Raw genomic sequence first — 72,089 nt, forward strand, 5'->3', positions numbered from 1 at the left:
TCAATTCCCTTCCGCCGAACAGCGGCACGACAACGTAAAATATCAACAGAGGACGAAGATACCAGCAGCACTACGTCTTCAAATTGGCATCTAAAAACAGCCAAGGCACAATAACCACTCAAATATATGAACCAACACAGAGTATGTCGAACTAAACGCCGTCACGCATGAAAACAGTGAGGAAACACACATTCGCTACTCTGTCCCAACCGACCGACAGCCCAATCCAGTACGCAGGCAGCATTCATAATTGCTCTGTCGATATTACACAAGCTACACACAGTTCCACGAAAACACTAGCACCAAAAACTCCGGCAATCCTAAAACCTATTACTGTGGAACAACAAGGACGAATAAGTTGACACACGCCGGGTTTCCATAAGCCGTCGGCGACCAAACGATCAAACGACCGACCGAACGACCAACCACGCTCGTCCCCACTCAAGTTATGTTTGTCGGCAACGGTCGGGCGAGCCGTGGCTGTCCCGAGCTCACTGCAGCTCCATCCAGACTCCCTTGTTGTCCACTCGGAACTCGGAGACACGGCGACCCGGGCACACTAGCTCGGACCCAACCGTGTAGAGGCAACACTTGCCCATTGGCGACCCGACATCTCTGCACAAGGAACGAACCGACCCACGTCCTGCAAGATGACCAACTGACGAGACCGAGAAACGGTCAAAAGACCAAATACACGTCGCCCGATGAGACGACCGACCGAAAAACCAACCGACGGTCGTTGCCGCTCAAGTCTCCTTGTGTCGAACAGTACACGTGTGTCGCCAACGGTCGACGAGCACTGGCTCTCCGAGCTCACTGACGCTCCGTCCCGACTGAACCCCGACACACCACGTGCCGGAAATACTAGCGGTCACTTCAAAGATAATATGAGAGTTCTCTTATCGATACGCGCTGCTGCTGCCACTCACGGGCAGGCAAGCCAGCAACTTTGTGACTTCAGTAAATCGAATAAGAAACGAGGCGACAGTTCCGTAAAGAGAAGCTGTCTAGCAAGAAACGGCATGAACACGAGCCGCGCAGGGCTCAAACTATTGGTTAAAAAATGGTTCAAATGGCTCTGAGCACTACGGAACCCAACATCAGAGGTCATCAGTCCCCTAGAACTTAGAACTACTTAAACCTACCTAACCTAAGGACTTCACACACATCCATGCCCGAGACAGGATTCGAAACTGCGACCGTAGCGATCGCGCGGTTCCAGACTGAAGCGCCTAAAACCGCTCGACCACACCGGCCGGCGCGCTCAAGATATTTTCCACACCTATTAAATTGTGATGTGACTCGTCCTTCCCTACAAAATGCTGCATGTATCTCCGACCCACCAAAGTCCTTTAAGTCCCTCCAAATCCTCGAATGCCGTGCACTCTGTTTTTCCGCATCCTTTTACCTTCCCCCTCCCCCCCCCCCTTTGATCCTCTACCATCTCATCAGTTACCACCCCTCCCCACCCACATCAAACGACTACAAACCTCCTATACTGTCCATAAACTATATTCCAATCACCCTATTATCTCCCCTCTGATCACCAATCGCTGTATGCTGCACCACCTTCACAACGACATCCCTCCGTATCTACACCTACAAACGCTCCATATTCTATCTCAATGCAACTTCAGCCAATTGCTTCTTCGAGTCAAAGAGGTTCGTCCTGATATTTATCGCTCTTACCAACTTTAAATCTTCCACACCTATCCCACTCTACATCATGGCTCCTGTCTCCTTTCTCTCTCCATCCATCCCTTCCACTTTTCTCTTGCAAACCAATTCCCTGCACACACAACTCAATGCTCCTCACTTTCTGCCTTTTGCACTGCGTGTATTTCCCAATATCCACGTGAACTCCTGCCTCTTATGCCCTTAGAATTTCCTGTATAACAGACCCCTATCTCTCTATCCACAACCCTCAGCTATAGGGAATTTACTTATACTCTCTCCTGTGACAATACCTCTTACTCTAGTGCAAGTTCTTCACTTTCTAAGTGAACTTGCAGTGCTTCAGTGCTTTTACTAGAAGAAGTTCACCTTCCTGCGAAGTGTTTTAAAAATTTATATATTTCCGTGCTTTTAACTGTCTTTGACATGGTTTTTAATAAACAACCGCGCAATCGAAACAGTTTTTTACTAATTTTACTTAAATAAGACATCGCTGTTAAACTCCAATAACGTAATCGAAAATTATCAATTATGTATTAGACGATTTGCGACTTGAATGGACCCACTGGGTGTCAAAAGAAAATTTTAATTTTATAAAACACGATAAAAATCGTGACTGAAGGCATTCTTATTCTGACCCCTATCTAACATCAATGAAACAATAAAATACCAATCGAATGAACATTTATAAATACAGTCCATATCTGAAAGCAGAAGCAGAGTACGGATGTATGTTCCAACTATAGACCTGTACGCCTCCTATCACATAAAATGAAGAACTTGGGTCGTATCACAGCCAGTGGAATACCCAAATTTGTCAGTATTGTCTCTACACAGTATGGCCTGGTGAAAAACTGTGGGACTGGCGAAGTTATCTGTGAAACTCGCTTTGCTTCTTGAGGAACACTGTGAGATATCTAAGCATCTTCACTTTCCAGGGCCTGGTAATAATCTTAGACCGAGTATGACGGGATCATATACTTTTGCTCTCCAGTAGCATAAAGTACCTGGAGAACTAACTGAAAGGATCCAGTTGACTCTTCATAATCATGCGATCAATGTTAAAAAAACCCAAGCGGCAGAGAGTGATACGTGTTGCTGAGACGATGAATGAAGGTCGTTTACTGTGATATGGATAGGAACTTCGAGCTGATAATGTTACAACAGCAAAACGTGGGTCTTCGTTGCAAGTCGATGGTAAACGAACCACCAGCTGATTGAAGCAACGTTGGGTGGATACGTTTCATAGAGACTTCAAGATAGCAAGCCGGCGCCCTGATCCAGCATATGATCGTGTCAAGCAGAGACAGCGACACTGATGTACTACCCCGCTACATTTCGGGACAAGTGCTGAAAAGGGGAGGATGCACCACTGTGGTATTTTGTCATGAAGAAAAGAAATTGTTGATAGAGATAATGTTGTTGATGATCTAGAGGAGAAGAAGTACTGTATGTCACGTAAACATTTTGTGGACGACTCAGATAAAATTTTAACGAATTCATATTACTGTTGTTAACGTAACTCCTAGCAAACTAAAACATTTGGCCGATATCTTCGAATTTTACTTTCAGTATTAGAGAGTTTATAATCAATAATAAACATTTTGGGGTTAAAGCTCTTTTCTCCGTGTTTGCTTTAGAATACGTATGTTTTTGGATAGGGTCCGCCTTTAGCAAAACATAATTTTGTTTTTTAACCCAAACATGTTTAACTGCAGTTGCAGAATCTTCAGTGGGCTTTTATTTTTCATTTGTTAAAGATAAAAGGTGTTCTTTGCTGTTCATATACTTGTAGCTAATAGTTTTTAAATCGTAATTACAGATATTTAAAGATAAAGAGTGTTCTTTATCATTAACAGATGAAAAATAAAGACCCACTGATGATGCTGAGACTGCAGTGAAACATTTTTGGCTTAAAAAAAAGTTGTGTTTTGCTAAAGGCGAACTCTATCAAAAACATACGTAAAGCAATAATAAACCTAGCAAGGAAAGCCTCAGCTCGGACAATTAAGAATGAAAAAAAAAAACGCGTAAGAGCAACTTGATGAAGCCAAAAGACGTAAAGCAGTCAATGAAACTGTAGCTTCTTGGAAGGAATTATTTTTAACATCAAACTGACGTGAACTGGGATTGTTGTATAGTGGCACTAAGTAGTAGTATTTATCATAATGCTGTTCACTGACATATGCTTAACTTTCATGCTCATTACTACATCTACATGTACATGATTATTCTGCAGTAAGGAATTAAGTGAATGGCAGAGGGTTTGGGTTCATCGAACCACCTTCAGGCTATTTTTCTAGCGCTCCAGTCTTCATGCGAGATCTGATTTCTCTTGATTTATTGTGATGATAATTTCTAGCTATGCAGGTGGGCGCTAACAAAATTTACGTATTGATCTCTCTTTTTCAGGAATTATTTTAATGTGTCTGAATTTGTGTACTATTTTGGAAAGGGAATTACTATGCTTAACTATTTTGCCTACTATGCCAAAGAGTGTCAAGCAGTGTCAAGGTATTATGCCATGAAATATTTTGTTTGTGTGTTTGGCGGATGGAGGTGTATTCATTTGATTGTTATTGATGTGCTGATTGTTTAACGGAACGTTCAGTTGACAGCTACGTGGCATCTCATCAAACTTCATGTTCATTAGAGATGCAGAATGCATCAGCGTAGAAAATAATAGCCACAACAGTAAGTGGTATAAGTTTCCATTTCATTCGCGTTGTGAGAAAATTTTGCGATTAATGTCTGTTCTAACAGCTATCGTCCACTTAGACACAATCTGATTACCATTACATAGCTCTCTATGATAACTACATTACTTACATTTCACTTCGCCAATAAACTTCATACCTCTCTTTACATTTTTGTGTATCTCCAGCAGGTCATTGCATTTCGCAGTTAATCCTTGTAACAAAGATGTTTCATATCACTTTTTTCACTCGGTTTCTGTTTACTTTAACTGATAATAAGTCGACACAGAAAAATGTTGAACATAGTAGAACGTGAGTGGACTCTTTGTATCATAATAATGCAATATGTTTCTGTTGGGTATCATACTTCAGCAAATCATGAACTGCTACATAAATGTCGTGGATTGGAAACGAAATCTGCTTGAAAGAAAGAAATATTAGATTTCTCATTCCACCACTGAGGAGGTCGCTAGAGATAATACTCAAGTCAGGCAACAAAAGGATGAACAAATAGCTCAGCCGTGCCGTCTTCACGGAAATTCTTCTGATTTTGCCCTAAATGGCTTAGAAATTCACACAAAAATTAAATTTCGGGGTCTGAAGCACGTTCCTCGTGAATGAATGTTAGATGTGTTAATCATTTCACCATGACGCTCTGTGGTGAGTTGTGACGTAAAGTGTTAGGGTATCGATTGTCACAGGGATGATTTCAGCTTCCTCAAAGTTCTTTGCGACACACTGGAGCGATGCAAGGGCTAATGAGCACAACCTGAATTTCAACAAAATATCACGTACAATATGTTCCTCTTATGTTACGGCCTTTCGTTTTCTTAGCGTGATACAAAGCATTATTTTGTCATCAGTGACAATTATGGCTGGCAAACGTCAGTGTTACTCAAGAACAGTTTAACGACAAGCTAGGAGAGATGTTGAAACGGTAATCCACATTTTTTCTGGATTTCATTTGGCAATGGATTTAGAATTTAAGTCCGCTCATTGATTGCAGAGATAGATAAAATGGTGGCTGACTGGATACTCTTGTGTCCATTCTCAGGTTAAAGTATGTACAACAGATCTTTGTAGACCAGTGGCTTTACACAGTGTGTGCCAGTTCCGTTAAGAATGTTGCTATGAAAAATGTGAGTCATGGATTCTGTTCACAATATTAATGTATTTATTCAAAACAGCCTCCCTCTGAAACAAAACAGCGATGAAATCTTTTTAAAAGTGTATTGAAACATTCACTGTAAACCTTTCACGGAGATTCATTCAGTACTACAGTACAATTATTTGTTATATCTCCTTAATTGCGTCATATCCGTGTCCTTTCATTGCCAACATCAATTTGGGGAGAAACCAGAAGCCGCGTGGGATTAGCCGAGCGATCTAAGGGTGCTGCAGTCATGGCCTGTGCGGCTGGTCCCGGCGGAGGTTTGAGTCCTCCCTCGGGCATGGGTGTGTGTGTGTTTGTCCTTAGGATAATTTAGGCTAGTAGTGTGTAAGCTTACGGACTGATGACCTTAGCAGTTAAGTCCCATAGGATACCACACACATTTAACCCAACGGAAATTTTACCTTGAAGTGGATCTCTAAAAAACGGTTTATTTTTATTTACTTGGACGTCTACTTCAGTACGAATAAATGGGTAAGAAAATCTCCAAGGTCAAGACACGAGTCTGTACATGAAATTATATCGGAAAAGTGAATATTAAATAAAATAATACCTACACGAATCGGCTGAGACCAAATCCAGCGAATATAGTGATTGATCCACGACGGTGATCCATTTGCAGACGTCATCTTGGAAGAGCAACTTGTACTGTAGGAATCAGCATGGGTTTCGAAAAAGACGGTCATGTGAAACCCAGCTCGCGCTATTCGTCCACGAGACTCAGAGGGCCATAGACACGGGTTCACAGGTAGATGCCGTGTTTCTTGACTTCCGCAAGGCGTTCGATACAGTTCCCCACAGTCGTTTATTGAACAAAGTAAGAGCATATGGACTATCAGACCAATTGTGTGATTGGATTGAGGAGTTCCTAGATAACAGGACGCAGCATGTTATTCTCAATGGAGAGAAGTCTTCCGAAGTAAGAGTAATTTCAGGTGTGCCGCAGGGGAGTGTCATAGGACCGTTGCTGTTCGCAATATACATAAATGACCTGGTGGATGACATCGGAGGTTCACTGAGGCTTTTTGCAGATGATGCTGTGGTGTATCGAGAGGTTGTAACAATGGAAAATTGTACTGAAATGCAGGAGGATCTGCAGCGAATTGACGCATGGTGCAGGGAATGGCAATTGAATCTCAATGTAGACAAGTGTAATGTGCTGCGAATACACAGAAAGATAGATCCTTTATCATTTCGCTACAAAATAGCAGGTCAGCAACTGGAAGCAGTTAATACCATAAATTATCTGGGAGTACGCATTAGGAGTGATTTAAAATTGAATGATCATATAATGTTGATTGTCGGTAAAGCAGATGCCAGACTGAGATTCATTGGAAGAATCCTAAGGAAATGCAATCCGAAAACAAAGGAAGTAGGTTACAGTACGCTTGTTCGCCCACTGCTTGAATACTGCTCAGCAGTGTGGGATCCGTACCAGATAGGGTTGATACAAGACATAGAGAAGATCCAACGGAGAGCAGCGCGCTTCGTTACAGGATCATTTAGTAATCGCGAAAGCGTTACGGAGATGATAGATAAACTCCAGTGGAAGACTCTGCAGGAGAGACGCTCAGTAGCTCGGTACGGGCTTTTGTCAAAGTTTCGAGAACATACCTTCACCGAAGAGTCAAGCAGTATATTGCTCCCTCCTACGTATATCTCGCGAAGAGACCATGAGGATAAAATCAGAGAGATTAGAGCCCACACAGAGGCATACCGACAATCCTTCTTTCCACGAACAATACGAGACTGGAATAGAAGGGAGAACCGATAGAGGTACTGAAGGTACCCTCCGCCACACACCGTCAGGTGGCTTGCGGAGTATGGATGTAGATGTAGATGTAGAACCTGAGTCTCGGTATTCGGATCGAATTCGACGAATTCTCGCCCACAAACACTGGAGTACTAAAAAACTTAATGTTGCCTCATTGCTCCACCGCCATTTTTCGACGAGTGTCAGACGCGTAATGTTACATTCGCTGTCAGGATGCCTGCTGCAGCACTGGTAGTGCTTTGAATTTCTACACAGCTATTTGTGGAACTTACGGGATCGTAACAAGGTAACCCACCATCATATAGCACTGTGTTTGGAATTTCACAAAAGCAGTCCTAATTGAAATGGGGCACGTTGTGTAAAGGTAACGATTCACTCATGTTGAATTAAACCTCTTTGAACTGTTAGAAACATTGTCGGTCCAATTTTTTCCAATAGTATTCTCCCCATAGATGGTCAATATGTTCTTTGCCGTCCTCATTCCGCTAAACGCAGGCAAACAGAGATAAAGTATGAAATATTATTGTTCGTCTCCCGGTCCCTAATAAAACACACTTTCTTGAAATTTTGCAAATTGAGGCATAACATCGCAACATTTTGACTCGGGACAAAAACGTTGATATGCGAATCTGCCTAATATATAAAAAGAAATTAATGCTGCTATATTTACCACTAGGACAATATCTGCAATGAATGATAGTCAAACACAGGAATAAGATCAGTTTCCTTATTCTCTTTCGCTTATGACATATGGCATTATTTACTGGCGTAGCTCTTAAAATACAGAAGAGTATTTTTGGCTCATACAGGCAGTTCAAGTAAAATAAAGGGTAAGATGACGAACATCGTCGCCATCATCGCCACGATCCGGGAATTCCGACGTCGGCCTCTCAGATATGCGTATTTTCTTTCATGTCTTCTTTTGTTAAGATTGTGAGCTTATTCCCATGAATTACTTGTTTTCAGTCAATTAATACTAGCCATAAGTATGTTATGTATTTGGATCGCACCTCCTCCGCTCTGGTGTAGAATGGCGTACAGTAGGCCCTTTCCGCGGCATCCATTTTCAGTAAGCAACCACTAGCACTGAAAAGTCTTAAAAGTAATTCTCGCACTTTCAGACAGAAATTGAAGACTTTTCTCGTGGCTCACTTATTCTCTTCTGTCAGGGATTTCTTGAAAATGTTTAAGAAAATTCCTGTATTATGATGCTGATTACTCCATAAGTATTCAGCAGCCCCACTTTCATAGGCTTTGTGTAGGTATTATTTTATTTAATATTCACTTTTCCGATGTAATTTCGTGTACAGACTCGTGTCTTTACCGTTGAGATGTTCTCACCCATTTATTCGTACGGAACTAGACGCCGAAAAATGAACCGTTTTTTAGAGACCCGAGAATGACCATCCACTTCCAGGTAAAATTTCCGTTAGTTTAAATTCAGGAAAGAATAAATATGCTATAAAAATTTCAATTAAATTCTCGTTGTAGCGTAAGTAGTGTCATCATCTCATTACTTTTCTATATTAGAGATTAAAATAATGAGACACAACAGAATTCATCCCGCCACAATGTCACAGTGAACTCTCATCTTCAGGAGGCTATGAGGAGAGTCATTTTTGTATGTCTTCAGATGTGAAGTAATGCAGTCGAATTATCAACGACTTCACTGTAAGGCACTTAATCAGAAGGTTTGTAAATGTGAATTTTGGTCTAAGGGAGCGTCTCTCGAAATGTCCTTGCTCCCGGGATCGGGACCACCGTTTAAATCTTGAATAAAAATTATCAGTAACCGCAACCGATGACTTCCGGCATAAGAAAGCACTCGCACTCTGTCAACGGCCTTGTCAAAGAGGCAGGAGGAGTGGACACAGGTTTAGGGCACTCTCTTGCCCCTGAGGTGGGAAACTGCCTGTAAAAGGCGGAAGAATCAGAAATGATCAACAGCATGAGGATGCAGAAGGCAATGAAAATCACTGCATCAAAGACTTAACGTGTATCCACATGACATGTCGTCTGTAATTGGAAATCACTCATGATGACCTTTGCATTGACAATACATTCCGGAATAGTCCCCCATTCGGATCTTCGGGAGAGGCTGCCAAGGGGTAGGTGATCATGAGAGAAAGACTGAATAATAAATGAAAGGATAAAGTTCAACGAGTTAGGGTGCGGAAAGTCAGAAGTTTAAACGTGGAAGGGAATCTAGAAAATATGAAAAAGGCAACAGATGTGTTCAATCTAAGTACAGTGGGGGATGGTGAAGTGATACAGAAAGAACACAACGTCTTCTGGTTAAGTGAGTTAGGGGAACAGCAACAGCAGCAGAAAACGATATATCAGGAGTGTGATTCGTTGTAAATGGGTCTGTAGGGCAGAGAGTGAGTTATTATTAACAGTTCAGTGACAGGATTGTTCTCATCAGAATAGACCGAAAACCAACGCTGACAGCGGCAGTTTAGATACACACGTTGACGTTGCAAGTAGAAGATAATGAGACAGACAAATTGTACCTTCCTACCTTGTAATGCAATACTTAAGGGAGATGAAAATTTCTAGTATCGGGAGATTGGAATGCGGTTGTATGAGAAGGATTAGAAGACAAATGGTTCAAATGGCTCTGAGCACTATGGGACTCAACTGCTGAGGTCATTAGTCCCCTAGAACGTAGAACTAGTTAAACCTAACTAACCTAAGAACATCACAAACATCCATGCCCGAGGCAGGATTCGAACCTGCGACCGTAGCGGTCTTGCGGTTCCAGACTGCAGCGCCTTTAACCGCCCGGCCACTTTGGCCGGCGATTAGAAGACATGTTACATGAGAATACGGCCATGGTATTAGGAATGAGAGAGGAGAAATACTGAGGTAGTAATAGCGAATACCCAGTTCAAGAATCACAAGAAGTGGAGGTATACTGGGAAAAGTCCAGTAGATATTGGAAGATTTCTGTCAGATTGCATCGTCGTCAGACGGAGATTCCGAAACCAGATATTGGGTGCAAGGCGTAGATAGTAGCATATATAGTCAGATCACAATTTACTAATTATAAGGGGTAGGCTGTAGTTCAAGAGACAAATCAGGAAGAATCAATGGGCAAAGAAAAGGGAAACGGAAATACTGAGGAATGAAGAGATATGCATCAATAGCTCAGTATGTAGTTCAGGGATGTGTAATCATACATGTGTGAAGAAAAACATGGTTATAAGGAAGGTATGTGTGAAGCAACCATGGTTAAGAGAAGAAATACTTCAGCTGATCGGCGCAAGAAGGAAGTACAAAGACGTTCTGGGAGATCCAGGAATACAGTAACAAAGTTACTTATGAATTAAATAAAGGGGAAATGTAAAGAAGTTAAGGCGAAATGGCTGCATGAAAAATTTGAAGTAGTCGAGAAAGAAATGATTGTTGGAAGGACTGCTTTAGCTCACAGCAAAATGAAACAACCGTCATTGAAATTAAAAGCAAGGGTGGTAGCATTAAGAGTGCAATGGAAATTCCTCTGCTATATGCGCAGGAGAGAGCGGACAGATGTAGTGTGTACAGTGAAAGACTCTGTGAGGGGGACGACTTGTCTGATGACGTGACAGAACAAGAAACAAGAGTCGAGAGGGAAGAGTTAGGGGATCCAGTATTAAAATCAGAATTTAGAGGACCTTTGGAAGGCTTAATATCATATGAGGCAGAAGGACGCCTCTGCATTTTTTCATTAGGGGATTTGTAAAAGACATTTTTTATAAAGACGTTTCAACTACACCTGAAGATATGCGTCAGAATTGTCAGAGCATATGCTTCGATAAGTGCCAAAGTGCCAAAGTGCCAAAGTGCCAAAGTGAGGTACACGTACACACGTGGTGTGCGTCAATGAAAAAGACCAATAAAAAGGTGTTAGCATGTGGACGTAATGTGCTGTTCCAGTCTCTTCTGTACCTAAGGTGCATCACCGTTCCCTTTGGATCCCTACGTAATTCGGTGCTCTCCGATACACACGATCGAACAGCAGAGGAGTGGTACTCAAGCGTCAACTTTAGGTTGCAATATCTCCGGATGTAATTAACATTTTACAATGCAACAAACGGCACTGATTACATATTTGTTTATATGTTCAGATGTGCTAACAAAACTAACGTGGCTCCATTAAAAAAAACGTAGGTTTGTGTTAAAAAACATACTTCCGTGCATTTTTGTATGGTTTGTATTAAACAATTACACTAGCCCCTCTCCTCACGTTCGGTCTGTGGAATTGGTTCGTCAGTATTTGATGTGGTTTACGAAATATATCCAGCGGTAACGTTAGGTGACTCACCCTGTATACACACAGGGCGAGTCGCGTAAGACGTAACACCCCCCCCATTATTCCGTTGGCGATTGCGCGTATCGACAAACGGTGTTCGGAGAATCATAGCCGACTATAGCGCACATACTTTGGTACATGCACAATAATAAAAACCTTTATATTGACTGAGATAATGAGGCAAGTACATGTTTTTTTAAATGGGACGCTATACTTTATTTTACATCGTTCGAACGCTCTGGAAAAGACGCGTATAGTGATGTAACGCATGTTGCTATTGTGATTCAAACTTCGCTCAAAAGACGCTGGGAAATATTGTACGATTGAAGGTCGAGGCGGTCGGAAGAGGCTGCAGACTGTAAACACGCCTCGCGCGACGCGCAGGCCGAGTTGCCGTGCTCTATGCAGCCTGCACGGCCTAGGCTACGTAGGTAAATCCTCATCCGCCCTCTTTTAAGCACAGTTTGAATCACAATAGCAACATGAGTTAAATCACTATACGCGTCTTTTCTAGAGAGTTCGAATGTTGGTAAAAAAAGTATAGCGTCCCATTTAAAAAACATCTTCTTGCCTCATTATCTCCGTCAATATAAACGTTGTGATTATTGTGCTTGTACCAACGTATGTGCTCCATAGTCCGCTATGATTCACCGAAAACAGCATGCCGATACGTGCAATCGCCCCCAGAATAAAGGGGGTGTTCCGTCTTACGCGACTCACCCTTGTTTCGGTTGCCATTATTTTCTTCTGAAGAAGAAATTTGTATATACGTTGAAACAATGGCGAAGGGGTTTTAATAAACCCTGCAGTTTGCAACTGGCTGGTTGTTTACTATTTCTACAAGAACCCCGAGAGCCATAAATTTAAACGTGCAGAAGTGGATTAGGATCCAGGGAATCTCTACTGCAAGTGTAGTGTCTTAAACTTGCGCCACCTCGTTCGGTTAAGTGTTTTTGGAGTGCCTTAGCGGCATCGTTTGTCAAGTACGGACTTGCATCTGAAAAATTAACTGAAACATGGAATATTATTAGTACATATGGCGAAATGAAATTTAGTACACATTAAAAGTAATGAAAACCGCCAGGGGAACATGAACCTCTACCTGAACTTAATCATAATCGTACTATAATTGTAGTGAAATGGAGTTTTCCAAATTATTTACGTCGAAATGAGCGTACTGAAGGGAGTGTAGTCTAAGCGTTTCAGTTTAGTTTTTGAATAATAAGAAAAGCGGGTGGAGATGATGTGCTATTCTTTTCACTCACCAACGCGACGCAATATTCGCGCTCCCATCAAGAATTCGTTTCACGTCCCGCCGCCAGTCAGGGAGAAGAGCCATTCTTCAAGAGCGCCGCGTAATAACGTTAAACAAATGAGCGCTGCACCAGCTGGCAGGCAGCGACGCTGTCTGACGGCGGGAGAGGCCTGAACTCTGCTCTCCCCAGACGTGTCAGGCACTTTCCCCGTAACGATAATCTTCTACAAAACACATCTTCACTGCTAAACGGCCTAAACTGATACCCGAGACCAGTTGCAGGTTGCCTATACACCGACTTCCAGGAAAAAGAAGTGCTTCCCTGTACTTCACGTAATTACTGACCGAATTTGAAAATTTGCCATGCTACTCATAAAGAAGTATTCCCTAACGTTATAAGTTATTCACAATTAGCCATGTATTAAAGTTAGAAAATATGTATACAGCTTAAGGTAGCGTAACTCAAGGCACGCAGATAACCATGACGTTATTCGTCAAGTTTTTAGAAGTAGAACATTTGGCTACTTACAATTCTAGGCGCTACAGTCCGGAACCGCGCGACCGCTACGGTCGCAGGTTCGAATCATGCCTCGGGCATGGATGTGTGTGATATCCTTAGGTTAGTTAGGTTTAAGCAGTTATAAGTTCTAGGGGACTTATGACCTCAGCAGTTGAGTCCCATAGTGCTCAGAGCCATTTGAACCATTTGCTAATTACAATTAACTTCTCAGATTGTTGCAACCCTTCAGGAAAATTTCTCGTTGACACCCTCCACAAAGCAATGAAAGGTGAAAGAAATATGATAGGATTAGAAAATACCAGCCAACCAATAGCAGAATTAACGGTTTACTAGTTCATGACCAAATAAAATTAATTGTTGGTAAGGCGGGTGCCACGTTGAGATCCATTGGGAGAGTTCTTAGAAAATGTAGTCCATCAACACAGGAGGTGGCTTACAAAACACTCGTTGGGCTTATACTTGAGTATTGCTCATCAGTGTGGGATCTGTACCAGGTCGGATTGACAGAGGAGATAGAGAAGATCCAAAGAAGAGCGGCGCGTTTCGTCACAGGGTTATTTGGTAAGCGTGATAGCGTTAAGGACATGTTTAGGAAACTCAAGTGGCAGACTCTGCAATAGAGGCGCTCTGCGTCGTGGTGTAGCTTGCTGTCCAGGTTTCGAGAGGGTGCATTTCTGGATGAGGTATCGATTACATTGCTTCTCCGTATTTATACCTCCAGAGGAGATCACGAATGTAAAATTAGAGAGATTCGAGCGCGCACGGAGGCTTTCCGGCAGTCGTCCTTTCCGCGAAACATACGTGACTGGAACAGGAAATGGAGGTAATGACGGTGGCACGTAAAGTGCACTTGGCCACAAACTGTTGGGTAGCTTGCGGAGTATAAATGTAGATGTAGATGTACTATGGTTTCGACAAATATAGTTTACTTCAGAAGGAAAATGGACTTGTTGAAAAAATTATTACAAAATAGTTACAAATGTCAACAAAAGAAAGAAACAAATTCTATAAGCAATAACTACTAACATTTTAGAAGGGAATACTGATTCATACAATGAAACATTGACAAGATCGGTCGTTGGAGCCATAAGGCTATTGTCTAGTATAATGTGCACATCACCCACAAAAATCAACAATTAAAATGCTTAACTGAAGAAAGTAATCCAATTCTGTGGGGCTTAGTAGTAAAACTTCGAAATGAAACACAAGTAACATTGATGCAACAGACATTTATTACGGCATAAGTCTGGTGACATGAGCAGACTGATTATGATGTACAAGCATTGACGACAGGTAAACTATAGCATGTGGCACTTACTGTGCGAAGGAGTGCAAATTAGTGCACTGGGCAACCTATCCCTGATGCAACTACTCATGTAACGAGCAAGCAGGCTTAAGTAAACAGTGCTAATTATTTGCATATGATTGCATACGAGCACGAGAAGACATCGTAAATAAATTCGGGAACATGCCATGTAATAGTGTATGAAGCCAGTACACTTAATAAAACATCTTAACGTAATGTATAGAAGGCAACTAGTATGAATGAAAAGATATTAATAAGAAGGAATGTAACAGATTAAAAAGGTGTGACCTTGGGGGGGGGGGGGGGGTGAGAGGAAAAGAAGGAATTATAATCTATGAAGTAACATACTAAGGAAAGTAGCCGTGAATGATAATATGGTGGGCTGTTTGGCTGTTATTTTCCAACTCTATCAATTTTCTAGATAGGAACAAGTTTATTGCTTCCTCCATTTTCGCTGTTCATGCATAGAGCGTCAGATTTTGGCATAACGTTTCAGTTTATCACTTCCTTAAAACCTCTTCTATTCGCAAGAAATTTTGCAGTCAGTATCCACAAATGCCACTGAACGGCCTGCAAAATGGTACCACTTTAAAATTCAGAGTCTGGAGATATAACGATGTAAACAATTGGATGCGTGAAAAACTAGTTTCTCTTGAAATGGATCGCAAATTACCCATAATTTTCTCATCCAGTGAATGAACCAAAACAAATAACACCAACAACACTGGTGTTTCATTCATAATGTTCAAAATATTCTACCAGTAACCAACGGAACAGTCAGTCAATGCAAATAACACCAGCATAATTACGGTCTTGCTCCTCAACCACAAAAGTTTCACACGCGTAAAGTGAAATCTTTAACACATTAACTCATTTGCAAAGTAATCAGACGTCTGAACGCGTTTTAAGCATGAGAGTTCAGTTACTTAAAGAATCGGGGGTAGGGCTGCTGCTTGTGTCAAAGAGAACAATGTGATAACATCATGATTCAGCAGAAAGTCGATACGAATAAGATTTCTCTCTCTCTTTCTCTCTCTGTCTCTCTCTCTCTCTCTCTCTCTCTCTCTCCCTCTCTTTTAGTAAACCTTCACCCTGGCCATCCAATGCGACGGCAATAGCTCTGATCAATAAGAACACCATAGTGTTTTATTCACACAGAAGGTCATATGAATTACATGTTATAATTGCTCTTTGATAATTTGATGTTTCTCCAAAGAACAGTACACTGGTATTCACCGAAAGCTATAGTAGTGACAATGAAGGATAATAATTATTCTGTTGAAAGGAAATTATGAGCACTTGGGCTCATTGGCCAGTTTCTGGAGAACTAACACAAATTTATTCTTGTGCGTGACAACAGGAAGCCAATGTGAAAAAATACACTCCTGGAAATTGAAATAAGAACACCGTGAATTCATTGTCCCAGGAAGGGGAAACTTTATTGACACATTCCTGGGGTCAGATACATCACATGATCACATTGACAGAACCACAGGCACATAGACACAGGCAACAGAGCATGCACAATGTCGGCACTAGTACAGTGTATATCCACCTTTCGCAGCAATGCAGGCTGCTATTCTCCCATGGAGACGATCGTTGAGATGCTGGATGTAGTCCTGTGGAACGGCTTGTCATGCCATTTCCACCTGGCGCCTCAGTTGGACCAGCGTTCGTGCTGGACGTGCAGACCGCGTGAGACGACGCTTCATCCAGTCCCAAACATGCTCAATGGGGGACAGATCCGGAGATCTTGCTGGCCAGGGTAGTTGACTTACACCTTCTAGAGCACGTTGGGTGGCACGGGATACATGCGGACGTGCATTGTCCTGTTGGAACAGCAAGTTCCCTTGCCGGTCTAAGAATGGTAGAACGATGGGTTCGATGACGGTTTGTATGTACCGTGCACTATTCAGTGTCCCCTCGACGATCACCAGTGGTGTACGGCCAGTGTAGGAGATCGCTCCCCACACCATGATGCCGGGTGTTGGCCCTGTGTGCCTCGGTCGTATGCAGTTCTGATTGTGGCGCTGCTCACCTGCACGGCGCCAAACACGCATACGATCATCATTGGCACCAAGGCAGAAGCGACTCTCATCGCTGAAGACGACACGTCTCCATTCGTCCCTCCATTCACGCCTGTCGCGACACCACTGGAGGCGGGCTGCACGATGTTGGGGCGTGAGCGGAAGACGGCCTAACGGTGTTCGGGACCGTAGCCCAGCTTCATGGAGACGGTTGCGAATGGTCCTCGCCGATACCCCAGGAGCAACAGTGTCCCTAACTTGCTGGGAAGTGGCGGTGCGGTCCCCTACGGCACTGCGTAGGATCCTAAGGTCTTGGCGTGCATCCGTGCGTCGCTGCGGTCCGGTCCCAGGTCGACAGGCACGTGCACCTTCCGCCGACCACTGGCGACAACATCGATGTACTGTGGAGACCTCACGCCCCACGTATTGAGCAATTCGGCGGTACGTCCACCCGGCCTCCCGCATGCCCACTATACGCCCTCGCTCAAAGTCCGTCAACTGCACATACGGTTCACGTCCACGCTGTCGCGGCATGCTACCAGTGTTAAAGACTGCGATGGAGCTCCGTATGCCACGGCAAACTGGCTGACACTGACGGCGGCGGTGCACAAATGCTGCGCAGCTAGCGCCATTCGACGACCAACACCGCGGTTCCTGGTGTGTCCGCTGTGCCGTGTGTGTGATCATTGCTTGTACAGCCCTCTCGCAGTGTCCGGAGCAAGTATGGTGGGTCTGACACACCGGTGTCAATGTGTTCTTTTTTCCATTTCCAGGAGTGTAGTTTACACACTGGGCTCTCTTTCAGGACGTTCAGGTCACTCTGTAGCTATAGAATTTCAGGTTTTCCACTGTTTCCTTAAATCTGTAAGGCAGTTCCCGGGATGGTTTGACTGAAAAGGACGAGGCCCATTTCCTTCCCCATGATTGTGCAGTGTAAACTCCTTCTCTAGTTTCTGAGTTTGTGTTCCTCATTTCTGCGTACCTGCTTACTAGCTGATAACCTTGATCATTGTTAGAATATTTCACCTCTACTTTTCCTCTCAACTATTTTTGAATGTCGTAGAATACTATTCGCTAATCCTTCTCTACTTTTGTTAAGGATTTTAAACATAAAAATGCAGCATCGTGTGAATCATTACTGGAATTTACCTTGTGTAAAGGAATATTAAGTTTTTATTTGTTACGAATAATTTATAAACAAGCCAAATGGCTCCCAAACGGAAAACTTCCATCTCACGCTCTATAAGATAAAGGTCTCATTTTTAACTTTTTATTATTCTCGCTTGGTCTCTCTATCTATAATTCTCATCTATTTGCGTTCTTCTTCCCTAATTTTTACAGAATGTGGTGGATATCGCTTAATCTGTTGTAGATGTCCACAAATTCCATCCAGAAAGATTTGGTTTCCAATTATTTGGGATTTCATTGAGTACTGCTCCTCCCTAATCACTTGCGTTATTTCATTAGTCTTTATGAAGTTAAACTTCTCTGCTTCAAATGTCTATTTCCTAATATTATTCCTTTTACTAATTTTGTCACTTGATTACAAGTGTGACAATGTACACTTGACAGCAAAAAAATTGGGTCACCGCCGAATACAACCAATATAACGTAGCTGTGTTACACGTCCTGTAAACACCAAAGCCCCGTGGGGTACAGTCGTTTGACTACACACAATGGATACCGCAAGAGACTACTAGAGACCAAAGGTTTTTATGGCAGTCAGTCTAAGCGTCAACTAATATCGTCATACAAAACATATTAGATAACACGTTCTTAGAGATAAGACACTCCATATCACTCATAAACTAACCTTAATTACAACAAGTGACATTCCACAAGTTCCGAGAAAACGGATTATTTTACATATATCGTACAGTAATCGTTAGTCAAAATTAAATACTTGAGACAATACATGGAGTTACAAAGCTCTACGGCAATTGGAAAAACGTTTTTCGCTCTCGAAAAGGTTTTCCTTCCACGTGCTGAACGTCATTCAACGGCGAGTGGCTCAGGAAACTGGATATTTGTCGAACCAGTAAAAAAAAACGCGATTGACGGCAACAAGCACTCTACGGAAATCTCAACATTAACAGCGAATCACCAGCAATATCAGTGTTCTCGTAACACATCAACAGCTACGTGTACACAAATTTGAACTTTAAATGACATGAACAACCTCGTCGTTCTGGACCTGGATTCAAACCCAGCACCTATAGCCATTGCTAACTAAGCTAAGCTTTGTTTCTGCCTTATTGAGATCCGATCACTAGGCATAAAGAGACGTGAAGTATAGATGTTTGCACCAGTATCTGTTATCAATTCAGATCCTGAAAATAAATGACGAAAATGTTTGTACTGAACTGAGAATCCTGTCAGATACCTTCCTGGGAACTACCCCCAGTGAAGTTTAATGTGGTGTCATTCACAAGGAACAAGGTATGCTCATGTTTAAAATTGAAATGCCATCATGTAAAGCTTGTGACAGGGATGCGAACTCAGCACCTAATCGGATTGTTAACGAAGTACGTAAAATCAGAAGTTAAATATCAAATGTTTTCGCCAATAGCGAGATGCTGCAACCTTAAATGACGATAGAATTGTTTTTGCCTGACTGGGATTCGAACCCAGCATCTAGCGCCGTCGTTTTCTAGCCAGGAACTGACGATAAATAGCTATTGTTGGTTCACCAGTAGCGAGATGTGCGCATGTTTAGCTAGACATCTGGCGACGAAAAGTTCTGTGCAGAATGGAATTCAAACCCCGCACACGTGGTCATGAAGACACCTTAACTATCAAATTCTTTTCCAATAATAGGTAGGAGTGGCATGTTTGTACTTTCAATGATGTGATGGAAAATACTCTGCTGGCAAGAAGTTTAATCCACAACATGTCGTCGTTGGTGATCACAACGAACACAACGTCAACCCAAATCCGTTATCGCCAGTAGGATGGAGAGGAATGTTTGAACCTGAAAAGTTGTAAGGAAACCTTTGATCTTGTAATGTTGTGATAAAAAGCTCATCATGTGGCTGTGAGTTGAAATGAACACGCTACAGCTGACAACGCACGAAGAGACGTTGAAAATGCAACTATTTTTCACTAGTAGTTCGGAGTGCACATGCTAGGGCTTGAAATGAAATAATGAATATTTTGTGCTGATCAGGATTCGAAGCCAGATAGATGCCTTTCGAGGACGCCTAGAAGAGTTTGCAATCTTGGGGAACACAGCGAAATCAAATTCGAATCCCAGTCCAGCACCACAGTTTTCAACGTCGCAGTTTCAAATAAAATAAGAGCCTTGTGAACTTACATGACCATTGGTTCATTAAATGAAATACGTTTTCTAGTTGACGACGGCTTGCTGGTGACAGAGTCTCTGCCTTACGGGGTTTCTCCATCTGTCACAGCTCAAACGAATGCTGCTCTGCCCCAGTCGGCAGCGAAGGATTTTTATCTTTACTGCGCATATTGAACTACGGAGCTTACTGGCGTTGCACTTGGCGTTACTAGGGCTGAAGGAGAGCTACTTGTGTGTGTTAGAAATCTACGCCTGACGTTAGATGTGAACCTACACGTTTTACGCATCAATATATGATTAATCCACCAGACCACAGAATCCCCTGCCAAGCACATAATTATGAATTGCAGAGTATTCATTTAGATGTAGATGCAGATGTCAAGGGACGGGTAACAGGAAGGAGGGCGGGATCTGGGAATGGATGGAAGTGCAGAAGTGCAAAATATAAGAGTGAAATGCTTCCAAAGTATTGATTACTTAGATGTGTGCCACAGTTCGTTTTATCTTAGGACCGAGCGATAAGGAAGGATTGTTTTCAGAACGAAGAATGGGTTATAAGGAAGGGGAGATCAAAGAATACGGTTTCATAGCTGTTGAGAGGAATGATAGAGAGTAAATACAGCAGCAATTAAAAGAGAAAATGTAGTGTCAATGGAAACCGCTAGATTTGTTTATAAAGTTTTGGGGGAATTGAATATAAGGGCACTTGCGGCGATAGTGTCAGACAGCGAGTGCGTGAGAGAGAATAGAGGAGATATTAACAACGAGTAAACATAGTATGAAATCGTTTGCGTATTGTGTGGAGGACGGAAGGTGTATTCATGGATGGAGGGGATGAGAGAGATGTTTTGAAATAACAAAAACTACTGTGACAGAGCCCATCTACGCTGCTAGTGTGTAAGTATCTAGACCGGTTATAAATGAAATCAAAATAGAATATTTAACAAACTGTATATTCAAAAGAAACCCACTTGAATTAAAAGGCAACTCAAAGGAAAACTAACCCATATTGTATCTTTTCTGTTGCAGCGCGATCTTCCACTAGTTCCCAATGAGGAAATATGACGAAAAAGAAGACATAACAAAACATTTTAAGGACTCTAATATTTTATCCAGAATCGCTCATTATTTTGTACTTCTATCATGCGTCTTGGCATAGAATGTATAAGCCGTCGGACGTAACAGCCTGAAGAAGCAACTTCCTCCCAGGCTTCCAGGACGAAGTCTCAAAGAGCGTCCGCAGTAGTTAGTTGGTTTCGTGGCCAGTACTCTGTTAATGTTCTGGCGACCTCAGCCCACATGATTTCCATGGGGTTCATACCAGCTGCCCGTGGCGGCCAGTCCATGACGTTGACGCCAATCGTGGAGAGCCGCTGCTTAACAAATGCAGACTTGTGAATGGGAGAATGGTTCTCTTACAATTTGACGGACCCCTCTGCTTAAAGCATTCGCACTGACGGAAGCATCTCATTTTCAAATATGTGGGCATACTGCACGCTGTCCTGAGTTCCTTCAATCCTGTTAAGAATTCCCGCCCTTCTCGCGGAAATCCAGACCCAGCAGGTAACTGATAGCCGGCCACTTCTTCTCGTCGTCGTTACATATTCGCGTTGATGGCGAGTCCCTTGCGGCCTGTAAACGATTCGTGGACCGCCGTTTCTGGTGGAAAACACCTTCTCATCAATGAAAATGACGTTGTCCCACGACGCCCTCAGATGGAGCTCCGAAATTGCTAGCCGGTATAAAACGTTGTCTTCGCTGAGCTCTTGTTTCACGGCGGATCGTCGTGCATGCAGTCGAGCGTCCCTCTGCCTTCGGCTAATCGTGTGACTGGAGCCGGGGAAGTTGGTCTCCCGCCGCAACTGCTTCGCGTTCAGAAAGGGATTTTCTCTGCTACTAATCTTCCTGTCATCCTACTCTGAGCTCACTCTCTTTCTGACTGAGCCAGGAGCCATTTTGGTGGTGCCTCTTTCAAGGCAGATCCTCCACCATCTCGTTGCAGTGGTATGTGGTACGCCATAGCGTCTGCCAGCTTCTCTGATGGAACATCCTCCTTCTTCAATGAGAGCGATGACTCTATTTCGAATAGACCTCTCCCAGTGAGCCATTACGGCAGACAGCCTGTTGTGTATTTCGGCTTGCCGCTCTTATACTGATTCCAGGAGAGGAGGTAAACATATTTACGTCAAACGGAGCGGCAGAGGCAGAGGCATGCGGCGCAGCCGTGCTGGCTCGTCCCGGGTTGTTGGCCCACTAACGCCACCGCCAGCTCGCTCACTTGCGTCTCGCCTCGGCCAGCCTGGCTGGCCCGTAGCTCGCGAGCCGCGGCTAGTACAGACCCGGGCCGCAAGGCCACGATCACCCCTTGAAGGATCAAAAGTTACACCTAACCTACCCAAGTCTGTAGTATAAATTAACGCAGCGACAGCTATTGAGCTATAACATGTGCAGGCACACCTACAGTAGCCGATTTATTCAAAAATTTGAAGAAAAATACGTTCAAAAATACATCCATTTTAAACATAGCTACCACAAAATATTTCACCGATAACATGACGCAGGAAACTATTCTTTCTTGTAAGCGCTCTGCATTAGATGTAGCCTGAAGGAAACGTGTATTCAACCACGAAAACTAATCGGAATGTAAAAGTAAACAGGCTTGGCTGCAGCATCTCCATATAATAGCATGTATGTAGTATATAATAACCGTTTTGTGCACTTTTAACACGTACTCAGCGTCTCTGAAACAATACACGCTGCACAACGGAAATTACTTACTGCTGAGGCACTTCGTTTGCATATCAATGATACACGATTATTAGAGAACATTGCTCTTTACGGCAGTCAATCCACTTGTAAATTAACACCATGATATCGGATATACTAGGCAACACGTTACTAGGGATGAGAAAGGCCTTAAGGTTTGCAACTAAACATTCTACTCCTAGCTACTACTGAATAAGAATTTGATTATTCACGAGTCTTCATAACCATGTGTGCGGCGCCGGCCGGTGTGGCCGTGCGGTTAAAGGCGCTTCAGTCTGGAACCGCGCGACCGCTACGGTCGCAGGTTCGAATCCTGCCTCGGGCATGGATGTGTGTTATGTCCTTAGGTTAGTTAGGTTTAATTAGTTCTCAGTTCTACGCGACTGATGACCTCAGAAGTTAAGTCGCATAGTGCTCAGAACCATTTGAACCATTTTTTGTGTGCGGCGTTCGACTCTCAGTCAGCAAAGACGTTTTCGTCGCCATATTTCTAGTTAAACGTGCGCACACCTTACTAATGGTGGACCAGCATTGGACATTTCTCGTCTGTTCCTGGTTAAACAACGACGGCGGTAGGCGCCGGGTTCGAATACCGGTCACGCAATACAACTTTAGTCGTCATTTAAGGTTCCAACGTCACTACTGGTGACAAACTGTGATATCTACATTCCGATTTTACGTACTTATTCAACAATCCGATTAGGTGCTGGGATCGCATTCTTGTCACCAGCATTACGTGATGGTATTTCAATTTTAAACATTTGCATCCTTTGTTCCTTGACAATGCAACAATATACAACGGCTTTCGACATTAATTACCAAGTAGGTAATTGTCATGTCAGGGTTCTTGGTTTCGTACAAACATTATCGTCATTTACGTTCAAGTTGAGAAATGATAACTGATACTGGTGCAAACGTAAATATTTGACGTCTCTTTCTGCCTAGTGATCGAGTCTCGATAAGGCACAAAGCTTTGCTTGGTTAACAATGGCTTTACGTTCTGGGTTTGCATCCGGATCCAGAACGAAGACGTTGGTCATGTCATTTAAAATACACTCTTGTGTACAAGTAACAGTTGATGGGTAATGTGAACAATGATATTACTTGTGATTCGCTGTTAATATTGGGATTTCCGTAGAGTGCTTGCCGCCGTTAATCACGTTTTCTTTTAACTGCTTAGTATTACATAAAGTTGATGCGAAACCACTCCCCGTCCTCTGGATTGAACAGTGAAGTTCCCATTGCCCTCTTATTGTTGCCAACCTTGCTTTCAATTTCTCTGAAGTTTGAATACACTTCTATATGCTGAGTCATTCCCTACCGCGATCATATATTTCTCAATTTCTTCACGTTTCTCATGTAGACATTTCGCCTTAGTTTCCCTACACTTTTATTTATTTCATTTCTTGGTGACTTTTGTTTTTTTATTCATGAATTTCTCTGAACATTTTTGTTCTGTGATTGTCTTTCTGTCTTTTTCAGAGGTGTCCATTCCTCTTCAACTAGGCTTCCTACCGAGCAATTCTATTTTGCAGTATCTATAGCCTTAGAGAACTTCATTGTTTAGTACTGCCGTATCCCAGTTCTTTGCGTATTGATTTTTCCTGACTACTCTCTTAAACTTGGGCCTACTCTTCCTCACTCCGAAAATGTGATGTGAATCAAAATCTGCTCCTTGGTACGCGTTACAATCTAGTATGTGATATTGTAATCTCTACCGCCGCATGACATAACCTAACTGAAATCTTCCCCTATTTCTCGGCTCTTATACCTCCTTCTGTTGTGACTCTTGAACAGAGTATTAGCTATTACTTCCTAAAATTTATTGCAGAATTCAATTAGTCATTCTCTTCTCTCATTCCCAGCACCTAGCCCATATTCCCCATAAGCCTTTATTGTACTCCCGACTTTGCAACCGCATGACTATTATATTTTCATCTCCCTTTACGTACTGAGTTACAGGTTCGAAATCCTCATATGCTTTGTCTCTTCATCTTCGGCTTGCGACATCGCATGTATACCCAAACCAAAGTTATCGGTGTCGTTTGATGTCGTGATAAAGTCTCTATTACTGAACTTTTCACAGTAACTGACTCTTTGCGCTACTTCGTAACGAATCCTACTCCTGTTGAACCATTTTATACTGCTCTTGATATTACCCTGTACCCATGTGACCAGAATAGCTTGACTTCTTTCCACTTCCTTTCACTGACGTCCACTGTACCAAGACTGAACCTTAGAGTTTCCCTTTCCGGATTTTCTAGCTTCCCTACCACGTTCAAACTTCAGGCATTCTACCCCACGACAGATTTATCCTTTCGTCGGTTATTCAGGCTTCTTCTCATGGTCATCTCCCTCTTGGCAGACCCCTCCCGGAGATCCAAATGGGGGCTAGTCAGTAATCTTTTGCCTGTGGAGAGATTATCAAGACACTTTTTCAGTTACAGGCAACATATCCTGTAAATAGATATTATGAGTATTTAATGCATCATGCTCAGATTCCGAAATTAGTTATTGGAAATTAAGGCATATCCAGGATGAGACATAGACTCGGATGATAATTTAATAATGACGAAGAATAGACTTATGTTTAAGAGATTAGTCTAGATGCAAAGAAATATTACACTGAATTACTGAGGAATGGTTAGATGGTTTGAAGTTCCCTGAGATAGTAAATACTGCGACAATAAGTACCACAGTAGCAGTTCAGCTTGAAGAGAAGTGGACAACTTTAAAAAAGAGCGTCACAGAAGATGGATTGATAAAAATAAGTATAAAGAAGCAAACTGTGAACAAACCATAGGTAACAAGAAAGTACCAAATGAACGACGAAATCAGAAAGTACATAATACATCAAGGGAATTCAGGAATACAGTCGTATAAGTCACTTAGAAATGAAATAATGAGGAAGTGCAGGGACGCCAGAGCAGAATGGGAACAGCAAAACAGTGAAGAAATCGAAAGTGAAATGGTTGTCAGAGGGACTGATTTGGCATACAATAAAGTCAAAACAGTCATCGGTAAAGTTAAAACAAGAGCTTCCAAAACCTCACAGGGCAACGGGCACTACACTGCTAAGACCGGAGGAGACAGTGCTTACGTGGATACTGATGGCCTCTGTGAATGGGACGACTGGTATGTTGACTTGGTTGAGGAAAAATAAGAGTAGATATGGAAGAAAATGGAGAACCAATAATAGGGTCAGAATTTCGTACACCTGTGGAGCACTTGTGATCACAATTAGTCAGAAGAAATACATAACATTCATTCAGGATTTCTAAAATAATTGACGGAAGTGGAAACCAAACTACTGTTCAGAGTGGCGTGTAGAATCTATGAAGCTAGGGACATAATGTAATACTCTCAGAAGAATGTCATCCTCACAAAACCGAAGACAGCAAGTACATATACTGTATGTGCGAGAAGTATCGCTTAGCAGCTTATGCCTCCAAGTTGCTGACCAGAATACCATACAGAAGAGTGAAAAAGGATTGAAAACAGCTGTTAGGTGACCGTCAGTCCGGTATTTGGAAGGGAAAGGGAACCAGAAAATGGGAATAATGGAAGCAAGAGTTAAGAAAAATCAATTTCTTTTTTAATTGTTTGGGGGAAGAGACCAAACAGCGAGGTCATCGGTCTCATCGGATTAGGGGAGGAGGGGGAAGGAAGTTGGCCGTGCCCTTTGAAAGGAACCATCCCGGCATTTGCCTGGAGTGATTTAAGGAAATCACGGAAAACCTAAATCAGGATGGCCGGACGCGGGATTGAACCGTCGTCCTCCCGAATGCGAGTCCAGTGTGCTCCACCTCGCACGGTAAGAAAAATCAAGACACGTTGATTGAATTAATCGACCCGGAAAAAGTGTTCGGCAGCGTAAGATTGTTCAAAGTATACTGAATTCCGAAAGATAAGTGTCAAGCAACAGGTAAAAACGTATAATATATAAAATGTTTCAGAAACAATAGGGAACAGTGAGAATGGGAGACAATGAATGGCGTGCTCGATTTCAAAAGCATGTAAACAGTTTGCTACTTCTGTTCAGTATATACATCGAATGCAGTGGTGGTATTTAAAGAAAGGTTCAAGAGGGGTGCTAAAATTCGGGTGAAACGACATAATTATAAGGTTCGCTGATGATACTGCTATCGCCGATGAAGATGAAGAAGAATTACAAGGTCTCCTGAACGGAATGAAGATACTAATGAACACAGAATATGGACTGAGAGTGGCTGAAATGAGATTGGCAATAAGCTTAACATTAAAGTAAGTGACACGAAGGAATTCTGCTGCCTTTGGGGCAAATTCCCCCATGATGGATGAAACAAGGACGAAGAAAATCACACTAGTACAGGCAAGCAGGGCATTTCTAACCAAATGAAGACAACTAGTATCAACCGAACAACTTATTGTAAGGAAGAAATTTTGAAACTTCTCTGCGTTTACTGAAACTGCTGAGCGCCACTCAACCTACTGCCTCGTTACTTATTTTTGTCGTTAAAACACTGACCTATAGAATTTCCCCTGACAAGGACGACTTAGTCTTAACCTATTCATTTATTACCCACAATACAAAAGCGCAACGCAATCTGACTGCTCTAAAATGACAAGCTGACTTACAATAATTACCACAAAAGAATGGACCTAAATTGGAAGAAATCCTAAGAATAAAAATGGTTCAAATAGCTCTGTGCACTATGGGACTTAACATCTGAGGTCATCAGTCCGCTAGACTTAGAACTACATAAACCTGTTGGTTCTGGAACATTTTATATATTATCCGTTTTTACCTCACAGAAAATCTTCATAACACGAACTACAGCAATTACAGCAAGCACCAATTACACCGGCTGAATAAAAATTTTCTACAGCTTCACATTCTGTGATAGTTTAACAGAGTAGCCACGGTCACTAAAAGAAATTTATTGTGGAAAACAGTTGGTCTAGTCTAGTACAGGACGCTACACCTCAGCCAGTCATCCTACGAGCATCATTAACTTAACACTTTTGTTACGTATCTTTTTGCTTATAAACTTATTTTGTTATCCTACATGCGCCTGATGAAAGGGCGATATTCATGATGGCGAATACAAAATTTCCTTTCCTGCTTTATTCACAATCCATATTTGTTTTCAGAAGAGCAGAGTAATAAGACGTTCATTCAAAAATTAAGCCTTTTTTAAATTTCTTAACAGTGTTTTTTTAAATTTGCTGATCTATATTTCTCACAATTTACATTATTATGTAAGGACGAATATTAGGATTTAGAAATTCAGTGTACAAGACGTCCCATTGTTTAGCTGAAACTGTAGCTTAATCTCCTATAGTGAAATTTTGCTGAGAAATTTAGAATAGGCATACTCCTTTGCGAAACCTCTAATGACATTAAGTTCTCCATTTTACAGAAGATAATTCCCCAATACATGTGATTTGACATTCATAAGGGTTACTTTTAATGTATGGTGCTTACTGTATACGTTCGATCAGCATTAAACTTCTGTTTAGAATGTTACACAATTTTTATTTGAATATAATCAAAGCATGATTCTGTATCTATTTACGCTTTTGTTTCTCCTAGCGGGATTAGAGCTTTCGGATTCTCTGTTTTATCTAACATTCTTAGTGGCCCAACATTACGAAATAAGTAGAATATGAGCAAACACACAAAGATAATAGAGATAATTCTAATAACAGTAACATTAATAATGGTGATATGTACCATCACTCACGGGAGAAATTGACAAAAACCAATCGGAAAATTGGTGGCAGTTCAAAAGCAAATTGTTCAAAACAGCACAAACCCTATTTCTGCTCCAGAAAACAAAAAACACCCTTTTATGGAATCAGGTAGGTGAACACACAATCCAGTCTCGTCGGTGGGGCCGAGCGGTTCTAGGCGCTTCAGTCTGGAACCACGCGACCGCTACGGTAGCAGGTTCGAATTCTGCCTCGGGCATGGATGTGTGTGATGTCCTTAGGTTAGTTAGGTTTAAGTAGGTCTAAGTTCTAGGGGACTGATGACCTCGGATGTTAAGTTCCGTGGTGCTCAGAACCATTTGAACCATTTGAGCCAGTCCGGTCTGGACAGGATGCATAAAATGACTGATAGAGGAATAAGACACAGGATAACTTCAAAACATATTTCACTGTGAGGAGAGAGACAGCCAGAGTAACGAGAAAAACCAAAAGGAATTACAGAAACGATCAAATAGTTGACGTCCATAATTTCTTTGAAAGAAACAGCACACGAACTTCATGTACGAACTTCGAATCTCTTTTGGTAGGCTATAATAACAATGTCCCTGCTTTAAGAAAGATATGGGTAATAGGCTCTTAAAATTAAGGAACTTGCTAGATATTTCAAATAATTACTTGACACCACAGAACCAAAACAAAGAGTCGCACCTCAAAAACAATTCAAATTCTATGCCGTCAAATGAAGAAGAATATTCTAAACACGTTAAAAGATTCGAAAGGAGCGGAGAATCGGGGGAAGACGGTATCGCAGTAAGACCCTCATACCTTTGGCTTTGAACACCATAAAAGGAATGACCAAAATCCTGCAAGACATTTGGGAAAAAAATTCCAGAATTTTGAAAACTGCGTCAATTTATCAGCTACAAAAGAAGGGAGACAGAAAAGACAAGTAAATAACCATAGGTTAATCCCACTGATGTAGTTGTGGGCTTCATTAAGAGGACTGGTTTGAGGTAGCTCTCCAGTCTACTGTATCCTGCACAAGCCTCTTGATCTCTGTACAGCTTCTGAAGCTGATTGCTGTATTTATCCCATGGTGTTCCTCTACGATTTTTACCCCCCCCCCCCCAAAATCAATTCACTCGACTACTAAACTGGTCACCCCTTGCTATCTCAACCGAACCTTTCTTCTAAGCAGGTTGTGCCATAAATTTGTTGTCTCCTCAGTTCTACTCAGTAACTTCTCATTAGTTACGTGATCTACCCAACTAATCTTTTGCACTCTTCTGTAGCACAACATTTTAAAAGCTTCTATTCTCTTCGTGTCTAAATTGTTTATCATAAAAGTTTCACATCGATACCTGACTACATTTTGTACAAATAGTTTCAGAAATGAATTCCTAATTCTTAGATCAATATTCGATGTTAACCTATTTTTCTTCTTCACAAACGCTTTCCTTGCCAATGCTAGTTTGCTAGCCAAATAGCAAAACTCATCTAATACTTTCACAGTAGTTGATCTAATTCCTTCAGCATCACTTGATTTAATTATGCTACATTCCATTAGGCTTGTTTGCTTTTGTTGATGTTCATTTTATAGTCTCCTTTCAATGCCTGGCTATTCATTTCAATTACTGTTTCAAGTCCTTTGTTGTCTTTGACAAAATTACATTGTCATAGGCAGCCCTCAATGTTTTTGTTTCTTCTCCCTGAACTACCCAATTTTTTTGTTTCCTTTAGTGCTTTCTCAAAGTACAGATTGAAAAACATCGGATATAAGTTACAACCCGTCTCATTCCCTTCTGAGTCATTGCTTCCGTTTCATGCCCCTTGATTCTTTAAAGTTCGCTTTGTTTCTGTATAACTTGTCAATAACATATCGCTCCCTGTATTTTATCCCTGCTGCCTTCAGAATGCCAAAGAGAATATTCTAGTCAACATTTTCAAATCATTTCTCTGAATCTACAAATGCTATAAACATAGACTATTCTTTCCGTAACCTGTCGTCTAAGGTAGGTCGTAGCGTCAATATTGCCCGGCGTGTCCCTGCATTTATCCGGAATTCAAATCGATCTCTCCCTAGGTCGACTTCTACCGCTTTTTCCATTCTTCTGTAAGGACTTCGTGTCAGTATATTGCAACCAAGACTTATTAAACTGATAGTTCGGTAATATTCAAACAAGACAGCACCTGATTTCTGTATCTTGCGGGCACGTTTTGACGTCGACATTTCCCTCTCGCTATTAGCCTCCCTGGCCGCAATAGCTTCTCGATTACTATATCACCCACAGAGGACAGATCTGGGGCCAGCATTTAAGCCTTTTTATGGAGAGAACGCGGCCTACAGTATTCTCGGCCTGCTGCTAAGAGATGCGGTTTTGGTCATTCCGGGTGAGGTGGGATTCAGTATCAGCTGAGAACGTGAAGAGTGCACTTTGAAAAAGCCATCGCTGTGTACTGCACAGAACCTGACGCGTTCTCAGCATTTGAATTTGCTAGAACCCTGTGTCCACTGTGACGTCAGGTTGGGTTCCCGTCTGGCAACTGCAAGAACCGGATGCAGCGTCATCGGGTGAATACCATCCCTTGGTTCCTGGTTCTTAGCAAACTCGTCGTAACACCTACTTGATGGCAGCCCTTGATCGAGCGATTTTCATCTGACGCTTCGATCCGCAAGAAATTAAGGTGACCGTGCGATTACCGTGTACATGGTTATGTCGTGTCGGGCAGTGGCTGTTCTAACTCGTCCTCCGGCTAAATGTAAATGTCGTGTGCCTATGGCCTCCCGTCGGGTAGACCGCTCGCCGGCTGCAAGTCTTTCGATTTGACTTCACTTCGGCGACCTGCGCGTCGATGAGGATGAAATGATGATGATTAGGACAGCACAACACCCAGTCCCTGAGCGGAGAAAATCTCCGACCCAGTCGGCAATCGAACCCGGGCTCTTATGATGGACATTCCGTCGCGCTGATCACTCAGCTGCCGGGGGGCCGGCCGGGGTGACCGAGCGGCTCTAGGCGCTTCAGTCTGGAACCGCGCGACCGCTGCGGTCGCAGGTTCGAATCCTGCCTTGGGCATGGATGTGTGTGATGTCCTTAGGTTAGTTAGGATTAAGTAGTTCTAAGTTATAGGGGACTGATGACCTCAGATGTTAAGTCCCATAGTGTTCAGAGCCATTTAGCTACCGGGGGCGGGCACCATCCTGCTTATTCATGACAACATGTAAACATCTTCATTTTCGTATACCTTGAACAAACCCAGACGAGTTACATTCTTGTGAATGTGTGAGATTCAACTAGTGGTACTCGAGCTGCATAAATAAATTCGGTCGGCCCTGTAATTAAAATTTGTTGTTTATTTTGGAATCAGGTGCTTTATGCCCAACGTTCGCCTTTTTCAAGTGATTATACAGCGTCTATTTGTGCAGTGAGGTGAAATTGTTAATTAGTGGTCAGTGTGTTGGATGATAGCTTGTGTATCTGATGTTTACATTGTGGATCCAGCTAAAGAGGCTTGGGTACGATAAAGGCCTTTATTGAGACTGTCTATCTCTCTAGTGGTGATAGCCATCCACACTTAAACGAAGAAAGAGAAATGGTTTGGCTCGGTAACCTCCACTTGTATCATAATTTGAACTTAATGTTGTCGGGTTATTCTGATTGCTTGAAACCAGTTATCTTCCATGTAATTATCTGCAAATAATCCCGTTATAGCGGATGGCTGACGTTAATGAGCTGTTAGCTATTTTCAAAATGTTTTTGAGACTTGTAATAAGGAAAATGCAGGTTAATTTCATAGACTTTTGATCTGATTAGACTTCTGTGCTAGGAAGTTAGCGAAATTTCTTAACTTAACGTTGTTCTCGAAAAATATATGTTTTAGTTTCATGTAGTCAGTTCTAAAAGTTATGTTATGCCTACCAATAATTGTATTTTTCGAAATTAATGTAATTAATTCTGGGGGTAGCTGCTCAGGTTATCCTGCATTATTTTCTGTGTTTTGATACTCTGTTCTGTGTTTTTAAAAAATGTGTTAATGAATTTGTGGCCAGTATTCTGCCTCTCAACCCCAGGTCCCTACCGCCTTGTAAGTTCTTTGGCATTGGAATCATTACATTCTTCATGAAGTCTGAGGATATTTTGCCTGTCTGATACGTCTTGCTCACCAAATTTCGGAGTTTTGTAGTGGATGGCTCTGTCAAGGCTGTCAGTGGTTACGACCAAATGTCGTCTACTCCTGGAGCTTTGATTAGAATTAGGTCTTTGAGTGCTTTGCGAAATCTTTCTCCCAGTATCAGTCTCTCATTCACCTACATCCACTTCCATTTCCATAATATTCCGTGACAAATTCAAACCATTATTGGAAAATAGCTTTCCACATAAGCAAGTCAAAAGGGACACTAACAACCATTAACAAACCGTTGATCACTTGAGGGATTAAAGTATCTTGTGAAAGGAAAAGCGAAGTGTATCTTTTGGCAGGAACAAGCAGGGGTACTACAGTGGTGGCACTATTTAATTGAATGGAAGGGCTATAAATAATGAGTCACAGGTAGCAAATGCATTTAATGATTTCTGAAAATATGTCGAACGGCCTTGCCGAAGTGGTAACGCCGCTTCCCGTCAGATCACCGAAGTTGAGCGCTGTTGGACTGGGCTAGCACTTGGATGGGTGACCACGCGATCTGCCGATCGCTGTTAGCAAGAGGAGTGCATTCAGTCCTTGTGAGGCAAACTGAGGAGCTACTTGATTGAGAAGTAGCGGCTCCGGTCTCGTAAACTGACATACAGACGGTAGAGCGGTGAGCTGGCCACATGACCCTTCATATCCGCATCCAGTGACGCCTGTGGGCTGAGGATGACACTGCTGGGATAGCGTAGTTTAGTTCTTAAAATATAGTAGAAAGTATAGGGGCAAATCACAGCAGTATGTTAAACGTAACTAAAAATGGCTCTGAGCACTATGGGACTTAACATCTGTGGTCATCTGTCCCCTAGAACTTAGAACTACTTAAACCTAACTAACTTCAGGACATCACACACATCCATGCCCGAGGCAGGATTCGAACCTGCGACCGTAGCAGTCGCGCGGTTCCAGACTGTAGCGCCTAGAGCCGATCGGCCACCGCGGCCGGCGTTATTATTTATTCTATGGGCATCAGAGATATTTATGTGATATTTTATCTTCATCATACCATGTTCCGTTTGTCTTGGTAAACCACAATAGCGATCCTCTCGTAATGTGAGATAATTTTTTACTGTCCGATATGTTAACTCATACTCATTGTATTAACTTCTGTGTTCACAAAATAGTTGCTTAACGGATAACGCTCTCTATGACCGTGGCGTACCATGATAATCAAACCAAAGGTGCGGGGGGGGGGGGGGGGGGGAGGGAAGTATTTACGTTATGCCTAACATTTAATTAACTTTCATTCCATACTCTTATTCCTATCTGACATTATTTACCTTTTTTCTTTATAATTGATTAACTATTCTGTTATTCTCTCCTTACTTTTGTTGTTGGACCTGAGAGGTTGGAAGCTTATCAACTGCGAAAACTACTATTGTTAATTCAAACAAAGATTTAACAATTTCATTGATAAAACAGATTCTTCACATTTTCACAAAAATGATTTAGATTCAATATTTACACAAATATCCAACGAAAACCGCTTATTATCTCCAAATCTGGACTTAAATTAGTCTCCTGAACTAGATTCATTTGTACCACGCTGTTGGGATGTGGTAGATAGGAATAGTAGAAAAATAAAAAATCTGTCATCATTCGTAAGACAGCAGAGCGCTCTTTTCATTACGCACTGTCGTTTAAACATTACTAAGTGAGAGACCAAACGCGTAAGTCTACCAGATGCTTGCACTGCAGAGTCACATAATATAGACCTTTACAATTCCTTCCAAAAATGATCGATGGTAACTTACATTAGTTATTTAAATGTCGTATATAAACCTAACTACTTTGGCTTATTATCTTTACCACACAACTTATCACATTTTTAAGTCATAAGTAAACCCCAACTTAATCCTAAAATAGTGAAATATACTCAGCATTTTTCTTTCTCTCGTAATGCTTGTAACCGTTCGGTAGCAGTGGACCAAACTACCACATATCTGGAGTAATCTCCATTTATCTGACTACAAATACAGCCACTAAGCCAAACCATAACTGATGAAGAAAAATCAGAAATGACCAAAATATCACTTCGTATCCAATATGATTTCTGTTCCCACATATACTTCCAAGATCTAAGATTTTATTCTGCCCCCTGTAATAGCCAGTACACACATGGCCAATCATCTGGTGTCAAATCTACAGCAAAAAACGTATCTACTAACACTTAAAATGTTCAGAATCACTTTCATTACGCATCACCTTCCTGAAACACATTACTTAGTAGCCAACAAGCATTTTAGTGAATACCAACTACAGTGAACTGTATCTACCGCACTTGGCACGGAATGTACAAACCCTCGCTCCACAAAGAGAACTACTTCTAAATGCAAATAAAATTTCTCCAGAATTATTCCGCGTGACTCTGAGCTCAGGTAAACAAATAATGTAACGGCTAATTCAACTTTATCTCAAATAATACAGAATTTCAATGTGTTACAACCATGTGCTGCAGTACGTTCAACAACAGCACAGTGCAAAGAAAACTGCAAAAGTATGAAAATCTCTGAATCCCTGCATTGAAAAACATTCAGACGTTTAATATACATTTGAGATCAGTAACAAAATTAGAATCCCCACATTATAAGCCACGAACACTCAAACATTATGTTACTCTTGATAAAAAAAACACATAACAATATTTCAGATTGAAGTAATTTACTCGTGCTTTCGCTTACTGAACATTCGGCTTAACTTTACCCATGCACAAAGATGGAAGGCTTAGGGCCTGCACCACATTAATTACCAAGTCCCAACTAGATAAATGATCAAAATTAGGAAAATTACACCATCTTCTGATATTTGCCTATCAACGCTGACTATAATAAATACGTTTCTACCCTGATCGACTATTATGTAGCGCATTTTGTTACACCATTGTTTTTCCAGAACGACGTCACGCTTGGAGACGACTGCACACATCAGTTCCGGGCGACAGAGTGACGCATAAGGCCACCTGGCCGCCAACGTACCCGGCTTTCAATAACTAAGGCCGGATGATAGCCCGCATTGGTTGACCACCCTAACTCCCTCTGGAATGTCAATATAGCCAAAGCCTCTGCTAGCCTCTTTGGTCAGCCCTCTCTTCTACTCTGTCTTTGTAAACCTCCAACTACTACATATTTTTGGTTGGTCGTCTGCTAGTTGTCTGCACACGTACTTCCATTCGTTCATACACCAGTCAGGAAGGGGAGGACAGAATGAGGGAAGTGTGACAAAAGAGCTAAAATGAAACACTGTTTCCAGACATTTCCTCATTCTACTACCCATGGTGTAACAAATTATTCCTTTGCAGTTTGCCGTTATGCTACAAAAATTATTTTCATACTAAACTGCTTGCAAATATTTAAATAAAGTGTACTTCCCAATACTGCTTCATTATCAATCGAAACACAGATACAGAAACAGAAGAAATGAAAAGAAGTTCTTAAAAGTATCACTGACTGGTTCTCTGCGAATTGTCTCACCCTCAATTTGAAAAAGCAGAATATATTGGTTCTTCGCATCTAGGGGAACTACACGAATCATAAGTGTAACAACTGGTATAGAAAGAATTAACAGAATCGAATCCTCAAAATTATTAGGGATCCATACTGGCGAGAATTTAAATTGGAAAAAACACATTTTGGAACTCCTAAAACAGCTTAGATGAGTCACAGACAAATCAGTAAGTTGACATAATTTCCATGTTTTCATTTAATAATGTCATATGGAATAATGATCAAGGGTGACTCATCATTAAGGAAGAAAGTTTTCATTGTGCAAAGACGTGCTGTAAGAGAAATGGGTGGTGCTCACCCACTATCATATTTTAGAGATCTGTTTGAGTTGGGCATTCTGGCAACTGCTTCACAGTATATTTATTCCGTCATGAACATTGCTGTAAGTAATGATGTACATAATTACAATACGAGAAGGAAAAATGCCATTCATTACTCCACCTTTAGATTTTCTTTAGCACATAAAGGGCTGCACAATGCTGCAACAATAATTTTGGATAACTTACTCAGTAAAATAAGATTCCTGACTGACAGCGAAGTAGAATTTGAAAACAAACCGAGAGAGTTTCTCCTTGACAACTCGTTCTCCGGAGAACAATTTTTATGACAGTAATGTGTAAAAGGTTGTGGGTAGGAATATCTAACTCACTTCTGTATATCTTTTTTTGTAATCAAAAATAAATAAAAGAAGACTTAGAAATGTTCAGAATGAAGCTGTAGATGCAAATTAGTTTGCGATGAGAATGTAAAATGCCTCCTTCCACATTATTAAGATCTATCCTGCAAAATGATCCATGGAACATGCAACAGTAACTATATAATAACTTGCCTTGAACTTCATCTCCCTTGCACAGAACCTCTACATATTCCTTCCATCTTTCAGCCTTCTCTTCTTTGGTTAGGACGGGCTTTCCATTTGAATTCCATCCAACTACTTCTCTTTTCTCAAGAGGACCCATAAATTTTCCTGTAGGCGGTATCTATATTCCCCTAGTGAAGTGATTATGCTATTAATTCCATACATTTGTCCTCTACACGTTCCTGCTTATCCATTTTGCACTTCCCATCAACATCACTTTTCAGAAGTTTGTAATCCCATTCGTCTGCTTCATTTGCTGCATTTACATTTTCCCCTTTCATCAGTAAAATTTAGTATCTCATGTACTATCAAATGATTTCTACAAGGCATTGTATTTTTACCTCGTTCATCATCTTCTGCCATCATTATGTTGTCTCTCAAAGCTACCCAATCGTCTTCTACTGTATATCTTTCCATTGTTATAGTAAAAAGAGGCCCCTAATCCTATCTCTGAAACTCTCAACAACCTCTGGTTCTTTCAGTTTATCCAGGTTCTATCTCCTTAATTTCCTACATTTTGGTATTGTTTTCAGTTTCAATCTACAGTTTACGATCAATAAATTGTCATCAGAGTCCATATCTGTCCCTGGAAATATCTTAAAATTTAAAATATGGTTCCGAAATCCCTGTCTTACCATTATACTCTCATGTAATCAATAGAAAATCTTCCCGTGTCTCCAGCTTTCTTCCACATATTCATACTTCTTCCACGATTCTTAAACCAAGTGTTATCGATGATTAAATTATGATCTGTGCAAAATTCTGGCAACTGACTTCTTGTTTCTTTCATTTCCTTCAGTTCTTATTTACCTACTATTTTTTCCTCTCTCCCTTTTGCTACCATCGAAATAAAATCACCTGTCAATATTAAATTTTTGTCTCCCTTAATTATCTGAATATTTTTTTTTTACCACGTCGTACATTTCCTTCAATGCCTTAATCACTTGCGGAGGTAGTTGGCATATAAACTTGTACTACTGTGGTAGGGTGGGCTTCGTGTCTGTCATTGCTACAACAATGCATTCACTATACTGTTCACAGTAGCTTACCGGCATTCCTATTTTACTATTCATTATTAAATTCTATACTGCACAACTGTGCTTCATTTTGTGTTAATAGTCCATACTCAGCTTAGAGAAAGTCCTATTGTTCCAGCCACCGAACTTCACTAATTCCCAAGATATATAACTTCAACCTATTCATATCCCTCTTTAAACTTTCTAACATACCTACCCGATCAAAGGACCTAATATTCCACGCTCCGATCCATAGAACGCCAGTTTTCTTTCTCCTGACGATGACAATAGTGACCCAATAGTCCCCGCCCTAGAGTCCGAATGTGGGACTATTTTATCTCCGGAAAATATTACCGAAGAAAATGTCATTATCATTTAACTATATAGTACAGGTGCATGCCTTCGGGAAAAATTACGACTGTAGTTTCCTGTGGCTTTCAGCTGTTCATAGTACCAGCACAACAAGTAATTTTTTGTCGACGTTACAGGGCCAGGTCAGTCAATCAACTCGACGTCTTCCCCTGCAATTATTGAAAGGTTACTGCCCCACTACAGGAACCACATGTTTTTCTGGCGTCTTAATAGATACCCCTTAGTTGTCGTTGAACCTGCGGTATGGCTAACTGCATCTCGGAGGCAAGCAAGCCACCCCACCAACGGCAAGGTCCATGGTTCAAATGGGAGAGGAATTCTCACTATTGTCAGCTGCTTATAATATTCTATCCCAGTGTTTTATCGATGAAGCACAGAAACAACGTGAATCAAATATTGGTAATATCAGGTAGGATTCAGACCAGACCGTTCGTAACCAGAATAAATCCCAAAACTAAAGCCAATCCTATCAGAAAATTTGTAGGAAAAAATAGTCTACACATTTGTTGATTTCGAAAATTTCTGTGCCTTAATTGACAGCGAATCACTTTACCAATTATTAAAAGATCTGAAAACACTTGCACTCTTCAAATCCGAAACGACAGTAACACAAGGAGACGTGCTTCCTCTGTTACTTTTCAACTGCGACCTTGAGACAGTGATACAAGTATGGCGCAGATAGTATTCTGTTCAAAATACTGACCAATCAATCACTTCAGGTAGAGGCGAATTATCTATGGGTTTTCTAGCATTTTCCGGCAATCTAGCGATCTTAGCTCATGAAATTTTGTCGGCCCTAAATCAGAGTGAACTCTTGAAGAGACTGTAGAAAAGTCTATATCCAGACATGTTTTGAAAATACAATATACCATGATTTGGAAGAAACAAGCAGCAGAGTTCATGGAGACCAAATATCGCAAAATTAAACGCGTTCCACAATTTAAGTATCTCGATGAAAGCCATCAGGGAAGTTAAATCGAAACGAAATGAATGCAAACGAAAGTAGATACCAAGACATAAGAATGGCATATCGATTTACCCAAAATATCTGATACATGGAAAGTATTACGAAGCACACAAAATTAAGATGTTACAATATGGAAATTAAATTAGAATGACTCTTTGTGTAGAAACACTAATTTTGAACAGGAAGACAGATATCGGAAACATTGAGAAAAAGGAACATAAAATCGTAAGATAAATTCTACGCACAAAACTTGTAGAGGAAAAATATCAATTCCCAGACAAATAGGAAATCAAACAATACCCACATATCCACAGTGACATTAGAAAACATATCTTATGACGCTATGGACACATTTTAAAAGAATGAACCCAGACAGGTTCAGAAACCAAATATTCGTGCTTTGACAACGTGAGTAAAGCCAAGCCGAACACGCCGGAGTCGATTAGCGAGATAGAAACTGATGTGAAGCTGGCAGGAATCGGACCAAAAGATGCCCAAAACAGCAAAATCCTTAGGCAAGTTAACCAAAAGCAAAACACAAAGAAGAAGGCTAGAACAACATGGAATGAAAAGAGAAAGGAAGCCTACAGGAAAATACTGGAAGAAATACGGGCACAATGGAAGGCCAACGCTAACTTCTAATTACTTTGCGTATTCCTGATGGCCTTATTCGCAATAAAAATAATATATATACTATTTCATATTTGAAAATTCAGAAATGTCAGATGTGTTAGTGAACTTTCTCATTGTTTCTTAGCGAATGTGAGGGTTAAGAACTAACAGAAATGTACTGTTGTACCATTGAAGGAATCAAATTTAGTGACGAAGTTGACTGGTGAGAAGAAGACAGTTACCGTGGGGTAATATTAGCAAATGAGATTCCAGAAATAAAACCGAAATAGATAGGGAAGGTAAAAGTAATCTACAAATTGACAGAGATTAAGAGCCACTGTTGGGCGGAAACAAAACAGCTACGATTTATTGAGAGAGAAGCTACACTGATGATGGCAGATAAAGCATTAATCTCTTCTTGAATGAGTTTTTGGGTTAACACGCAGGCTAAAGGGTAATTAATCCGAGTGTCGTTTGCTTCAAATCGACACTGAGATGGAGAGAGCTTTAACGTTATTCGAAGGTCTCTTACTCTGCAAATCAGCTAACAGTATATTGCGGAGGGTATGTCCCATTCGTAAATGAATTATGGGAAGAAGGAATGTTGGTAAGCCTACAGTTCCTCTGATCTTCTCCTTCAGATAATTTCTCGAGGTATATGTGGAAGGAAGTGACATCCAGCACGACGCACCTGGGAACGGACGCTCTCGAATTAAACAAGGTAACATCCTCGTGATACCACAGGAGATTTACGTGCTACTCCGTTACGCTCTCGAGCTTATTAAACGAAATCGGGAGGAAACGCGCCGATCTCGTCTGATCCCCTCAGTGACCATACCTGCCAAGAGTCCCAGAGCAAATCTCAGGATTCTGTCGAAAGAGTGACATTTCACCAGTTGGTTTCGGACGAGTTACACATCTCTCATTCTTCAAACGAATCTTAACCTGGCATCTGCTTTTCCCACAAACAGTTTTGTGTGGTCAGTTCCCAGTGCTTTACTGTCAACAGTGTATTCGAATAATAATATTTTGAAATGAAATATGTAGTTTTGCCAAACTGAAAATTTATGTAATGTATTCAAATTATAGCTATTTAGTCGTTATAGTAATAGCGGTACTGTTTCGTGATCTTCTGCAATGCAATCAGCAACAAAAATTTGTTTTATTTTATAGGCTATAATCCAGCTGCCGTAAACTAGGATACTTCAACCATGAGGTTATCTTGAGCCCAAAAACGAAAAAAAAGTATGAGTGGACTAATCGCGGGGATCTGTCCAACAGTGTGGCTATACCAATAACACCTGCTTCCTCTGCGAATAAGACAAAAACATATCAGAAGATCTGGGCATGTAGAAAGCTTAAATTTGGAGGAAAAATGTACGTTTATTATTCTTTGGAGAATCCTTCGAAAATACTCCTGTCTCTGCTTCACCTAAAAGTCAACATTAAGAAAACAATTCGTTAAAGGCCTGCCAAAACATGCTGACACCTTCAGGTGTGTGGCAAGTACGTTTCCACGGCTGACGTATGATGAGATGGTAAAAAGAGTTTCCGTCAGCTCTGACATTCGGAAAGTAAAGGAAGGTGAAATATTGGAAGAAAAAATGAAAGAAATTAAAAGGTTATCTTGGAATCATTTAAGGAATCTGTTAAAAAGTTTCTTGGCAATTATGAGAAAATACCGACAAACGTTTTGCGTGCCTCGATGAGGATGAAGCTACATTTCCTGGACTCCCGTCTCAGCTATTTTCCGGAAAATATAGGCGCTATGAGTGAAGAAAAGGAAGAATGTTTCCACGGCAATGTTAAAGAAATAGAGCGGAGGTATCAGAGTCGATGGGATGTAACCATGACAGCTGCTGATCCTTGATGGATCGCAGGGTGTTTTCTCCGGTAGTGCACAAAAGAACAAGATGGCAATGGAGATTTGAGGGATAAAGGAGACATTAGAATTTATGTCATTGTGTTACTTGTGATGAACATAAGACTTTATTACAGCGTTAGAAGTACATTATTTTACGACGTTCTTTAATAAAGTTTGTTTCTTAAATAGACGCTTTGTATTAACTATCTGTATCTTCATCATAATTTTGTGAAAGAAACTTTCTTGATAGAGGGAAACTCAGGATTTTTGAACTTAACGTATGAAAAACTTAAGGAATACTTAACATAATGAAGTGAAAAACTGCATAATATTAAAATGTAATAATATAGTTCTTAATTATGTCTAAGTCTTAAATTTCCAACACGTCACGTCCAATCACCAGTTTGATTACATGTGCTGCAATTTATACAGAAAATAAGATAAACACAAAATGAAACATAGTTTCAAGCTGTAATCCTCGCACTTCGTTCAGTTTAGTTAACTAGACAGCGACTATGTGCTCCTAACGTATAGGATAAAGGCATCAGTTCTGGAGTATTTCAGTTCAAACGATGTGGGAAACTGTACTGCTGGAACTCACCACAATAGAGACTTATTCCCCTATCTTGTAATTAGCAAACCCTCACTTAAAGACATAGTAACTAAAGGGCAATTACACTAAAACCAAACAGTTGGAATAATGCCAGTATTCCAGCTTAACAGAATTACTTACTAAATTTTTGGCGCAGAGTCGCCATATTCAGCGCTCATATCAATGAGATATTTACGTTTATAATTCACAGTTGCACTGTTGGAGTTAGTAAATAAACGTGGGGAAGTAAGATTTGTACTTGTGGGATCAAAAAATTTATTTACGATAGCCTTAAGGGTCATAAATTTACAATAATTTAATGTGATAATAAAAGGAAAAATAAATAAATCCGTAACTACTGTATCCAATAAGTTAATAGTTATGCTATGTGACCTCACTCTTATCCATATTGTCACAAATTGTAATAAATATACTTGTTCAGTTACCAAAATCTTAAAGGTTGCAAATGTTCATTGAAAAATTTGAGATAAGCAAGGCAGCGCCATCACAACGCAGCAATACAACTGCCAACAAATCGCTGTCAGGGACGAAGCGTGGCATTGATTGTAGGGCAGGCAGAGAATTACGAATTTTGTAGAAAGAAAATAAAATTTTGAAAAAAAAACTTGTTAAACAAAAAGACTGCAAAAGTAGCTTGGTTTCATTTTTCTACTAAGATTGCTTGAAACTACTACAGAAGTTGTTATGTATAGATCCATAAAAATATTAAACAAAGAAATATTAATAAAAAGTATAGCTCATGGTAAACTTTTATAAAGTAATTCTATTTTCCTGTCCTTCTTCTGGACGTAGACATCAACAACACGAGATACGAACGACCGTCATTTGATTGAAGATTTCACAGTTCGCTGCTCTATAGCCAAAATTGCCAAGTTTGGGAGTCTGTCATTTGTCATTGTGTTGCGAATGTATAACAAGCTTTCATGTGCTCATTTATGCTTCTCTCGCTTGAAGCGGTGTTCGCTGGAACTGCAAGACCCAACGACAGTAAAATTGGAAATTTGTGATAAGTTCCTATGGGACCTAACTGTTAAGATCATCGGTGCCTAAGCTTACACACTACTTAATCTGACTTAAAGTAACCTATGCTAATAACACTCAGATCCATGCCCGAGAGAGAACTCGAACCTCCGAAGGGGGGAGCTGCACGAACTGTGGCAAGGCGCCCTTGACCTATCGGCTACCCCGCCCGGCAATAGAATACATAGAATACATATTTCAATCCACTCTTTATAATGGACTAAAGGCCATCCAGAGGATGTATATGTTTATCGTCAATGCTGCAAATAAATCTAATTTGTCCTTTCAGTATCTCTCTGTCAAGTGATACATGCCACTGGATAGTGTATATATATTTTGAAGTACATATTAACTATAGAACGATAACTGCAATATTGATTGAAATGTATCCTGTATCCTGTAAATGATCGTTATTAGATGCCCTGCCAACGTCATACACTGATTATAAAGTTACACAGAAACTGAGTGTTAGGACAAAGCACTCATTCTGAAGGAGCTACAGTCAATAAGGCAAGTACTGGCGGAACTGAGTATGGGCGAGAGAGAGAGATAGATAGAGAGAGAGAGAGAGAGATAGAGATAGAGTAGAAGAGAGGGAGAGAGAGAGAGAGAGAGAAAGAGAGAGAGAGAGAGAGAGAGAAAGACGGCAAAACAGGGTGGATATGGGGTAGCAGACAGAAATGCAGTCGGTACTTGTAGGTGGTTGCGAGTCGCTTTGCAAGATAAAATGGCCGTGGTATATTGGCTGCTAATTGTGAAGATCCAAAATGTCTAGGCGCAATATTACAGCCAAGCAAAAAGCAATCTTTTGGTCGAAGGAACTACAAGAAATGAAGACAGACTCATGACTTTGTGGAAGGATGAAACAAAGTCGCCAGCAAGGTACGACTTCGTAGCTGCAGCAATAAAACTGTAAGAACAAAGCACTACAGACTGTTACTGTGTAAAAGACAGAACAATGTTTTCCATTAATTGTGCTTGGAATGTACAATATGACACCTTTCCAAGTCAGTAATACCGTGAACAGAGTCGTAACCCAGCTTTCCAGTATTCTGAGTGTTATACTATGACTGATGATGTAACTGATACGTGAGGTCGTTTTATGTTCCAACTAAGCGAAAATTTTGTTTTTCAGTGTAATGCTTCTTACTCTTTTGAAGTAAGTAACACTTTAATAGTATCTTAATAATAACAATAACAACAATAATAAATGCTTTGAAAAATTTCAGTCATTTTCTTTGTACTTCTTATAACTAGGCGTAGCGAATTTATGCAAAGCATTCATTATTATTATTATTATTATTATTATTATTATTATTATTATTATTATGTGCGATTGGACCCATACGGATCACGCAAAGCTTTTCCGATTCAATTTTTTAATTCTCCAAACTTCTCTCATTCTTTCCCCATGAATTCTCTTTCTTTCCTCTGTCCATTTTGTCCCCTGTCTCTTGCAAACTTCATTCTCGGGTTGTACTTTCCAACTATTGATTTTTTGCCTGTATACATTTCTGTTTATTACTTCTGAAGAATTTATTTGTGCATTTGCTAGATCTGTTTTGGTTTCTTTTATCCAGGGTATGGTTTTCAATTTTTCAAAGTATATTAAAATTTTGTGGGAGAGTCTGGGTGTTGGGAGTCTGTGGATATGACCGTAATATTTTAGTCTTCTTTTCCGGATGTCTGCGGCGAGGATAGATAATTTTTCTGTAGTTTTCCGAGACTGTAACCTGTATCCATCTACAGTTCTTTTTGGGCCAAGAATCTTTCTGATAATTTTGCGTTCCTCTTTCAGGATGCCTTCCAGGTCGCCTTTTCTATGGAGTGTGAGTTTTTCGCTGGCATATAGTGCTTCGGGCTTGATTACTGTATTGTAGTGTCGTATTTTTGAGTGAATGGAGAGATACTTTTTATTGTAGATGTTGTGGGTTTTCCAGTATGCTCTTTTCAGTTTTTGCAGTCGAACTTTTTGTGCAGTTTTCTCTCCCCCTGTGGGTTCTAGGACCTCGCCTAAGTATTTAAAGAATGGAACTCTCTCAATTTGTCCATATTTTGTAGTCAGTTTTTGAGTTTCAAATTTTGAGCAGATGAATTTGGTTTTTTGGAAGGAAATTTGTAGCCCAACTTTTTCGGCGCATTCTTTGAGAGTGTCTATCTGTTTAATTGCTGTGGTCTCGTTTTCTGCTAGAATGGCCACGTCATCTGCAAATGCCAAGCATGAAATTTTAATACCATCTTTCGATCTTCCTAGTTGTATAGGCTTCCAGTAATTTTGATTCTTCAGTTCTTTTTCCCATTCTCGGATGACTTTGTCTAAGACAAGGTTGAAGAGGAGTGGAGACAAGCCGTCACCTTGTCTGACGCCGGTTTTGATCAGGAAGGGCTCTGATATTTCACCCAGGAATTTTATCTTAGAAGTTGTGTTTGTAAGCGTTTCTTTGATAAGGTTTAGGGTTTTCGGATCGAGTCCTAGCTCCTCAAGGATAATAAAGAGAGATTGCCTATCGATTGAATCATAAGCCTTTGCGAAATCAACAAAGGAACAAATGATCGAACTGTTTCTGACTGCTTTGTATTTTAGTGTTGTCTTCAAATTGAAAATTTGTTCTGCACTGGATCGGTGAGGGCGAAAGCCAGCTTGGTATTCACCAATACTGTGTTCGAGTTGTTCTTGTGTTCGTTGAAGAAGACAAGCTGAGAGGATTTTATAAGTGACTTGGAGAAGGGAGATTCCTCGATAGTTGTTTATATCTGCCATGTCTCCCTTTTTATGCAGTGGATGAATTAGGGCGCATTTCCAATCTTCTGGTAGTTTTTCTGTCTGCCAAATGTCTGTGATGATTTGAGTGAGTTCTTTGAGGGAATTTGGTCCAAGATTTTTAAGTAGTTCTGCAGTGATATTATCTTCTCCGGATGCCTTGTTGTTTTTCAGTCTATGAATATGTCTTTGGATCTCCTCTAGTGTAGGTGGTGGGGATTCTGGATTTTTATTATTATTATTATTATTATTATTTCACTCCTTTCTCAGACGTTATATCTGGTTAAAAATGGAGAGTGACGCGGACCTTGATTGAGCGTGACTTCCTTGTAACTGCACGGTATATGTTACATTGCATTTAGGAACTTTCGGGTAATTGAACATGTATCAATAATTACATATTTATGTAGTTGTATATATATGTTTGGATGTAGCTGTATTGCGTCGATGTACTGGTGGATATTGTGTGGTATGACTCCTGTAGTTGGTACTGTAATTGGTGTAATGTCAACTTTATCCTGATACCAATGTCCTTGACTTCCTCAGCCAGTTGGATGTATATTTCAATTTTTTCTCCTGTTTTCTTCTATATATTTGTTGTATTGGGTATGGATATTTCGATTAGTTGTGTTAATTTCTTCTTTTTATTGGTGAGTATGATGTCAGGTTTGTTATGTGGTTTTGTTTTATCTGTTATAATGGTTCTGTTCCAGTATAATTTGTATTCATCATTCTCCAGTGCATTTTGTGGTGTATACTTGTATGTGGGAACGTGTTGTTTTATTAGTTTATGTTGTATGGCAAGTTGTTGATGTATTATTTCTGCTACATTGCCATGTCTTCTGGGGTATTCTGTATTTGCTAGTATTGTACATCCGCTTGTGATGTGATCTACTGTTTCTCTTTGTTGTTTGCAAAGTCTGCATTTATCTGTTGTGGTATTGGGATCTTTAATAATATGCTTGCTTTAATATCTGGTGTTTACTATTTGATACTGTATTGCAATCATGAATCCTTCCATATCACTGTATATATTGCCTTTTCTTAGCCATGTGTTGGATGTGTCTTGATCGATGTGTGGCTGTGTTAGATGATACAGGTGCTTGCCATGCAGTGTTTTCTTTTTCCAATTTACTTTCTTCATATCTGTTGATGTTATGTTATCTAAAGGGTTATAGAGGTGGTTATGAAATTGCAATGGTGTAGCCAATGTATTTATATGAGTGATTGATTTGTGTATTTTGCTGGTTTCTGCTCGTTCTATAATGAATTTTCTTAAATTGTCTACCTGTCCATAATGTAGGTTTTTTATGTCGATAAAACCCCTTCCTCCTTCCTTTCTGCTTAATGTGAATCTTTCGGTTCCTAAATGTATGCGATGTATTCTATATTTGTGGCATTGTGATCGTGTAAGTGTATTGAGTGCTTCTAGGTCTGTGTTACTCCATTTCACTATTCCAAATGAGTAGGTCAATATTGGTATAGCATAAGTATTTATAGCTTTTGTCTTGTTTCTTGCTGTCAATTCTGTTATCAGTATTTTGGTTAGTCTTTGTCTATATTTTTCTTTTAGTTCTTTTTAGTTCTTCTTTAATATTTGTATTATCTATTCGTATTTTTTGTCTGTATCCTAGATATTTATAGGCATCTGTTTTTTTTCCATCGCTTCTATGCAGTCGCTGTGGTTATGCAATATGTAATCTTCTTGTTTAGTGTGTTTTCCCTTGACTGTGCTATTTTTCTTACATTTGTCTGTTCCAAAAGCCATATTTATAACATTGCTAAATACTTCTGTTATCTTTAGTAATTGGTTGAGTTGTTGATTTGTTGTTGCCAGTAGTTTTAGATCCTCCATGTATAGCAAATGTGTTATTTTGTATGGGTATGCTCCAGTAATATTATATCCATAATTTGTATTATTTAGCATGTTGGATAGTGGGTTCAGAGCTAGGCAGAACCAGAAAGTACTTAATGAGTCTCCTTGGTATATTCCACACTTAATCTGTATTGGCTGTGATGTGATATTATTTGAATTTGTTTGGATATTAAGTGTGGTTTTCCAATTTTTCATTACTATGTTTAGGAACTGTATTAATTTAGGATCTACTTTGTATATTTCCAATATCTGTAGTAACCATGAGTGGGGTACACTATCAAAAGCTTTTTGGTAATCAATGTATGCGTAGTGCAGCGACCTTTGTTTAGTTGTAGCTTGATATGTAACCTCTGTATCTATTATCAGTTGCTCTTTACATCCTCATGCTCCTATGCAGCAGCCTTTTTGTTCTTCATTTATAATTTTGTTCTGTGTTGTATGTGTCATTAATTTCTGTGTAATGACTGAAGTTAATATTTTGTATATTGTTGGTAGGCATGTTATGGGGCGATTTTTTGCTGGGTTTGCTGTGTCTGCTTGATCTTTAGGTTTCAGATAAGTTATTTCTTGTGTAAGTGTATCAGGGACTGTGTATGGGTCTGCAATGTAATTGTTAAATAATTTAGATAGATGTGAATGTGTTGAGGTGAACTTCTTTAACCATAAATTTGCTATTTTATCATTTCCAGGGGCTTTCCGATTGTGTGTAGAATTAAATGCTCGGGTGACTTCATGTTGCAAAATTATCACTTCAGGCATTAGTGGTATCATCTTGTATGAGTCTGTTTCTGCTTGTATCCACCGTGTGTGTCTGTCATGTTGTACCGGGTTTGACCATACGTTGCTCCAGAAGTGTTCCGTGTCCGTTATGTTTGGTGGATTGGCTATTTTAATGTGTGTGTTATCTATTGTCTGGTAAAATTTCTTTAGGTTTGTGTTGGATGTTTGGTTTTGCTTCCTTCCATTTTCACTTTTTTTGTATCTTCTAAGTCGTTTGGCCAATGCTTGTAATTTCTGCTTCTTTTCATCTAATTGCTCTATCGCTTCTTGTTCTGAGATTTTACCTAACCTTTTTCGTTTTTTTGTCTGACATTTCATTTCTTATAAATTGTGTTAGCTGTCCGATGTCTTTTCTCAGTTTTTATATTCTGATCTGTAGCCTGTGTTGCCATGCTAGTTTTGTGGGTTTCTTCTGTGTGGTGGTTGGTTCTGATCTCTGCCTAGTGTGTATATTTAGTGTAGTGAGTGCTCCTACATAAACCAGTAATTGTAACTCTTCCATAGTTGTATTTTCATTTATTTTATTGTGTAGGATTGTGTTGATAGTTGTTATTGTTGTTTGGACTTGTGAGTTATTTGGTGGTCTATGCAAGAATGGTCTAATGTTTGTATTTGTGTCTTTGTATTCTATATATGCCAACTGAAATTTTTCTTCTATATCTAACATGTGTGTAACTATGTGTGTAACTATTTGCGCTTGTTCTGGTGGCTGTCTTAAGATTTTGTTTTCCTCTGATTGTTTAATTGATGCGTATTGTTCTTTGTTTGTTTGCTCTGGGGTGTTTGAGTCCATTACTGTATTTTCTTCTTCTTCGTCTAATTGCACATTATTTTGTAACTTCATCTGACCATCTCATCCTCTGTCTTTGTATTCCTTCTAGAGTGGTTGCAGGAAGCATGTCCTGCAAAACACCTCTATTTGGATTTAAATCATTTTCCGTGTGGCTAGCATTTTCGTTACCATTGTGGGCGGGCATTGGGTTCAAGCATCGTCCCCGACCATGATAGCCCTTGTCCGAGGCTTCATTAGTTCTGTCCTGAACCAACTAATCACACTAAAAGGGGAGTTAGCCCTATTAGTGGTTTGTTCTTTTCGTCGACTTTTACGACTGGCAGAACATACCGAAGGCCTATTCTTTTCCCGAGCCTCCGCGGGGTTTATTATTATTATTATTATTATTATTATTATTATTATTATTATTATTACCATCATTATTATTAAGGTACTATTAAAGCGTTACTTACTTCAGAACAGTATGAAGTATCGTACTGAAAAGCAACAAGTTCACTTCGTGGGAACATTAAAGATCATCAGGCATCATTTACTTCATCTGCCATAGTATAACACTCGGAATACAGGCCAACTGGATTAGGACTCTTTCCTGCGAAAAATGAATGTCTTCTTGTAATCTGACTTTGAAATAAAAACTTAAATTTTGAGTTAATTAGTTCCCACCCTGTCCGGCTGGCGGCTAGGCTATACGAAGTAGCGCTGTCTGTTAGTGAACTGCTGAATGACTTGCCATTTCACTCGGGCATGCATCCACCTGCTGGGGAGGAGTTGAAACAAATCAAATGCGAACTCTTAAAAATCGTATGAACCTCGTAGGAAGTCATTCCGCCCCGCGAAAGAAATTGTTTACTGCGCATGCTCCCAACGAACACCGAATTCCTTTCTGGTTGCAGAGGTACAGGTGTGACGTATTATATTGGCGAGCGCATATTGGAAGTTCAAAAGTAAAATATTTGAAAATATCCACGCACGTATGTGTTCAGACCGGATTAAGTTCAGTTTGTACGAACTATTTTGGAACGTTTTGGGTACGCACAGCTTTAGAGTCTTAATGGATGATTTGCCACGGAAGGTAAAAAGATGAATGTTCTATTTCACTTATCACAGCAACTATTAAATACAGTCCCCTAGATGCAGTAAGAATTGACCATGCTCTTTCAGAAGCAACGCTTCATAGCGAGAACGTTGGTTGATATATATGTATAATGAAGAGACTCATTTCGACTATCTGTTCCTTAGCGCAACAAGAGTTAGGTTTTCGAGGCAACGACGAATCTGAGACGTCAGTAAATAAAGGAAATTATTTAGAACGTTTGGATTTCTTGGTAGAAGAAAAACCATACATGAAAGATCATTTAGCATCCGATGCAGCGTTTAAAGACACGTCTTCTCACACACAGAGCGAACTAATAAATTGCATTACTGGTGTTGTTAAAGAACGAATTTCAACTTATATTGGAAATAGTCCATTCATATTAGTACAAGCCGATGAAACAACTGATGTCTCAACTACAACTCAAATGAGTGCAGTTTTTTCATTACGCGAATTACGCATCGGGAGAAGTACAAGAGAAATTCGTTGGGTTTTATGACGTATCCCAACACAGGAGCGGAAAAGGCATAGCTACCAGTTTGTTGCACATGCTAAGCAGCTAGAATATTAGTAAAAACGAATTAGTATCACAAACAAACGGCATTTGCAGTGCAATGGGAAGGGAAATTTCCGGTGCTAATTCATATTTCGAAACAAGCATATCCTCATGCTCTCTTTATCCACTGCCACGCACATCAGTTAAACACAGTCCTCCTCTCCGCTTGCAAAAATAAATAAATAAATTTTAAAAAAATGCGCAAGTAAAGGCTTCGTGGAGCGACTGTAGGGATTTAACGGACTTTTAGCCGTTTCTGTGAAAGACAAGAATTTATGAGGGAAAGGGAATTTAAACTACCAAGTCCTTGTAAAACAACATGGAATTTTCATTCATGCGCTATACAGGGTGAATCGAAATTCGCGCACTCGGGCTTCGCAGACCGACTTCTTACATGCCTGCCATAAAAAAATCACTCTTACAAAATTTTATCCGGCGAGTGCATATGGCAGAAAAGGACGTTAAAGATTGACAATATGGCAACGCTGTAACCACATTTACGGTAACTACCTCTGCCAGCACATGCTAGCTGTGCTGTACAGTTGGTGCAGCGGATAGAGTTTTGGGTTAGTGTGCAGGAGGCGCACTTAATTTATTTGCTGATTAGATTCTGCCATTTCATACTGTAATACACACCGTTTCTTAAGTGAAATGCATCCTAAATTTACAACATTTTGTAACACTGAACATAACAAATACTTGGTTAGACAAATAAGAAATAGACAGTGGAAACAAATGACCTGTCATGGGACAGAAGAACTACAAAAACAATATCAGTTTCCAGATGCAAAAGGTGACAGCACAGTATTTGGTAAGTGTAGTCCAGGTGGTAGGATATTTGGCATCTTAATCACCAACAGCGATTGCAGCGGATCCTCTACAACACATTTGCACTTACATACTACAATTGTAGAAATGGAAGACTGCTCAGCTTTGAAAGAACCCCTTTCCACGTCGTGGACGTGAATTTATTCGCACCACTCCATCTGCTAGATGCGAAACCTGCTTTCTTTATACCATCCTCCAATGATTCCATAGATTGGTACCAATTATTATTCTTGCCTCGTTCATGTCCTTTACATTCCGTTAGAGCTATACGTTACCAATAGGACTAAGCAAGGTGCATACTATTTGTATGTGTTATCACCATGGTCCCACTTATTATGCCTTTCAACACGAAATCTGGAAACCGCATGCGGTTTAGTACGTAACTCAATGCACTAAAATAATAATTATTATTATTCTATCAATGTGACTGTGGAAATATCACGTCTGTTACCGTTAGGGTAACACTGTAATTCGAAACCAAACATTTCACAATTTGCAGTGTCGGAGTGAATCATGCAGAACAACATCTGTCAGAGTTGTAATGCGCTTTCGGTGGGACAGCGCTCTGGTCTGACGGCGTGTTTATGCTGTATGCGCTGTCCATCAGACAGGGACCAGCAGCGAGCGGCATAACGCGCCCGTACAGAGTCTAATGTAGATGCATACACGTATCGAATTTTCTCATTGTAAACGTCTAAACCAGTGTGGCAGACGAATGGCGTACACAAACGATGCATATGTGGATATGCTTCTTGTCCTTGGTGCATGTGGTTACAGTGTTGCCAGACTGCCGCTCTTTAACTTCCTTTTTCTGCCGGATGCACTCGCCAGACGAAATTTTGTGAGACATATTTTATCGTTGGCATGTGAGGAGTCGCGCTGCGAAGCCCGAGTGCGCGAATTTCGCTTCACTCTGTGTGTTTTTGGCTATATAACCTGAAAGCCGCATTTGATGATGTGATAAACAACGATAGTTGGGATGATAATCCTTGCCATCAAGTAAGAAGACGATAATATTTTTGATGATCCAACATTTCTTTTTTTAGTGCAGCTATACAATTCGACCTTCCAGCACACAAGTATCATGTTTGACTTCTTGCAAAGTAAGACTGTAGATATAAGAAATTGTAAGATCGAAACTGAAGACAGTATTAAGGCTGCTGAAGGAATAAGATGTGAGGAATTGATTCTGAGATACGTAGTGGAAGCTAAAAGCCGTATATATTCAACAGGAGTATTAATAATTAAATTTAACGAAATAACCATTCAGAAATTACTAAGGCTAGCAATCGAAATAACTGACACAATAATAGTAAGCAAAAGAACTTGATTCAAAGATTTTCAAGAAATAGCTTTTACAGAATTTGAAAATAAGAAAAAGTTTTCAGGTTATAGTAGACCAAATAATTTACCGACACCTGAGTTGTACAGAATACAGAATAAATTTCAATTAATATTGCAGTTATCATTGTGTAGTTAATATGTATTTCAGAATATATATACAATATTCAATGTCATCAGTCAAAATTTATAAAGATGACAGTAATGCATGGAATAACAGTATTATGATCTGGGCCTCAGGTATGCCTTCGAGACTAGCCAAACAGAGCTGGTGCTGCACCCTGCAGTGCATTATTCTGCCGTCAGCGACTGACTGTGTTGCTGGACGCTGTTGCATAACACGTTTCCACAGCCGTGTACATGATGAGGGCCAGCATTTAATCTTAGTCACCCAGCCAGAGGGAGTATAAATGCTCCAAACCCAATCTGTAGCATCCATGAGTTCAGAGTCATGCGTTCGACCAATACTTTTTCTCCTGTTATAAGCATGTCAACCTATCTTGACGTCTACCATCCCAGTAATAACAGCCCCTCAGACAAGAAATTTACCTGTTTTTGATCTTGTAACAGTCCCCACTGTGAAGTCAAGCACAATAAACAACCTGTCCTGTTTCCTTAGTTTGCTAAGTATAATGCCATATTCCCTACCTCGGGTTAAAAGCTATGTCCTATCACTGGAGTAATGTTGAATTTCGCTTACGTTCAACGATCGTTGGTCTGTACAGTAGTCTGAGAACTGACGAATCTGGCGTATTTTCGTGGTATAGCTTTTACATGATTCATACAAACATTACAAATACGGAAGTAACCCTGTATGTTACGTTTTCGTTAGTAACTTTGATATGGAGATATCTTGAACCCAGAGGAAAAGTGGATGCCATTTTCTGAAGTGTGTAGTATGAGATACTTCTTGATTTGAAGAATATTACAACTAGGAAAAAAACATTTAATTTTTGAGAAAGCTGTTTACTCTGTGACTTCTCAAATTAATCACAGTTGTGAAGATCATGTTATTGGTTGAAATGTGCAATACTTATCCGTCATCAATGTGTTTGATCCATACTTCCATACCGATACTAAAATCATTAAATACGAAAGGAACTCTGTTTGTTACTGTAAGTTTTCACGACTAAACCGCTGAACCGATTTCGATGAAGTTGGGTACGGAGATAGCTTCAACCATAAGAAAGAAAGGATACACCAGAAAAAAATTTCATAGTAGAAAAGAACCTTAACATGCTGAAGTAAGAAATGGAACAGCAATTTTACATTAGTGAACAAAAACCACGTTACAGATTATTAAATTTGTTGCGCAATGCACACGCTGAGATAACATATAGCTACTTCAACAGGACAAAGCACAGATGTATAGTCCTGGCCACGTCTCTCGGCACGCACTGCTTGGCAGCGACGCTATGTGGGGCAGTGGGCAAGGGGCTGGGGGTGAATGGAGGGGGCACACGTCACGAGCTTACCCGGACAGGCAGACACGTAGCAACTGATAACGATAAGGTATACAGAATACCTTGTTTACTCACCATCACTTATCATCACTTTACAACACAGAATACTAGGTGGTAGAAACTGGGAAAATTTTATTAAAACCCATTCGCTTGCGCCACGCTAATTCAAGTCATGCCTGAGGCAGAGGCAGAAGCAGGAAAGAAGCCAGCATGTTCATAGCGAGGAATCGACACTGTAGTTAACAGGCCGTTAAGTGATTTTACCAGAATGAGAAAGATACATTCGGTTATTACGAACCTTACGTCTTAACTTCACGATAACTCGTTTTGAATACTCGGGCTCTTCAATCCTCGTCATGAGTTGATCATTGGATTCGATGGCAGTCGCAGTGAGAGCACTTGATTCCATGATAACGGTACTGTAGTGAATCAATGTCCCAGATGCTCCAGCACAGTCTACAAACTATCCGAAGATGTACTGAAGGTGATAAACAGCATGCTGTGCGTCGCCTACTATGTACCAATGGAGAAGCTAGCTCTCCTCCGAAAACAGCACATCGCAAAGTGCTGTAAATACTGGTCAACATGGAAACCAGGAACAGGGTCTCTTGGGTTACACATTCCTCATAAACACTCAGGCGCCATTGGGTGTTGAAACCTACCACGGTCAGTGGGGAAATCAGCTAACCACACGACTACCAACACCAACTACTTCGAAGATCGGTCATCAAGGGTCCTCGTCGAATTCGGACCGGGACCGAGTGCACTCGAGCAGCCAGCGTGTAACGTGCGAGCCTGCTCGCCTACAGCAGCTGACATCTTCTTATCGGCGCGCAGCAGCTGAGCTGCCTCGACGGAAGTCAGCTAGAACACAGCATACAACTGAACGAGCAACAGCCGAGACTGATGCGGAAAAACGACGACTTGTAAAAACCGGGAATAAATAAATGAAGTCTAATAATATTTCACTACAGTCGAAGACGCTTTACAGGTTCCCAAAAACTATCCATGACTTCGCGCAGAGGTGTCTCCGCTTGATGGGGATGGTGTAGATGGTATTACATAAACGACATTCAGTGAAAAAGCAATGCCAAACACTGCTTCATATTTGACGATGTTGCTGTAGGAAACCAATACTAAATTCGAAAATATTTCTGTTTCTGTCGTCGTATGGGTGCTGATTTAGTTATCTAAGTCAGACATATTCGAGAATCCCGTTGGTTAAGGATAATGCAAACCTCATTATAGCCTTTAAACGAGACAATCTGAATTTAAAACACATTTACAACACACATGTAGGAACTCACATGTGGTTCAATGATTCTGTGAAGATACGTGCTGACTGCTGGAATCATTCACAGTATGAGTTTCTTGTCATTAATAAAACAAGAAAACTGAGTGAAGAGTTCCTGCTTGTGTAGCCCGATAAGAGAGCTTAATACATCAGTATATGCTGCTCCATGGACAAATTCGAGCACATGTCTAGCTCTCAACCCAAGAGAATGGGTAAACACAGACAGAACATTCGCCTGTACATGGATGCGAAAATTCAGGCTATTGTGCATAAAGTTGTAGGAATGCGCAGAGAACTAGAGACGTATTAGCAGACTTCTGAGATTGATCAATGCCTTAAATGAGTTTGTTAATGAAACCGGTAAGAAAGTAACGGACTTAACTGAGAAGGTAGAGGCTATTGAGGGCAAAATAGATGTAGAGTTCCTAGTTATTGAGAAGGCGGAGCAGACACATACTAAGGAGAAGAAGAAGAATAGCAGATATATAAAGCCTCACACATGCTGAAACGTCTGATCAGTATACACCGAAATGTCGACGAAGCAGAAAGTGATTCAAGCGGATCGAGAGAAATTACAGTTGCAAAGGTTAGGGCATATGGATCGACACCAAACATTACGAGAGACCTTTAAGCCGGTTACTGAATCTCCCAGGCAGCTCTCAGCAAACACAAAACCACACGATAATTATAGTGTTGCCGTTGACGAATTCCCCGCCACGCTCCTGGTCAGAAAGGATATTCGGCGTTAGCAGAGGGAGACCGTACATATTAGGCATGCATCCAACAAATGGAACTGATGTAACAATACAGATTGGTGATAGGTGGTTTGAGAGAAAACCTGAGTTAATGAACCTTATTTTCTTAACACCTATCAAAAAACCTTATTCAGTTAATGATAGGGAAAATGGTTCAAATGGTTCAAATGGCTCTGAGCACTATGGGACTTAACATCCGTGGTCATCAGTCCCCTAGAACTTAGAACTACTTAAACCTAACTAACCTAAGGACATCACACACATCCATGCCCGAGGCAGGATTCGAACCTGCGACCGTAGCAGTCGCGCGGTCCCGGACTGCGCGCGTAGAACCGCTATACCACCGCGGCCGGCTAAATGATAGGGAAATGTACTGTGAAATAATGCACTTGACTGATGTACATAAGACAGCAAAATGCGTGAGCAGCAAGAAATATAAAACCATTATAAACCAATACTTGATCTTGATGGTGAAAACAACAACAGCAGTAGCATCGGCGATGGTATTGACATTGAGCTTAAAGCAGTGAACTATCGAATCCCGCAATATATATAATGATGACCTCAACGAGCTAATTGATGGATTACTGCTGCTCATGGCATCAGCTGCTGCAGGTAATGCAGCTCATTCGAATGAAGCTGTTTCAATAATCTTCGACCTTAGACAAGAGAGGTATAATCGAATAAGTATCGAGACAGTAGCTTGAGAACTGCACAAACCAGCACGCTAAACATACCCTCCTACGCATGTTATGATTAAATGGTTGGATGACTTATGGCAAGTTGATCGTGTTGATATGAGGGAATATTCACATGAGAATACCTGATTCAAATGTATTTTAATGGTTATTGATAGGTACTTCAAATCTGCCTGGGTATTATCTGTTAAAACAAAAACGGGTAGAAATGTCGCGAGTATGTTTGAGCATTTTCTACAGACAGGGACGAATTGATGCCTAGACAACCTCCAAACCGATCACTGTGGACAGTTTTACAATAGGTATCTCAAGATCGTGATGCAGCGGTACGGAATACATCACTACTCAACATTCAGTCATCTGAAGGCAAGTATCATGGAGCGTCTGAACAGAACAATAAAGGTCAAATGTGGATGCGTTTTAACTTTCGTGGCTCACACAAATGGACAGATATTCTCCCAGAAATAATTTCTCAGTATAATAGAACCAAACATAGCCAATAAAATGAGACCAATTGACGTTCGTGATAATGAATTCATAGAAATGGTTTACTACCACATTAAAATGCTGGATCCACGCAGACAGAAATTTAATGTAGGTGATTTGGTACATATCTCAAAACACAAGATAACATTTGAAGAATCATATCCACCGAACTGTCAACAGAGATAATTAGAGTTTCTAAGGTGCAAAGAACGAATCCAAGAACTTACATATTGAAAAATAGTAAAGGCGAAGAAATTGCAGGCTGCTTCTACACCGAGGAGCAGCAGAAAAGCTCGGAACCGGATGTGTTTCTCGTGGAGGGAGTCATAAGACATCGAGGAAATAATGCACTAGTCAAATATCTTGGTTTTCCTGCTGTACATAACAATTCGATTGATGCCAACGATTTGCTATATAATGGTGGTGCACTGTCCACAACCACCACAGTAGCATAACATGTGTGCTAGGAGATACATTAGAGGAGGTGGTGGTATTCTAGACAAACTACCAGTGGAATTACATATTCCGGGGTATAACTATTGTGGCCCGAAACAAAGCATCAAAAACGCTTGGCACGAGGTGATAAGGGGGTTAATCTGCTCGACGAAGCGTGTATGAAACATGACATTGCATATGCTGCAAATTAAGATCTATCAAGTTGTCTCATTGCAGATAGGATTTTAGCTGATAAGGCTAAGGCGATAAGGAGAAGAAAGGATATTGGTATAGGTCAACACATCGTAGCATTTGCAGTTGATAAAACCATGGGTGGAAAAATTAAGTTGGGCTTAGAAGTGATGAATTTCAAGCGAGTTATGAATGCTGCACATTGTGCACTAAAGAAGAGGAAGGGTACGGGTGTGAAGCAGAGCTGTTTGAAGAACTGTATCCTGACAGTGATGTATGCAGCTAAAAACGCACTGAATCAGAAAGGTGCGGGAAAGAGAAGAAGAGGATCGGTTAAAGCAGCTCGAGTTCTACTACTATCCAAGACATCTGGTGGTTTTCTTCCATTCCTCATCCCAGCTCTCTCCACGCTCCCTTGGTGCTACAGCTATTGCTCGGTTAAGAACGCGCAAAACTTCCAAGCGCAGTTAGGCAACATGGAAGCCGCAGCCATCGGAAAAGGACTATTCTGGGAACCGTACAGGAAAGGGCTTGGTCTATTCATAAATTTAAAAAATTCCCGTTAGCGATCCTACCAGATCGACCACTCAGATATACTGATCTTCTTAAGTTTGTTAGAGACAAAGTCAACATTCTAAGATTCCGTGGTGTGTTTATGCGGGATGCATTACCGAAGACTATGTGGAAAACTGGTGAATGTGGTATTGTGAATTTAGTTTTTGCTGGAGGCCCCGGCACCGATTGGGTATCACATATTATGAAAAATGCGGATAACGTCTACTATTTCGACTCATTTGGTGACCTACAACAGCCAGAAGAATTACAAGGATACTTCACTCACAGAAGAGGTGTGTTCTACAATTATCGGTGCTATCAGAACTTTAATACATACTTCTGTGGACATCTCTCCATCATGTTTGTCTTGACGTTTATAAAGAAGAAGCATGCTATGTAAGGAGGAGCTTTAAACATTCCATCAGTTGAGGTTCAGATTCAATATTGTACACTTTGACGATAAAAGAACGATCATCTGCATTGTGTGCAAATTACTTCCCGCCAATCGATTACAGAATTGGTGAATGGAGTATTGCATTGATTGGACAGGAGACATACAAGAGCATCCAAAATATCACCGAGACTAACAACAAACTCCATATTGAAATTAATGGTGAAAAAGACATTGTGGAAATGGAAACGGTGCATACGATATCGATGATTTAAACGAAGTCTTAAACAGTCTGGAAAGGGTATTGAGCTACGTGCAAACATCGTTTCACTTCAATCTGAAATAAGGACTGTAAACGCTACGATTGACTTAACCAGAAAGGTTCAACACGGCGTCTACTGGGTTTCACAGAAGGGCAGGTTTTGAAGAAAGAACTAAGTAAGTTTTACAAGGAAGATCAGACTGTGGACATACTTCCCGTCTGCACAATGAGAGTCGAATGTAACATTGCAACGAACTCCTATCTCAATGACAGTCTGATTCATACTATTTACGGATTCTTCCCCTCCGTTGCAACGGAGTATAAGATTGCTGAGACTCCTGCCAATGCATTATACCTTCCAGTGACAGCTCAGACACTGGACTATTTGTAGCTGCGTATTGTGGACCAAAATAACCAACTTGTTGACATTCATGGTGTGGATGGATGGCCGTACGGTATAAAACAATTGCATGCAATCCACAGCACGTCACTTCACAACTGAACCGCAGAGCGGTAACATGTGTGAAGTATGAGTTTCATAGATCAGTTGACTTGAAACCTCGCAGTGACGTCCTCACTCAATATAACCATTCCAGTAGAGCATGATGAGATAATTATATGTCAGGAATATTCCTTGCATAAACCTTGCGCTTCAGCCACATTTAACAAGAACGTTGAAATTAGGATTGTCATCCAGCACCAAGAAGCACTGACGCTTTCATGCAAGAGTTTCATATATTCAGAGGGGTCGTTCAAGAAATCTGTCGGCAGCGATACAGTGGATCCAAGCTTACACGTAACGCTTTAGCATTCCTGTTCCAAGAGATACGCTATGAACTCAGTAGGTATGAGATCGACCGCACACGCAAAGTCGGCATGATAACACTTAAAACATACGTCTCTGCATCACCCGTCGATTTGCATAGTTTAGAAAATGCGTGGTGGTTCATAGACGATCTGGAGAATACAAAAGTTGCACAATACAAGCGATTTACTACATGCATACCTCTAAAAATGCTTATGGGCTACTTTGAGGACATGAGAAAGATTATTATGAACTCTAAAAAGGAAATCATTCTGGTACGGAGTGTAACGGATATAACTCATACTTTCAAGGAGCTCAAGAAGAGAATGTGATCACAATCAGCAAGATAATATGGAAAATGCCTCACTTCAGTGTATCAGACGAGGGCCATTTGAAGCTTTTAAAATTCCTGAATACCGGTACATTTCTGTCGTTGACATTTCGCTCTTGGTAGGTTTTCGAGTACCCAGTGTTACCGACTGCGAGCAGACAAACATAGGATATTGAAACCCCTTCGCAGCAAGAGACACCTAGATTTATCACACTTGCGTTTGAGGCTGATAGAAGACGTAACATAGCAAATCATTCCACTGTGTTCGACAACTACTAGTTAACTGATGCAAAATCTACCTGAATTCATAATTCTACCCATAAGAAAATTTACACCTACAGTGGAAGGAAAATATATACAGTCTAGCATATGAAATGTATGCAAGGTTTCGTGCTTCTTACTATGAAATTGCTGACGGAGAAGGAGGAGAGTGTCTACTCAGTCCGCGGAAGTTCAAGAAGCTTTAACCCATCATTGTAATAGACTGCTCGAAACAGAACGAGGTAATTACTCTGGACCTACTGATGTGCGAATTGAATGTGAATCTTCGACAAATTTTCCAGAACTCACTGCCGCGTATCCTCTAGTTCTACATGACCCTGTGGTCAACTACCGAATGCTCGACGGTGTTGGGCAGTGAACTGTATAAATGAACAGGTGCTGCACCACAACTAGAGCATTTCACAATGCCATCTCAAGGCATGAACATCATTGCAGACACTCCGGGTTTCTATGATGGTGAGTTAGACAGTTCATGTTTAAAGATGTTGGATTGGCAGTGTACACAGAAGATGAGGGAATAATTGAGTCATTCTCAGCAAACATTGCACCACCGAGGTCTTTCAAGTATGTGAAGTTTGCTAAGACAGGGAAGAGTGCAAAGTGATTAACACATTCCTACAATGAAATTAACTGGGATGATCCTAGCGTACCCTATAGAGACATGGTGACAGCGCTTAAATTATTCGCTCACACGGATACCATCATCAATATGAAGGGGAAGGAGAGGATCCCATGGATGCATCGAATCTTTAAGTTTGCTGCTATTCAAGACCTAGAATTCTACGGTTGTCCTTCCCTCCATCGACTCAAGAACGTATATGAAAATTGAGTTGAAGTGTCTGCTTACGAAAATGTAAAATTACTTTTAAGTTGGACGAGAAATAAATGAATTTTTACCTCACCACCTCTATTTTTTTTTCAACCCTGTTCCCGCTTTGACAGTGTACTGTTTTAACCACATGCTATGTATATGGTTTTCTTCAAGCACAGGAGTTATAATTTTAGACATGTCTGCTATATATGTTTGGAAGCGGACGCAGTCACATGCCTCCTGCTTCCATAACCCAATTCATGCTGCACAATAGGCGTAATTCCATGCAAACATTCTACATATTTTGTAATCTCCCATCTTAAACTTCACCCCCTTAATAGCACTCACCTTCCGCAAAACTAATCTCACTTATGACCTGCACAGCCTTTATATACATATACATAAATTATGCCATAGGGGATAGGGTTTTCGTAAATAACAGCAACAAAGATGTATGGCGACGAATCATACTTTGTTTATTCATTTCACGCAAACACAATATAGTTTTGCAGTGAACACATGGTGTGTCATGGGGTGATCACTCTGTTCTTAAAATAATTGAAAAGCCACGATCGCTTCAATCGTTTATTAGATGACCGGTTTCAGCACTCTGAAGGTGCCATCATCAGATCTGAAACGTGGATTAACATTTATAAAACCATATAGACATCATGCCATGATATGCCATGATGGCCATATGGTTTTATAAATGTTAATCCACGTTTCAGATCTGATGATGGCCGCTTCAAAGTGCTGAAACCGGTCATCTAATAAACGAATGAAGCGATCATGGCTTTTCAATTATTTTACAATATAGTTCTTGAGGTACAAAGAACTAGAGTGTAGTTTTTGAGGTACAATGTAGCATTCTTAGGGTATAAACTGACACTGCCATTTCAATGCAGAAATACTTTCAACTTACTTGCTACAACAGTAACACTGGTAGGTAAAATTTTTTATAAATCTACACTAAAAACTAATGCGGAGATACTTTCTTTATTACAACTAAATTCCACAGCCCCAGTAGCACACCTTTTACAGTCATTGTGATGGACCGTGCACACTTAGAATCTAACTTCAACAGACCCAATAGCAAAGGTTTTTACAATAACAATTCTGATGGACTGTGAGCTATATAGATGTATATACACTTAAAAACTATTCTGACTTGGATGACTAATAGCAGGTGAAAACTTTAAAGCTAATCTATTTACAAGACGCACAATATATTTACAGGCTACACATACATCGTGTGTGAACTAATAAATCAATATATAATTTTTCTTGTTTATTCTTTTTTAATATTTTTTCTTTAGGCTTCTTTATACAATTTTCTTTCTTTCACATACAGGGTGTTTCAAAAATGACCGGTATATTTGAAACGGCAATAAAAACTAAACGAGCAGCGATAGAAATACACCGTTTGTTGCAATATGCTTGGGACAACAGTACATTTTTAGGCGGACAAACTTTCGAAATTACAGTAGTTACAATTTTCAACAACAGATGGCGCTGCAAGTGATGTGAAAGATATAGAAGACAAGGCAGTCTGTGGGTGCGCCATTCTGTGCGTCGTCTTTCTGCTGTAAGCGTGTGCTGTTCACAACGTGCAAGTGTGCTGTGGACAACATGGTTTATTCCTTAGAACAGAGGATTTTTCTGGTGTTGGGATTCCACCGCCTAGAACACAGTGTTGTTGCAACAAGACGAAGTTTTCAACGGAGGTTTAATGTAACCAAAGGACCGAAAAGCGATACAATAAAGGATCTGTTTGAAAAATTTCAACGGACTGGGAACGTGACGGATGAACGTGCTGGAAAGGTAGGGCGACCGCGTACGGTAACCACAGAGGGCAACGCGCAGCTAGTGCAGCAGGTGATCCAACAGCGGCCTCTGGTTTCCGTTCGACGTGTTGCAGCTGCGGTCCAAATGACGCCAACGTCCACGTATCGTCTCATGCGCCAGAGTTTACACCTCTATCCATACAAAATTCAAACGCGGCAACCCCTCAGCGCCGCTACCATTGCTGCACGAGAGACATTCGCTAACGATATAGTGCACAGGATTTATGACCGCGATATGCATGTGGGCAGCATTTGGTTTACTGACGAAGCTTATTTTTACCTGCACGGCTTCGTCAATAAACAGAACTGGCGCATATGGGGAACCGAAAAGCCCCATGTTGCAGTCCCATCGTCCCTGCATCCTCAAAAAGTACTGGTCTGGGCCGCCATTTCTTCCAAAGGAATCATTGGCCCATTTTTCAGATCCGAAACGATTACTGCATCACGCTATCTGGACATTCTTCGTGAATTTGTGGCAGTACAAACTGCCTTAGACGACACTGCGAACACCTCGTGGTTTATGCAAGATGGTGCCCGGCCACATCGCACGGCCGACGTCTTTAATTTCCTGAATGAATATTTCGATGATCGTGTGATTGCTTTGGGCTATCCGAAACATACAGGAGGCGGCGTGGATTGGCCTCCCTATTCGCCAGACATGAACCCCTGTGACTTCTTTCTGTGGGGACACTTGAAAGACCAGGTGTACCGCCAGAATCCAGAAACAATTGAACAGCTGAAGCAGTACATCTCATCTGCATGTGAAGCCATTCCGCCAGACACGTTGTCAAAGGTTTCGGGTAATTTCATTCAGAGACTACGCCATATTATTGCTACGCATGGTGGATATGTGGAAAATATCGTACTATAGAGTTTCCCAGACCGCAGCGCCATCTGTTGTTGAAAATTGTAACTACTGTAATTTCGAAAGTTTGTCTGCCTGAAAATGTACTATTGTCCCAAGCATATTGCAACAAACGGTGTATTTCTATCGCTGCTCGTTTAGTTTTTATTGCCGTTTCAAATATACCGGTCATTTTTGAAGCACCCTGTACATAGTGTGCATATATATTGTTCTTTTTTATCCCTTTTTTCCCACACATTCTCTCTATGTATGTATATACACATGTACACATGTACACAATACACAAAAATATTTGCACAACACACACACACACACATACACACACACACGCAGACGCACACACCAATAATTACACTATGATAGAAGGGTCATACTAGTACTTTGCAGACTCTCTCTCTCTCCCTCTGTCTCTCTCTCTCTCTCTCTCTCTCTCTCTCTCACACACACACACACACACACACACACACACACACACACACACACAAACACACACACACACATTCTTTCTCACTCTCACCCAGTCAGAGTCACCTACCCTTTCTCTTGCTACAAGTGAGTAGTGTGAATATGGGAGAGTTTCAATCCCGTCATCACAAATGACCCTTTTATCGTCATAGAGCGGCAGGCCAATTTATACTGCAGCACAGTGTACATCTCGTGTCCTCTTGATTGAATACCGGTCTGCTGTACCATATGGAGTGGCTAAAGTGCAGAACCGCGAACACCACTGCACAGGCACTGCATATAGTCTTCGATAGAGAGGGCTCTCGATGCCATATGAGGCACACCCTTAGCCCATCTCTGGGTGGCACCTCCAATGAGCAATACGCACACATGTTTGAGCGTAGACCTACAAACTACACAATCGGCAGTCCATTCGCCTCATCCTTCATAAGACTGATAACCTTCCTGTTGTGTAGAATAATGCCATAAGGATTATCGGCCGTGTATGGGGAGCTGTCGAATTCATTAATGTGGTACCTCATTACTTCATATGGATTGCAGTTCTTCACCCAATGGATTAAGCTATCATATCCAAATAAAGCAAGTTTGGATCTGCGAAATTAGTTTTCGCAAACTCATAATGAAAGTGGTACATGTGGTTTTGGACAGGTCTAGTATGCACATCCCCAAATAAACAGGTTTCATAAACTATACTGCAGTCTTTGCCATCTCCACAGCCACAAAGTTCTTATTAAATATAATGATTCGCTTAAAATTTGGTTTGGCAATGCCTTTTCTTACGCCATAACGCCAATCCTATTCGGTTCTAATCAAAGTTTGACGTTATTCCCTCAAATGCTCCATTGTTTTCCCGAAAATTGAATCATTCATTAATTTATAAATATCTTTCTCGAAGTTACAAGTCGTGGAAGATCTCTGTCTCGTATTCAAATCAATAAACTCCTTGAACCAGGGGGACTGCATGGAGGAGATAGCCCGGGTGATTCTATCTAGCTCCATATCCAAGCTGAGACGCTGCTGGAGATTATGATGATGAATAATGTATCTCCGCTTATCCCCAGCGTTGTGGTCAGTTTTGGCGTGGAGCCTTCTCGCGGAACTAGTTGCTCTGGACGCAGCTGCAAAACGGCGTGCGCATCATGCAAACTATTAGAGATGTGAGTTTTGCCTCCACCACATACCCTACATCAGAATCAGCTGCCATAGCCCCCATGATTTCTTCACCTAATCCCTTGCATTCATTTTCAGTCACCCATCGAAACTTACCAATCAGCAGTAATTGCTGCATGGAGTGCACATATAAGTTATTGACGTCCAGGTACATTATGTAATTCGAATCAAAGGATGTGTTGAACCTGTCACCCATCAGCAGCTTATCTGCCTTTGCGTGCCTATGGATACAGTGCAAAGTCCCCCACAGATCCCTTGCTCAAAGAAAAGAAGCATGTCAGCATCTGTCAATAATTCAATGCTGCACTTTGTATTTATTAGCATTGAGTCCCAAGACAACCCAGGTGCTGTGTAATAAAAGACGGGACCCAGAGAAAAGGCTGTGTCCATGTAAAGCCGTTCGTACTCTCCTAAAGATGAAATATGGAATTCCTGCCACACATTCACGGCGTGCTCATACTCTGCATCCATTATGACATCGCCTGTAAGGTTGCTGGAGAATCCCATTACGTCGGGTAGCCTGATTAAGTTGAGTTTCGCTGTACTGTCCACATACTCATATGGGAAAACCCCCTTCCCAGTCACATGTTGAAACATTTCCTCTTCGGGAAATGCAGCTCAAGTGACATGCATATAGTTCCTTGGCAGAGATCCAACGATTTTCTGGAGTGGCGCCTGCATAAAACGTAGCATAGCGAGGAAGTGGAGGGTAATTTTCGGTGCCATTCATATGGAGAATGAAATGTATTCCTCGATGCTCTCAGGTAGGACACTGACCTGATCTTTCTCCAAACCAAAATCAGCCAAGTGCTCAACTAGAAACAGGTATGTGTCTTGGTAGCTGGTACTTCAAATTGTACTAATTATGAGCTGCATCACGGAACTCCCCCGAAAGATGACAGTGGTCCCTACGATGAGTTTCCGCTTTTCTGTCTAACAGCAGCCCACAGATATGACAATCAACCACGTTATTGTACAAATCTTGATTTTCCTTCGATATGGCCTTGGTAACGTTGTTGCTGAATGCTTATCAACCTCCCATGAAAGTTTTTCGAGCTCAGTGAGCAGCTGAACTGCAGGATTATCCCCGACATAAGATTTGTAGCTGTTAAGACTGGAATCACAGGACAATACAATTTGGTATGCTGCCACGTATGGTGCGTGTTTTTCTGTAAAGGTGATGTGTGAGGCTGTAGGATCACCTTCACAGCGGGTCACAGGAGAATTCTAAGTCGGTGTACACTACAAACGGGCATCGCTCCTGGTAGTGAGCATTCTAAACTTTATGAATTTGTTTTCCTCAGTAGACTTAATATCGTGTACCACATCCTTGTAAGCACAGTCTACTAGATGCGCTGCTAATAACTTATCAGAGGAGAAATAATTCAGGCACCTTAAGCAAATGTGGTTTACACGACAATCTGTTGATAGTTTGGAGGAAAGGAGACAGGACATGTCTTTGACCCTAAAATAGTGATAATTATCACCTCCAGAGAAGAGCAGCATGTTTACATGCAGCTCACACTCACCTGCAAAATTTGGGAAATGGTGGGGCCGACAATAATATGCTTGTCTTGCTCATCTGACTTGCTTTTCATCTCCAGGCCATAAACATGAACCGATATGCCGATTTTCTGCACCTCAAATTTAGTTATCTCCTGGGTCTTGATGGTGAACTCGATAGCATCAAAGTTATAATACTCATGAATATTATCACCTATATGGTATGTACTGGGACGCTCAGGAGGATCTCTGTAATTGGAATTTCTTTCGCAAGGCAGCTTTGACCACGCAAAACAAGCTTGATCATTTTCGACATTAATGCATGCCCTTTTGTTAGCTATATGTTAAGGGAACTTGATATAGCTTGACTCTCCATTTACCAGATCATAGACATGTGTATGGATGTCCAGGTATAGTATTCGGCTGAGTCCTTTAGCTGACCCTCTGACGTCTATCTCGAAAACTGGGCGAGTATAGCACTCAACGTGGATTTACTAAACCACTCGGCGATTCACGTGCTCCGCGTAATCACGCATATTTTCCCTCAATTACAATGAAGAGTTGTCTCTTCAACACCAGAGCAACGCATTGCATTTAATGGCGGGATACCGCGTATCATTGACTACCTTGATGAGCTCCGTTTCTACGACAGGAAGGTACGCCTTTAGTAACCTCCTGTTGGGTTCTCGATCTTGGTGAACGAGTTTCGCTACTCAAAAGCATCTGCAATCACCGAGTATTCTATATGTGGTATGGTATCATAGACCTGATGTCCTTCACTAAAAGGATGAGAGAGAGAACTGACACTAGCCACAGGATCTTCTATATTACTATTAATACTAGTCTGAGTCCCCCAAATTGATAATGGTGTTGCCGAGGGGCAAGTCGGTATGCACCGAGGCATACACATACGCGTACTTTTCGTTACTCCGATTCTGACGAGTGTCATACGATGGTGATGATGATGATGATGATGAAAGAAAAGGATGTTGTGGTACTAACGGGTCAGAGCGACTGGAACAGCCAGGCTGCAGCGATGGTTCCCAATGCTGCTGTACACCTGACCCAGTAACCACGTACGCCAGGGCGACGGTGCCGGGACGGCGGCAGCGGCGGCGGCGGCTTCCCGGGCAGCAAGTAGCGCTAGAGGCGCCCTTAGAGGCGAGACGTGCCTTAACGGTCGCCGCTTTGTTGAGGAACAAAGATTAGCCACCACTGGTATGTGCGCAACACTGTTTTGAGGTTGCTGAGCAGTGACCTCTGTAGAAGAAGAGATAAAATAAGTAATAGTTAAGTACATTGCTCACTGCTGCTGGCACGGTGAAAGAGTGAATTCTGACGATCAAAAGATTATAAGCAGAGTGAGTAATTACCTTTTTCGCTCTGGCTCCAGGGCATTAACACTTCATTGGGCGACTTCACCACACCCTCAAAAAAGTCTTCATCATCATCAGCTAATAGGGCCAGATCAGAGGGCCTTCGTCTGACCCATTCAGGCAAGTCCTCATTAGAATCTGGCAATTGGTCTGTCTGGCCTACAACAACAACAAAAAACAAGATATATAAACCGATTTCTTACAGAAAAAGATTCCTATATTACTGCTGCTACCACTACTACTAGAGTCACATACGAACGTAATCTTTTTCTTTTTCAACTTACCACTATGTTGCTCAGGCATCTTATTATTTGCTGGGGGCTGTTCCTGCATCTGCTGATGATAAACCTCCAGCTGCCTGTCCTACAAATCGAACTCGTGTAGAGCTGTTCCTGTAATGGGGCGAGACATAATTTTATTTATTTTGAATGTCGATACTGTTGTCGTTGGTTATTCACAGTTAGAGGCTGTTCCACGTAGTGTTGCTGCTGCTGCTGTGAATAGTTCTCTTCAGCCCCCAGCTCTGCCTCCAGCTCAGCTTGCATTTGCATCAAGTGTGCAAGAGAGGAAAAAACGAATATGAAATAAGAAAATTTTGAATCGCTACTATACAAGAACAAATTATTATGAAAATTAAACTCACATGGCAATTCTGGCTGTGAACCACTCAGGAGCCTGGACTTCGAGAGTTTGCCATGGTCCAGTCCCCTCCTGTCTCTCGTCACACCTCAAGACAAAATCGTGGAGTTGTACTATTACAAGAAGACGGAATTAATGAAGTGAATTTAACATAGACACGAAAATTTTCACTTAGAATAGAAATTACTTACTCACTTGGTAATCCTGTCTCCAGAACTCTAGGCGTCTTGCTGCTGCACTCTGAAGGTTGCTGTAGCTACCTCTCTTCATCTTGTAGAGAGAAAACAACAAGTACACACAGAGAGTATGGAACGCACAACAAGGCGGACAGCAGCAAATTGAGGATGATGGAGGTTGGTTTTAGGTTTATATATGGACCGGGGCGACCAATGAGAGACCTTCATTTGAACTTTCAGCCAATGAGAAGCTTTTGTGGAACGTCAATATTTCTGGAAGGGCTTGATTCGACGATCATCTCTCTCCCTCTCCAAGTAACATGAATGCTTTTATGAGTAACGGTATTTTCGCAGGTGTCCACTTACATGATGAAGGCTTTTAGTGGTGAGTTTACCATTTCTGAGACATATGTTGAAAGCAGGATATTACAATTTCTGGGAAGGGTAACACGTGATGCCTCTTTAGGACCATCAGGAAGAATACAGTTGATGTTATTCTGGGCTAATTTCGTTAACAGGTCCAGTTACGACCAGAATTTCCATGCAGGCAAGCTGAGACGTCACAAAAGCTGTTAAAAAAGCGACTGTTACTACTTCTGCAGCACTTTACAATTTCCGAGAGGTCGACTTGGGTCTTATTTACATAACCATGTGATGCCAGTTTAACATTGAGAACCTTATAGATGCACCTGCGATAGTGAGTCGCTACATTAGCATTTCGCAGCAATTCAGCAGCAACACTGGACAGGTAAACATGCGTTTATGGCTAGACACAGCTCGCATATCCCGTTAGGATCGCTAGGAACAGTGCACCATGTGCTATTCTGAGAAGCATTGACACAGATTTCTATAGTGTAACCTGTGACGTGAGTATCTACAGGTAAAGAGGTATTGTGCCAGCAGTGGTAAACATGCATTAGTAGCCCAGAGGATGACTTGGCCCTTATTTACATAGATATGTGACATCAGTATAACACTCGAAGAACTCTAACTGTATACCCAAAAATGGAACAAAAAAATTTAATCTGCTGGCTGTAGGCGATAGCGCCCTGCACTCATCTGTCCAGTGGAGGCTCGTGGCGTCGTCGTCATATGTGTGCATTGGAGCCTCTGATACATTGCAGTTGATGATAGTTCGAAAGCGTTTCTTAAGTGCACTGAATGTTTGTGTTCTACATTATTTTCGGCTGTTTAAGCATTGTGATCATGTTGGCACAACGTTTTACATTCATTATTTTAATAATCTTAGCGTTGTTTTCGTGTCTGCACATCAGTGTACTGCATTGTTTCTGTGATTTACGAATAGTTTGCAGGTCTGTCGGATGTGTACTGCGTGATTTCGGTCATTTACAAGTTGTTTGCATATTTGTACATCAGTGTATTGCATTATTTTGATATTTTATGAACAGTTTGCAGGTCTGTATGCTGTGTAGCGTGACCCCAAGCACACCAGGGCGAGTATTTTGTATCAGTGTAATAAATGAACTACATGAAATCCACCACTAAATAATTTGTTCAAAGATAAATAAAGTACGAATCCTGCCTTGGGCATGGATGTTTGTGATGTCCTTAGGTTAGTTAGGTTTAACTAGTTCTAAGTTCTAGGGGACTAATGACCTCAGCAGTTGAGTCCCATAGTGCTCAGAGCCATTTGAACCATTTTGAAATAAAGTACACTCCTTCCTCTCTCCAGCAGCCCGGCACTGGCTGAGTCCTTTTCCTACTAACCTCCCCGCCCCCTCCCAACAGACCGCCATCTTGGATTATGTCA

Source organism: Schistocerca cancellata, chromosome 5 (assembly GCF_023864275.1).
Source record: "Schistocerca cancellata isolate TAMUIC-IGC-003103 chromosome 5, iqSchCanc2.1, whole genome shotgun sequence".
Lineage (NCBI taxonomy): Eukaryota > Metazoa > Arthropoda > Insecta > Orthoptera > Acrididae > Schistocerca > Schistocerca cancellata.